The sequence below is a fragment of the Cryptomeria japonica genome, chromosome 11, assembly GCF_030272615.1.
Source record: "Cryptomeria japonica chromosome 11, Sugi_1.0, whole genome shotgun sequence".
In the NCBI taxonomy this organism is placed as follows: domain Eukaryota; kingdom Viridiplantae; phylum Streptophyta; class Pinopsida; order Cupressales; family Cupressaceae; genus Cryptomeria; species Cryptomeria japonica.
Genome location: NC_081415.1, coordinates 676,499,239 through 676,571,327, shown reverse-complemented (window position 1 = coordinate 676,571,327; position 72,089 = coordinate 676,499,239). Strand labels below are relative to the sequence as shown.

Sequence of the window (72,089 nt, the reverse complement as noted above, 5' to 3'; positions counted from 1 at the left end):
TTTTTTCTTTCTTTCTTATTTGTTTTTTCGATGTTGATTGGATTGAAGAATGCATGTATTTTGAAAAACAATGAACACAGGTAGGGGATTTTAAGAATTCAATATGGATTGTTGCCTAGATAGTTCACAATTTTTTATTTAGGGAATTATACCCTTCTAAAGCTCATGAGCCAATTTGATGGAGCAATAGATTGTTGTCCAATATTTAAGGGGATCTATGATTTGGGAATTATGGGAGATAGTAATCTTGGCACTATGGAATTCAGCTTGAAATTCACATCCTTCTAAGAGTTATGAGGCAACCTAATGGAGTTCCACTAGATTTGAGATTTATTTCTTGAAAGAAAAATATTGATCAATAATGTGTATTTATTTTATGGAATTAGATACATGTTTTTGTTGTGTTGGTAAACATATTTGTAACTGTGAATTCTCCTTCAAACTTGACCCTATTTGCCCGAAGAGCAGTGCCAACCATCCCAACAATTGGAGATATTGTGGTGAGGCCACAATCTTCATCTGCGTTTGAGAGGGGCAGCTCCCTCGTATGATGGGGTTTTTTTCGGATTTTTGTGTACTTTTAACCTGAAAGTACATAAAGGAAGGAAAACACAAAACTAATGAAAGTAGATAATAGAAACCCCAATGGCAGACATACGAATACACACTGAGATTCCACAATTGATAGCTATTACAAGGGGGTTTGAGCACAAAATAAGTTTGATATTTAAAGACAAAATAAGGGTAATAAATCTCAACCTACAAGGAAATAGGTTATCTTATCACATTCAAACCAAGATACCAAGTTATGACTGTGTTTCATCATATACATATATCATTTGAACTGTAGATCAATAGATTATACAAGTACATAAACAAATTATCAATTTAACATATGTGAAATTGATAACAATAATTGAGAAGTGCATTCAAGACACATGAATTAAATGCATTCTTGATTAGTCTTTTGAAAGTATACAAGTTCAAAAGCTTTGAGTACAAAACATAAAATTCAAAAGTTTTCCAGCATCTCCCCTTCTGTAAGAGTGTCCCCTATGATTGAATTACAAAGAAGTATATATAAGTGAGGCTAGCAACCACTTAAGGTAACTACCTTAACCACTTTTATAACTACTTAGAATAAATATCTCTTTAAGTGCACCAACTTGAAACAACTAACTTTCTTTTTAGAAAAGTAGTTACTTAGAGTAACTACCCAACTTTGGAACTTAAAATAACTACCCCGCAACTACTTAGTCTAACCACCTAGGATAACTAACTCTTTACAAATAAGTTAGTATTTACCTAACTTTTACAAAAATGAATTTCAACTTCTAACTTGTGGCTACAATAAGTAACATAGGTCACTTTTACACTTTTGATTACAATGAAAAACCATGTCATGAGTTATGCAAGTTACGTCTCCTATCTTCATCTTCATCTTCTCCATTTTCCTTTGTAATCATTTCATGATCTAGCCATTAGAGAACACAAAACACACATCTTTCTATCTGCAAGGAATTCAGATCTAATTGTATATGTTAAGCATTCTTTGCATAGGGAATTCCTCCACCCTATTCTTGATGTGGGATATCATTTCAATTTATCGAATTTATCTAGATCCAATTCAAATGATATTTTGAGGTATAATCTGCAATCCATATTTTACCATGTACCCTATAGGAACCAAATAAGAAAACCCCGCCTGTTAGCTCAATAAATTATCAACTTTGAAAAAAACCTATGTCAATCCAAAATATTTCAGATGCAATAATGACATTCAACAAAACTCTTGGTATAATAATTTTGATCCAATTCAATAAAGTTATTCCTCCTGTTGACACGGTGCAAATACTCAAATGTTTCTTATCTTCAAATCCATCCTTTCTCATCAAACCCATTAGCACTTTTGTTCAATTGCGTTCCTTGAAGCTCGTTATTAAACAACTTAAAATGCTTTGTTCATATTATAACATTTGCATCCAAACACATTCCTTTGAGGTATTGTTTGGAATAGTTCATGTACCATGTATGTGATTTCACATCTCGCATGCATATCAGTATGGTTGGGCGGAACACTGGAAAAAGGTCGAAAACTCCAACTTGATATAGCCATGATTTGCATCGATTTGAATGTTTCTGAAATTGATTCAATGAATCGATTTACTACAAATTGTAATCATCATCGCATTTTGTAAGATGTGTTAGGATTCCCACAGATACTAAGAGGGGGGGGTGAATCAGTATCTAACTAATATATAGAATTTATTATCTTAAAACATGCATAACATATTATAATAGTGTACCGGTATGCAAGAAATAATGAAATAAACAGAATTAAAAAAATCAACATGAAAAGCACACCATGACACAAGGATTTAACGAGGAAACCCAGTGTGGGAAAAACCTCAATGGGATTTATGACCCACAATATCCACTTACTAGCCAATAAGAGAATATTACTTACAAGAGGGGCCTGCACATGTAGGAAGGCCAACTGCCTAGAGCTCACTACTGAATGGGAAGTCTCACTGACTTACAATGTGGATTATACAAATCCAATATCTTGTACTGCTTTACAATAGCATCTATAATGCCTGATCCAATACCGGTTGCTGCTCTGCTTCTTACATAAACCCTCTAACCTATATTTCACATAATAGGTCTGTCTTAATATTTCACTTACATCACTTTTTTTCTTCTTCCTCACAAAATGTCTACAATGATCTCTTTTATATATAAGAGTCATTTTACAACATGCCAAGTCGGCTTACAAAGTTTTTACATTAATAAACAAAATATAATATAACAAGATCTTGTTGGCCTTTGTGCCGTTGCTGGTGTAGAGTGTGATCTGCTGATGTCGGTGCACTAACTTGCTGCTGTAATGTCTTGTCGATGCCATAAGATTGTAAGGTTGCCATCAATGACAAAACCTTCAATCACCTACAATGTCTCATTGGAGTGTGCATATGCCAACAATCTCCCCCTTTGGAATTGATGGCAACACTCATGAGAAATTTCAAAAGGTGTATCCAAAAATGTGAATTCCAAAAAAAATGTTACCAAAAATGTGTGCTCCCCCTAAGCATATGATTCCTGTGATATTTGAATTTTCTCATCCCACTACTCCCCCTTTGGCATCAATGACAAGGTTGTCAAGATGTTAGTAGAGTTTGTAGTTTCAACCTTGTAACTGGGTAGTTACAATTTGAAATAGATCCGCCAAAATCAAGTTTATACTCTCCATAAACTTTTTACTATCTCTTATTTCTATCTCTGTTCCTTTTAACTGTACCAATGAGATGCTGCAAATGCTCTACCAGTGGTTTTTGTCCCTATATCAGTGCCTCAGATATTTCCTTCCGTAATGATGCTAGATAGTCCAATCCTGGACTCAGTTTTAATCTTAGATGCTTTGCCTTATTCACTATTCTCTCCTTTTCTCTTTCCAATTTAAGTAATTCTTCCTCAAAATTTGTTATCTTATGTTCAAAAACTGATAATGTATCAGGTGAGTTAACAAAATTATATGTAAGTTTATTGATTTCATCCTGTACCTTGCTTATCTTCTTATCTATATCTACAGTCAAAAAGTTTGTCTTACAGGTGTCTTTATACAAAGTTTTGTACTCTTTCAATAAATTACACAGTTCTGGTAGAAGTGTGTCAAATCTCTGGTACACTTCTTTATCTGCTCATCAAAGAATATTTTCTTTTCAATTTCCAATTTGTCCTTCAATGTCTCTTCCTTTATTTTCTCAATGTTCTCTGTGATATATTTACACAAGGTATCAAGTTGTCCTAAAGAATCTTTATTGTCTATATTACAGTTAGGAGCAATTACCTTCAAAATTGGTATTGTGTCATCTATTGCCTTATAAGCTTGTGAGCTGCAATCTGTTATCTTTTTAATTGAATCTAAGAGTACCTCAGTCACATTAGTTGATTTGTAGCCTGATGATGAACCTACATTCTGAGTACCACCAGTGGAAGTAACCAAGCTTGTATTAACCTCTGGTAGGTTTGTTTGTGTTTGTATTTCCTTAAGCAATGGTTTTTCTACTTCTCTAGTTGCCGGTGGCACTATTTCCTTATGAACCTGTTCCAGTTTCTGTTGCTGTTCCTGTTCCAAAGCCTTTTTCTCTGTTTGTTTCTCTGTTTGTTGCATTGTCTGAGTCTAAGTCTGATTCTCTACCTATTGTTCTTTGTCATTTGTCGGTTTCTCCTATGTGTTATCAGTTTGCTCAACTACCGGAGGTTTACTAGCCATGTCAGTCTTATCAGCTGTATCTTTATCTACCACAATGTTGATCTTTTGAGTATCAACATCCACTGTATATAAGACTTCAGGATTAGGATTGACATCCTCTACATCCATAATTTCAACTACCAGTTGATCTTTTGTAGATGTTGTTGTTATTACTGGTGGAGTAATCAAAGGAGGTGGGGGTAAGTTGTCTTTAACCTTGATACTAGGTGGTCCACCAACTTTACCTTTACCCTTGTCTCTTTCTTTTTGATATACCTTTATAGGTTTGTGACTCATGTATTCTTCTTGTTTTCCTTTTTCCACTAGGAAAATGTCACATGCATTTTCTGTCTCCTCAGTCACCTCATTAACTCTTCCAACCATTAAAGCAATGTGTCGGTGTGCAGTAGAAAATACTGACCGGTTGGCTTCAACAATTAAGTCATCAATTTCTTTGGGTGAATTCACCGGGTATACATTAAGTATCTTTTCTATCTTTATTTTCTTGTCAATTTCTACTAATACTTGTCTTCTTGCTTCTAGTCTCTTAAATAGTTCATCTAGTACTTCATCTATTACTTCCATAAAAAATTTCTTATACATATCCATATGCAATATAACACTGTTTTCTACTTGTTCTTTTTCATTAGCTGTCAGAGTGTCATATAGTTTCTCTATATTCTTCAATTTCACTTCCTTTGTAATTTCATTCAACAGTATGTCAAGAGGGCCCAAATCCTTATTTGTCCTCTTCTTCTTCTTGGGTGTCAGTTTCTTCTTCTTTGGTGTAGCCTTTCTTACTAGAGATCTCACTACTTATTGTTTTTGTCTTGTCCTCCTAGGTGAGGGTGTGGTTTCCGGTGAGGGATCTCTTTCCTTACAACTCTCTTGAAAGTTGCAGGCATGTCATTCTCTGAAGATGTGCCTACCGGTGATAGGTGAGTTTCAGGTTGTGGAGCTGCTAACTCATCCTCGATTATATCGATTTGTTCCATTATTTTATCCTTGATTTCCTTTTCTTGCCTAGAACCTTTTCTTACAACTGCCTCAACCTTTTTCACTCTTTTCTTAGATTGTATTTGGCTTTCAATAGTTTCTGCACTACCAAATACTTCTTCCTTAGGTTCTTTAGGGGCTTCGAGAAGTGCTTTAGCATAAGTTTCAGTTATATGATCATCTATTTTGTAGCCCATCTCTGTTACCCAAACTGTCCTAGGGATGACTGCTTCCATCCAGATCTCATCCTTCTTGATTACAAAGCATATTTCATCTTTATATTTGTCAACAATCTTTTCTGATAATCTAATTCTTTTCTTCATTTTGGTTTTAAGTGCTTGAAAGAAATCATGGATAATGTTTTCCTTATTTTCTCCCATGTTATTGAATAGTTATGTTAGCTGTTTACCTACCAGTATATCATATCCAAGTTCTTTGTAGCCTATATCGGGAACCTGTTTGGTTATATGTAGCATTAGACATACTAGCAGATTTCCAAATTTAAAGGTTCCTTTCTTGTCCTTCTTAATCTTTCCTAAGTTGTCAATTAATTCATCCTTCAACCACTCACATACATCAATCTTTGCACTATCTGTGACCATATAATAAGCACTCTTAATGCATAAACTTGAAACTGAATTGAGTCTATTTGCATGAGTAGCTTTATATCCTAATATCATGCTGACAAATCTCACATTAATATCTGTTACATCATTTACTCATAAGGACCTTCTGTTGAATGTGGCACAGTTAGGTTTATAACTAGGTCATTGGAGACCTTTTAGTCTTGTCTGGCCTTTTACCAGTGGTCGGTAACCCTGTGATAGCTTTCACAACTTCTTTGGTGATTTTGTGAATTGCATCTAACCAAAAAAATTCACCATGTACCCTGCTTAAGACTATCCTAATCACATCCTTGGGGAATTCAGGAATGCTAAGGATCTTTGTAAATCCTAGGGTTTCAATGATCTTATGTTCATCTTTTACATTTCTAGATTCATCACATATGACAGTTTTAAACATGGTTTTAATCTCTTCATCTCTTAGTTCCTCAATGTTGCAGTGAATGTAAATTCTGGGGTCTTCAGCATAAACAACTCCCTTAGGAATTCGAGAAAAAGCACCTAAGGTATCATCTTTCTTCGCTACTTTGGGAACTAATTGAAATACGGGCCTAGGTCTTTTTATAACTTTGACAATAGTAGGGTTTGCTATATATTCAAGTGCAGAAGTGGATGCCATGATAAAATGCCTTTTACTGCCTTTAGAATGGTTGATTGCTTGAAGTGTTCTTGCTTCTTGCTCGAAATGCCTTAGCTCGGAATCTTTGCGCTCTTCATAGGTTTGAAATCTCGATGAAATGAAATGGAGCCAAAACCTCAAATTTATAGCGTCTTTTTGCCATCTACCACATTAAATGCATGTCGGTTAAGTATTCACTTAACATTGTCTGCCGGTAATAAAGTAATTTCCAGCTTCTCATCTCTAACCGAGGGAATAATAGTACATATGTCATTAGATTTCCAAACCCTCAAGGAAACTTTCTTCAATTAGATGAAGAAATTCCTGTCGATGGAGCACTACTTTGTCCTGCCGGTGAAGCATTGACTAGTTCTATTAGTGGAGGAGTATTCCCAATATTTAGATTAGCTTTTCTAATCCATTGTTTTGAGAATTCTTGCTTAACCTCTTCAACTTTTTCTTTTCCTTTCAAGCTAGAACTTTTGTTGTCTATCAATGATCCTTTACTTCTACAAAATTTTGCAATATATCCAGTCTTGTTACATGCACAACAAGTTACATTATTCTTTTGAATAGCTTTCCCATAACCTATGCCGGTTTGTGTTCTGCATTGATTAGATAAATGTCCAAATCTTCCACAAACATAACATCTCACATTCATTCTGCAATTTTCAGAGTTGTGACCAACTTTGTTGCATTTAGAACATTGACCGGTGCGTGTGTTAATATTTTGATAATTTCTAGATCTAGATTCATTTGTTCTATGACCATACTTATTATATAGTTAAAGCATTTTCCATTGAATTTATAAGCATTAGGTTGTCTTACCAGTTTGCTGTGATCCTGAGTATTTGCAGTACCGGAGCTTTCACCAACTTCAAAGCCAATTCCAGAAGTGTCACCCTTAGGTTTTTGATTCTTCAACAAAGTGCGAAGTTCCTCTGAGCTTTTCTTGAGTTTTTCTTTATGTTGATTTGTAGTTTCTAGTTCTCTTTCTAAGACTTCTTTATGTCTCATTAGTTCATTTGAGTCATTTTGAGTGTGCATCAGATCTGTCTTCAATAAATCATTTTCATAGCTAAGTCTTGTGTTCTCATTTACTGCATCACTTAGACTTCTGGTCAATTCTTCTTCATTCTTCTTCATATCCTCAATTTCTTTACAAAATCTCATAGTCATATCCTACATCTCATTCTTTGTTGTCATGTTCTCCAGTTTCAGCTTGCTTATCTGATCATTAAGTGATTCCTTTTCATCATTTTCATTTTGCATCTTTTCACAAAGTTCTCTTCTCTTATTTCTTGCAACAGTAAGATTTTCTTGCAGTGCCTGAATGATATCCTGAGCTGCCTTTAAATCATCTTCTAGTTTGATATTTTTCAATTTTTCTATATCATAGTCTAAGAGAGATCCTTCAAGTTGCTTCATCAAATTTTCCATCTTTAGCGGTGTCAAGATCTTCCTCAACCTGTTAGGCTTCTGAAAATAGAGGACTAGGCTCTGATACCAATTGTTAGGATTCCCATTGATACTGAGGGGGGGGGGGTGAATCAGTATCTAATCGATATATAGAATTTCTTATCTTAAAACATGCATAACATATTATAACAGTGTAGTGGTATGCAAGAAATAATGAAATAAATAGAATTAAAAACATCCACATGAAAAGCACACCATGACACAGGGATTTAACGAGGAAACCCGATGTGGGAAAAACCTCAGTGGGATTTGTGACCCACAATATCCACTTACCGGCCAATAAGAGAATATTACTTACAAGAGGGGCCTGCACATGCAGGAAGGCCAACTACCTAGAGCTCACTACTCAATGGGAAGTCTCACTGACTTACAATGTGGATTATACAAATCCAATATCTTGTACTGCTTTACAATAGCAACTATAATGCCTAATCCAGTACCGGTTGTTTCTCTACTTCTTACATAAACCCTCTAACCTATATTTCGCATAATAGGTCTACCTTAATATTTTGCTTACATCACTTTTTTTCTTCTTCCTCACAGAATGTCTACAATGATCTCTTTTATATATAAGAGTCATTTTACAACATGCCAAGTCGGCTTACAAAGTTTTTACAATAATAAACAGAATATAATATAATAAGATACTGTCGGCCTCTGTGTCAGTATACTTCCTTACTTTGTGTCGGTGCCGGTGTCTTGAGTGCTAGTGTAGAGTGTGATCTACGGATGTCGGTGCACTAACTTGCCGGTGTAATGCCTTGCTGGTGCCATAAGATTGTAAGGTTGCCATCAATGACAAAACCTTCAATCACCTACAATGTCTCATTGGAGTGTGCATATGCCAACAAGATGACCTTATTTAACTCGTTCTTGTCAAATGATTCTAGTGTTTTGACTATGATTAGTTATTTTACAAGAATATGCAATGAACCAAAACTGATATCCGTGTAGTTGCTACTTTGATGCATGTCCATAACCTGTTTAGGAGCACCCATTCTGCATAAACATGGAGAACTTTGGCATGGTGTGCTTAAAAATTTCTAAAGCCTTTTCAACAAATCTATTATGTGCGAACCTTGAAGTCTTTACAATGCATGAGATTAAATCTCTTTTGAAGCACTTTGACAAACATTCTGTGAGGTGACATCGCTTCGAGGCATTCTACCAAAAGATGTAGAAATCAGTTATACCCTTGTTGATTGTATTTACTTTGAAGTTTCTAAAAATTTGTTTCAACAAATCCATTTGTCTATTCCCTACGGTCATTGCATTTTTTTTGTGCTTAAGGTAGTTACAATAACTACCTTCTTTTAGCCATTTATGGTCCAAGTATCATCCACAACATATATCATCACCTTTGCTAAGTAGCACAAAACACCAACATTCTTTTCATTTGATTTTGTTTCTGGCTCAACTTTGGCATTCATGAGATACCATTCATTCAAGGCATTCGGTCAGTAAATTAATTTTTGTTGCATGCATCTCCCACTTTGACTCAAGCAAGGAAGATGGCAAATAATGGCTCAATAAACTTTATGAATGCCAATTGCATTTGACTTTAAGTTTCTTAAGTCATTCACCAAATTCTTTCTATGCACATCGAGTTGATTGGCAGTTATCAAAAGGTAATTATAATAACTACTTCATTGACTTCTTTGGAAACTGAAACAACTTGTCCATGAGGTTAATGAATCGAGCTTTCGACAACTTTTGAAATTGAGAAAGTCCCCAACATATAAGTTAATAATAACTAACCCTTCATACTTGTAATGCATCGGCGTCTTTCAAAACTAAACAATTCACTTACAAGTGAATAACCAAGTGGAGTATATCAGTGCTTTTTAAATACTTTGGAAGCTTTGTGAAACGGCCGATACAACATATTAATAGGGGCTCCTCTACAACTTATTGGTTTCTTTATAAATGGCCAACTTGTCGATGATGTTAATTGATGTAACATTTTGGTAACTTTCATAACTTACCGATTAGTTAATGAATGGAGTTCTAAAATAGCTTCTTGTTGAGTTATGAGTTGATCATTTTATTCACTTTGGAAACTAACATAAATCACTGATAGATCATTGTATGACAACTTTGAAGACTAAGGCATTGAGTTTTGTAACCATTCATGCTCATTCACCTCCAACTTGAGTCAGTGCGGTAAGTTTCTAACTTGACCATTTTGAATGGTCTACATTCTTGTGGGTCTCTTTGTAAAGTGACCCATCTTATGGATAATGCCAAGAGATTGAATGTATCGGCATCTTTTAAAACTTGGCCAACTTGCTGATATATAAATCGTGATAACTAGCTCTTCCATTTGGTGATTGAACTTGTGAACTTATACAAACTTGTCGACAAATGATGACCATCAACATTTGAATCAATATGTCTTTTTGAATGAAACTATATGACAACCAATCTTAAATATTCTTAAGAAACATAGGTATTTGACTAGCCAAGTGATCAATTTAATTCAAAAGTTCAAATTTTGACTAGTTTAGAAATAGGGCTAATAGTATTGTGTAGACCGTAAGGAGGGTCTCTTGGAAACACAAAATTTGAGTTGTGTCAAGGGTACATTTACAAGAAAATATAATAAGGGGGGGGATGTTAGCATAGAATTTCACATTACATTGTTTAACAAATGAACCACCACTTAGTTTAGGTAGTGGTTATGCAATATTTTTCTAGTTATATTGCTACATCAAATAGATAAATTTCATATTTTAATGCTTTTGCATTTCATCAAATAAAATCATTGAACCATTTCCCTATCAATGAAATATCATAATCAAATGATATTTTTTAATTATTTTAGACGTGAATAATATCTCTTTCTTTATTTAATTTCAGAAACTTAATGATGAAATCATCACTAATATCATCTAAACTCCACCATACCCAAGCTTATAGCTATAAATTTCATGTTACACTAATAGAGAATAAGATCACTACAAAATACATTTATTTGTTGTGCTCCCACTCCACCATTATATGATGTGTACAATAATTAATGTTAATGTGTCACAATTACATTTTCATCTTACAAAAGAATACATAAGACATAAATCATGTATAATGTCTTGTTTAAAGGCAAAGTTTTTTATTAATATAGAGAGATTCCTTCTTAATTTTTATATATTCAATATATAATGGTCAAGTTCAAATTATAACATATATCAACAAGAGATTTTCTTATTTTTAAGACATTTTTTATTAAAATTTTAATTTTTTCCTTATTCATTGCAAATGGAAAAGAAGAGAGTTTTTTTGTTCATAATATTTTCTAAAAATCAATTTTAGAACTCAATTCATCATAAGTTTTTTATAAAATATTTTTATACAATTAAAAATTCAAAAAACTTATATAATCTAAAATTTAAAAGTGTATACCTATGTTTAAGCATAAAATGTTTTAATTTTCTCACATAAATTTAATTGGAGATCCTTTCACATCCTTAGCTCCAAATATAGTATAATATAGTATATTTAACTTTTAGATAATGATTTGAAGTACAAGGGGTTCAAAAATGATAGGCATGCAATTAATATTATTCAATAAAAGAAAGTTAAATATAGACCTTCTTTGTTTTCAAAAATGATAGGCATGCAATTAATATTATTCAATAAAAGAAAGTTAAATATAGACCTTCTTTGTTTTGTTTTTTCTTTGATAATTAAATTTTTATTTTGTTTTATATTTTATATGATTGATATTTCTATGACAAAGTGATGTAAGATAGAAATTTTTAAATATAATTTTATAAAAACAATTAAAATTTTTTAACATGCATATCAATGAGCAATAAACTTACTTCAAAATTTGTCAACTTTGAAAATAAACAAATGAATTTGAAGTGAGAAGACTAAATCACTACATGTAAGATCTAATCAACACAAAATATATAAGAACTTAGTTGTAGATGATCTAAAATAATATATTTTGAATAAGTGAATACTCCATTTAAAATTAAGGTGAGAAAATAAGTTAAAAAAAAAATTAATTAAATGTTAAAATTATATTAATAATATTCACACAAAATAACCTTATTCATGGCATATTGTGATTTTAAATCATGGTATTGTTATTGTAGTCATTGAAGTTCAAACTCCCATTAGACCATTATAATTGTAGCCATTGTGTCCTCGCTAATCTATTGTACTTGTGGGTTTGAATCTTTATGTAGATATTGTGTCTAAATTGTTCATATTGATGCTATGTATTCATGTTGGAAATGAGTTCTCCCATTTATAAACTCACGTAACTCAAACTAAACTAAAAAAATTTATGTTCATCAATCAAATAAAAAAATAAAAAATATCCACACAAAATAACATTTTCTGTATACATATATTTTCTATTTTACACATATTCTTAGCTTAAAATTTTGATATCTTTTGATTTTAGAAAAAAAAAATGAAATTAATTATATGCTTTGGATTTGAAAATTAGCATTGTTCTTGAGTGCTTATTACTAAGGTACCCTCTAGAAATTGAAGATTTTGCCCTTTTTTACTCGTGAATGTGTAATATAAACATTGTTGAAAACTCGAATTAGAAGAGTGAAAGCTAGTTCCTTCAAAAAAAAAAAAAAAAATTTAAGAAAAAAACATATTAAACTGAGCTGAATCTCCTTAAAGGTGCATCGAGATACATTGCGAAGTACCCGAGAACAGGTTGGTCCTCACCATCATTGATAGATCTGCCTATATAGACAGGATATGTCCCTTTCTACGCAGGCTGCTTCTACTAATGTCTGGTAGAACTACGCGCTCTAGGGATAAGCACAATACTCTTTCGTGCTAAACCATTACAGAGGTGGAAACTAGAGGAAACAATAAAGCTCTATTGTTAACTAAAGAATGTGAAACCACCCTTACAATTTGAAGCCCACATCATAGTAGAAACATGACGTTCCAGCAGGAGCAAATCTTCACCAGGGTGACATGATTCCCTCTATTTCTCTCCACCACATCTTGAGCTAAATTGCCTATCCTTCCCATGCCAGACATGAGCAGCAGGAGGACGTCTGTGGGTCATCACTGACCGGGCATTCATAACTTCCTCGATCAAACCATTTTCGTGCTTATGGGTGGACATTACTCTTCCTTCTCTCTGACGATGAAGCTCTGCTCTTGGTCCTTGTATATTGCTCTCAGCTTCTCCGCGTACAAACTATGAGGATTCTTAATGCTTTCGTATGACTAAAGATGTTCACCAAATGATACAACATTTAGGAATTTAGGAATGTGAATAAACTGCTTGCTTGATTGATTTAGGAATTGTGAATTTTTACTTATTGCTATTCTTGCTATTCTGGATGGCTCTTCTTGTGACATTTCTAAATCAATAAATCAATCAAACAGTTTATTCACAATTACGATCTAGAAAATTGCTCCTTCCTCCTCTTAAATTGATCCCAACATGTATTACCAAAATGCTTCCTCCACTCTCCATTCGTCTTATAATGAGGAAGATATTGCTTGATTTCCATGCCGCTCGTTTCACATGTTCTGAGGATGTGGTCATTCTCTTCCAAGAGACTCTCTACGAAAGGACCCCCATGTCGACTAGAGCGTAGAAGACCCACCAGATAGAACACGTCCTCATCGGGTACCACAGTCGACATCTGTGAATCCCATCTGCAAAATCATCATAGCAAAACAAAACCATAAGGTAGTTGAATTTTGTGGAAACAGTAACGTCGTTATCTAAGGGAAAGAGAATACATACTTGTTTTTGAGAAGTGGGTATACAAGGAGAGGCCCTCCAATGCCATATGCAAGGACCTCTTTAAGCACCTTGTCATTAAACTCTACAATTTTGGACTCGTGTACGAACAGATTTAGCCAGGGATGAGGCGCATCCCACGCTCCGGTAGCTCTGGAGGCTATCTCTTCACAGTACACGCGGTTAAGAAACTCCATGTATGTTTGGCAAAGGGAAGTCATCTTTTGGACAAGTTTTGTTCAAATTTTGAAAATCAGTGCAAAAATTGATGCCTCTAGCAGGTTTGCTCACTCGGATCAAGTTACATATCCATTATGCATAATCAATAGGTATGATGAAGTCAACATCTAGTAATTTCTTTAGCTCAACTTTCACAAGTAATGCAATTTGTGAATGCATTTTTCTCAATTTCTATTTGTCTAGTTTTGCATCTTATTGCAATGTTAAATAATGAAGTACCAATTCTGAATCTAGCCCTGGCATATCTGCATAGGACCATGCAAAGTTGATTTTTCTTTGAAGAAAGAATGCTATGAAGTTTGTTTTTTCTTGCTCAAACAATGATGTTGCAAAGTGAATGACCTTAGGGTTATCTAATGTTCCCAGATTGATTTCTTCTATCATCTCCACTAAGAGAGGATATCTCACATGCTCTACCAGGGGTTTGTCCATTCTTCCATCCTCAGATGCCTTAGAAAGGTTTACACCCTTGGATATGTCATTTATTTTTACTTTTTCCACTTCTAGAGGTGCCTTGCAGTTTTCACCAAGAGACTCATTATTTTCATTTTTTCATTTTCATTTTCTTGACTGGAAGGAGTTGATTTCTCGAATTGTGTCAATACATCTTCATGAGATTCAAGGAATAATATTATGGCCTTATCATTTTCAAATTAATCTAAACTCGGTGGTCCATGTTGGTCCCAATCAATAAGTTTAGTGTAGACTAAGGGAATGTTATCATCGACATTATACAGGTCTAGAGCGGCAAAGGTAAAAGTCGTGATATTGATTTCAATATGGTCTTTTTTGGAAGTGGAGCTAGGATCCCAAAATTCTAAAATCTAAGCTCTATGACAAGGTTATTCTAGGAGTGTTAACATGTTTTTCTTCAATGGGTAGGTCATCTGGATCAATGAAAATATCATTTGGGGAACAAGGGCTAGAGGAAGAGGAATTAGGTTCTTCAAGGTATTCCTTAGGTGTCTTTCCATCATCAAGAGTACATTTTGTTTCACATGAGGTTATCTGGGCATTGGAAGGACCAATTCGCAACTATATAAATCCAAGTCCTCTAGTGTGGCGTTATTCTCTTGGTTGGACAGGTTCTAGAATTTCTTGCTTGTTTTTACCAAGACCATTTTGTCCATCATAACCTTCTTTCTGCATGATAGTGAATTCTTTACCATAATTTTCCATAGGCAACTTTACACATGGAACATTTTACTCATCTTTGTAAAGCGACTTGGATGCATCTTCTTCATTTTTTTCTTTGTTATGGTCTCCCCAATTTGTGAAAGTGGTGGGAGGATAATATTGAATGACAACTTTGTGTTGCTTATGCACGAGGTCTGCAATCCATAGGATTTAGGAGAAGTAGGCAACTTTCCAATGTGGAATGCATGTGTCACAGTGTATTCTCCACATCCTTGATCTTCAACTTTCAATTTACCTTTAGATAACTTAGCCAATGTTTGAGGATCTATGTTCTGAGAAGTGTCATTAGATGACAAAGCTTCTCTATTTGCAGGCACTTCTTGTTCAGAAGTTCCTTTTAGGTTAGCATGTAGAATTGAAAAGGATCTGGATCTCCTGGAAAAGTGTTCTTCATTCTGTTGTATGGGAATTTTATGCACTAGTGGTATGTAGATGGGACTTCTTTCATGGCATGTATCCAAGGACAATCTAGAATCATGTTGTAAGGAAGATCATGGTCCAAGACTTGCAATTATATTTTCAGTAGCAGGTCTAACTCTGATAGGTAGCACAATAACACCTTTTGAAAGGCGCTCTTCATCATCATATGCTTTGATAGTTATCTTTCTAGAGGGATCAATATCATTTTCAGAGTAGTCAAGAGTTATGACAACTCTCAATGTACTGAGGTTTAGTCTTGCTCCACCATCTATCAAGACTTGTTTTATCTTGGTATTATGGACAAAGATTTCTAGATGCAAATGGTCATTATGATTAGGCTTGTTATGTGGAACATCATTTTTAGTGAATGTAACTGGGCAAGAGGGAGCAATATGTCCTATCATAGCTTGAAACTGGTCAACATTTATGTCCATGGGAATTGTAGACTATTGCAATGCTTTATCAAGGACTTCTCTATGAGTGGGAGAGATGCACAACAAATCTAAGATAGAGATCTGTGCAAGCATTTTTACTAAATGATCAAGAATGTTATACTAACTAGTAGCTTGTGACATAGGAGGAGCTCCTTGTAAAACAACCTTAGATCGTCGAGTAGTTATCGCACACTAGGAACTTGGATCTTTAATTTGTATAGTAGATACATGATTGTTTGACATTTGGAGACAATTGATGGTGTACTGATGGGAAGCAATGGTGTAGTTGGCATTGCCTTTGGAGTTAGAATTAGATGTAGAGTCCTTTCCTTTATCATGATCTAGTAATGGAGTTTTAAAAATGGTATGATTTGTGTTTTAGGAAGCTGTCAAAGAATGTATTTCAATCAAACCTTGGTTAATTAAGTCTTGTATCAGATATTTTAATTGAAAGCATGGAGTTTTAGTCCTTTTGTGCAGTGATGTTCACAATACTGATTGTCGTTCCACCAGCCAAGTTTTAATGCTAGTTCATTTCTAATCTCGGGTAGCTATACAAGGTTTGATTGGAGTAATTGTTTTAACATAGATTCAATGGGTTATTGTAATGGTGTAAATTGGCAAGGAAGTCCTTGTTGTTGATTATATTGCATGGTATTGGGCACTTGATCTTGTTGCTGAGGGGATAAATTATTTTGCTAAGAAGATTGGTTATTTGTTTGAGTATTTGATGGTGTAGCTCCTTTGAGGATGAGTTTTGTTTGTGTTGTTTACTATTTTTGCTTCCACAACCCCATCATTGTCAATGCTCTTGTTTCTACACCAGATTTTTGCTTTATCATTGCTTGTGTTGTCTTTAGATATTTTGATGACCCCTTTCTATATAAGAGCTTTCTCAATGTTTGTCCCTTTTTTTATAAGTTTTTTGATAAAACTAGGACTCTTGATCTTTAGTTCATGCATTACTTCTGGTACTGCATTATTAATAAATAGGTTGACTTATTATTCTTTAGGGATGTCAAACGAACACGGTTGACTAAATTTTGCCATCTTTGTAAGAATGTGACAAAGGATTCCCCTGTTTTCTACTTGGTAGTGGAAAGGTAATGATAGGACCTAAAATTATGTCTTGCAAAATTTTGTTCATTCTGGTTTTATTTTGCCCTTTGTCAAGGTTTCAAGGTTTAAGGTTATAGGGGTTGTGATTTCCGGTCAAGTCTTGATATAAAAGAATAAACTTTGAGCCTTTTATGTTCCATCATTACTTTTTCCCACTTAAGGTCGAGTGTTGTTTACCGTGGGCGAGGCCATTTTATTTCCTAAATGCTAAGTTGTGTTAGACAGGTCTAAGAAATGACTTTCCTAAGTCGCGTGAAAAATTTCCCTATAGTCGGTTTCATTTTAATGTTTGTGGCCGCGGCCATAATTTTCCTAAGTCCGAAATTCCTAAGTATTGTGGCCAGTCGATAAAGACAGAACAGATCTGATAGTCCATGCTTCCTCATGGTTGAAAATGCAAGGACAATAAAGATTGTGGCATCACGAGATGATGCCACATGTGCTTGACGAAGAAAGGTGAGCTGACGGTTCGATTTTTCAAATTTTTGATATTACCAGTTTCCAGCGAGTAAAGCCCGAGTTACTAGAAATGAATGTTTCAGCACATGCTTATATAAAGCGGTAATGTTTTAATTTCAGTCTAAGAAATGCTCGGGAGTTAGCGGTCATTGTTAAGTGACCAGTGTAGTTAGGAAGTAAATAGAGGGCAGATCCAATGATTTTCGTGATCTTGCGATCGAGATCTATACGAGATTATGGACCATGGCATCACAAGATGATGCCACGTGTCCAAGGCAAGCCAAGGAAAGCCGATGGTGGGGTCACTAAAGGTGGTGAAATAGGTGATGAGTTGGATGTGCCACATCATGCCAAGGATGGACTCGCTTGCCATATTGCAGGGTAACTATCAGATTGAATGGTTTGGTCCATAGGATTCGCCAACTTGAAAGATGATTGACGGTCAGGTTTTAAACTTTTCAAATGTAAGTTAAGAGTCGTTGTTTCTCTCGTGTGAGTAGTAATGGTGGATGAGACATTGGTGTTTCATTCCTGGCAGTAATAAAAGTACTCTTACAACTTGTTCTTGATTCATAAAGAATTTCATAGTGATCCAGAAGACATTTATGCTGCTGAAGAAGATTGAAATGATTCCTTGCAAAATAGAACCGCTATGCCTCTAGTGTAATCGAAACAGTAAGTTTATCTAAGCTCCTTTGTTTGTTCTTGAAACAATTGATGTTATGAATTGTGCATGAAATTATAAGAAAATAATTTCAATTGTTCTAGGGTTAGAATCTAAACAGAGAAGAGTGAAATTTGCTTAAATTACTATTGTAATTTAAATCTTCTCTTAGCCCTAGTCTTTTCTTTCTCAATTTGAAGTTGTAGTAGAAAACCCTAGTTCAAAAGATGACTCCCTCATGAAAACATTCAAGGAAAATTGATTACATGAAAAGGAATCTTTATGATGATTTCTTGGACCAATTTAAGCCCTTGACAAATGATAGACACCAAGGGAAGAGATTTGTGAGTGGAAAAACCCTAGGAGAAGGGTTAACTAATAAAGCATTTCACTTGGCAGATGTTAGTATACCAATGACCGGATTAGAGATGTTTAAACTATGGTATGGATAGAGGAACTTGCATTCCCCACTATCTAGTCCCTAGCAGTATAATTTGGGTAAATTAGTAGTACCAGGTGTCTTCATGGATGTTGACCTTCTCAAATCTATTACAAATAGACATGACCCTGTCTCGAGGGTTATTAGGGGAAATGAAGGAGATATTTGTTGACCATCAGAAGGGAAGAATTCTGGGAATTTTTTAACCTGGATGAACCATCTGTGAGCTTGGTGCAAGTAGACCTAAATGAGCTAAAAGCATAGTAGTATAAAATGAAGGAGTTCATTAGAAGTAGTTTCCTTCCGATGCATTTGGCTAGAGCAAGGAGCACAACATACCATATTGGCCCTAGCTCGGAAGAGCCATTCCCTATTGGTTCTTTTGATCCCTACTTTCAAGCTACCTTTTTCTCTCTGTATCATGTAGTGGGTTTTAATCCAATTATAGTGATGCCACCTGATTTTATGTACATGGCCATGCAAATTCAGCATCTGGATTATACAGTGGTCTTTGACTTTGCCCCATACCTTGAAGAAAAGATTCATGAGGGGTTATAGGATATTAAAAATGAAGTGCCTAGTGCTAAATTCTTCTGGTATTCCTTACTCATGCATATGTTCCTATTTAGGAACGCAGATTACTTTGAGGGTACCATAAACCTCAAAAGGATAATTGACAATAAGGAGATTCTAGTGTAGCTTTGGAGCACAGATATGTCTTGGGATAGACAGGAGGCTAGCTTTGTAAGATTTGATAACAACTTTGCTTCTAAGTTGAGGCAAAGGTTGACAGTAAACCCGCCAAGGATTCCCAAAGAATTACATGATTTTGTAAGGCCCAAAGAGAGGTTTCCACTTGTTAGGATTGAGCACAACTGGGGGGATTTTATCCCTTATCCTGTAAGTACTGTTATCAAAATCTATGGTTTTTCCGAACAACCACATGTACTGCCTTTCAATGTTCCTTTGAGAATGGGTTTTGCTGAGGTAACGTGGCAGATAGGATACATTCATGACAAGGAATTAAAGGGAAGGGGTAAAGGAACAATTTTTCTAGATTACACTATCATCCCTTATTTTGTAATTGTGAAAGGAGGATATGAACATTTTGATAAATTGTTTGTTCCATATCATTTGGGGGTGAGTATAGCTAGACACAGTGATCCTGAGGGGTTCTACAATATCTTCAAAACAAGAATAAAAGGAGGTATATTGCCTCATGAGCATAACTTTCCTGAGGACATAATTAGAAATGAATTTGATCTCATGACTCAGGAGTGGAGGAAAGAAAAATGGATAATCTTCAAAAAGTTATGGGCTGCAATTCAAAAGATGGATCCAAATTATGATCCAGTGAAGGATTTTACCCCATTCTGTGCTAAGGTCAACTTTGTTATGAACAATTTCAATGAATTAAAGCTAATTTTAAAGGAGAAGATGGTCAAACTTGAAGAAGTTCATGACCGACAACATTCAAGCCAACAACCTCCTTTGTCTCAAAGAGCGGGTGGCATGGTAGAGAGGAGACCTATTTATGAATTTTCTCATAAAAGAGAAAGAGATGAAGAGGAGAGAAGCAATGACTTTGGAAGGTTAGTAAGGAGAAAGGGTAAAAATATAATGAGTACAGAGCCTTCCCCAAAAATGCAGGATGAAGAACAAAATGATGAAGATATGTTCATAGCAACAAATGCAGAAATGCAATTTGGTGTTCCTCCTTTTCTCCCTAATCTGGAGTTAGACCTCACTCATTTAGATATTCAAGGTAAAGATTTTAGGGATGCAAGAAAAGAGGCATGTGATAAGTTCCTCGAGGATGATACTTTTGTGAGGAGACCAACATTTCGGCAACTGGTATGGAAGATGAAGATTGAAGAATACAAAAGAAAAATGACTGAGAAAAAGGCCCAAAGGCCAGATAGATCTGATCAAGAAAATCAAGAAGTCAAGAATGAAATGATGGAAGAGTTTAAGGAAATCACTACTGATGAGGGAAGGAATATTATAAGTCACACTAGAGTCTTGATTTTACTAGAATGGGACATAGAAGATGCAGTGGCTTTTGATGCAATCAGGAAATCAAAAGGTCAACATTTCAATTCAGAGGAGGAAGAAAGGTTGGCATTAAAAGGATTAGATTTTGTGGATTATTATGCAACCTTGGCAATATGGGTGCTAGAAGGACCTAGAAAGCCTAACATCAGTGACTTAAACTCCAACTTGAGGGGAGGCCTTATTATAAAAAGAGCATTTGACACATCAAGTGTAGAGGCTACAAAGTTGAATGTTGATGTTACTAAGTTGGCACATGAGACTTCAAAAAGAGAGGCCTTGGAAAAGGCAGAGCTGATGAGAAATTGAGATAAAATTTTCAATGATTACAATGCATCTCAACAAAGGTGTGTGGAGTTGCAAATGAGAGTGCAACTCTTTGAGTAGGGACAAATAAAGGTTTCTTTTCCTGCACTTATAGGGTCATCCAACCCATCAACATCTAGGTCATCACTTGCGGTCTAGGAAGAAGAAGCGGTTCAACCTTATATAAGTGTTGGTGTCCTTGGTATGTCATTAGTCCCATATGATGATGATGATGATGATGAGCCTGAAGCTACAAGATCAACTGAACCAACTCAGTCTCAGCTTTTAGAAAAGATAGTTGAATTAGAAAATAAGCTGAAAGAATCAGAAGATCAATCAGTTGGGCAGAAAAAGGATATAGTTAGCTGAATGCTAACTCATTTGAATGAGATTTGATAGTAGACTCAATAGTGTTCATGCCTTATATTCTTTATAATTTAATGCTATTCAAAAATTTGATGATGATAAAGAAGTGGCAATTCCTTTGTTTACAAAATGGCTGCAAAGAGGAAATGAGCTTAGAATAATGTCCATGGCTTCTAAGTATCATGCTAAGAGACCACATGCACTCCAACCAACATACTTGTTGGTAAAATCAATGGAAGAAGCCCAAATTTTATCAAAAAATATAGAAAGAAAGGTAAGGGAACTGATGAAAAGTCTAAGTGAGTTGAATCAAACTCTTTTGCTAGATATTGAAGATAAAGAAGGGGCAATCAAACCTCTACAATTTTGGAAGGAGGCGGCAAAAAGAGTCATCAGTACCCAAGTAGAGCTGATATGTGAAGGGCTAAACATGGATATGTTGGAGGATAGCGTGGATAAAATAATTTCCATAGGGCCATTTTTGGAAACTTTTGAAAGAGAGGCAAACAAAGTAGTTGATAAATATATTCCATATAGGGAAAAAGTTGATGAAGTCATGAGTTTTGACTGGCCATCCGATGAAGAATACAATGCATGGAGTAATATGTATCTAATTGATGAATAAAGGTTGCAAATAGTTTGATATAACTATTTTTTTCTTTTAGTGGCAGATATTTTTGAACTAGTATAACAGAAATGGCGGTAAAATTCATCATGAGTTTTAGAGAAGCGGCCGCAGACTTTGATCTTGTATGAGTGAAATCAAGGATGGAATATTTGTGTAACAAAATGTAGTTGTATGTAATAATTTTGAGATGACAGGTGTCTCCCCTGGCCTAAATCTTGTTTTTCTCCCCTATTTTTTATAAAAGGGAATTCAGGGCTATGAGACGGGGTTCCGATTTTTGGTTCCTTGAATATTCTGAATTTTTGGTTGTGATAGAAAAGTTTAGGTGAAACAAAAAAGTTGTAAAAGGTCATTTGTAGAGAAAAATAGAAAGAGTTATGTCTATTTTTTATGTAGGTTCTTGAAGGAGTTATGTATGAATTGTATTTTGAGAGAGACAACCGAATTGTTCAATAGAAATATAATTCAAGCCCATTTCTCTCCAGTGTATTGTTCTATCATGTTTTGAATGTATATCATCAAGGATTTTATCATTCATTGCACTATTGTGGTGTATGTATTTTTTGTTCATGCTTTGGTCTAAGGGGCCAATTAAATGCTTGAGTAGAATTGTAGAGTGGTAGGGATATTTGTAGGGATTTTTATAAGTATTTTTGGGTTGGGGTTGCAAATATGATGTATTGCAAGGCAATATTATCTTAGTTTTATATGTTGTTAGATAAATTCTATCAGAATACATTTTATGCAGTATGAATTCATGTACCCAATGGAGTAAGGCACTAATCATACCTAAACAACTGTCTTGGTGTTGATTTTTTGTTCCAAATCACCACTTATTTGCTATAATTTGTTGAATATCCAAATATTTTCATTTTCATGTATGTTGTTGTGTGCTTTTAATCATCTCATTCTCCAAACTGGTTGAGGATCACTAAGGAATTTTCCATTCCTAAGCATTCTCCCTTTTTGTCGAGCCTTTATCTGATATTATTTGCTTTGTTTCATGTATAATTTGTGAGTGTGGAGTAGAAATCACAAATTAGTATGGAGATCACCCTCTTGAATTTTGCAGAGCCCAAAGTGTAGAAGGATCTTGTATCCTTGTAGATGTTGGTCCAAGTCTCACGAATATTAACAGTTGGAAGTAGCTTTCCATAGATATTTAGAGGAAACAACTTGGTATCTGCCTTGTGTCAGTGTAAACCCATTTTTGGGCACCAACAGGTCAGTCATAGTGACTTTGTTGTCAATGTTGAAGGCAAAGTGGCAAATTAATTTTTTTACAGTTAACTCGTTCCATGATTTAATATTACCAAGTAATCAGGCATACCAATCCATTGGTTGTCTAAACAAACATTGTGGGAATAGATGCATGAGATATGTGTCATCATAGTGAATTTCCATACAAGAGGCAGAGAAGTCTTTGATGTGATCTTTTGGGTCTCCTTTTCCTTGGCACTAATCAAATTTAGGGACACTATTTTTTTTGGGGAAAGGAGGCATGTACAAACTTTTGTCGAAAGGGTTAGGACATAAGTCATGCAATGTGTAACTTCTTTTGGTTCCTCTTGTTTGTAATGTTTTCACTTTCTTGGATAGTTTCTCAATTTGTTATGTCATGACATCTAAAGATCCTTGTCTAGGGGGTTCATCCTTCATTTCTGCATGACCTTGTTGTCTATATATTGTTTCTTTGAGTAGGTTTTGTTCTTGATATTCAAGAATAGTGGATTGAGGTGTACTTGTGATTGGTATGTCTTGGTATATGTCACCATATTGTGTAGCAGTGATGTCTTGGTATTGATTTTGTTGTTACGATTGTGAAAACTACATTTCATTTTGGACTCAAGGTTGAAATTGTTGTGTTTGTTGGACAGGTTGTTGTTGAGTTTGAATTGTAAGCAATGGGATATGTTGTTGTTGTTGGCAATTGACACTCATCCAATGGATTATAGCACATGGATAATGGATTAGGGTTGTCATTGATGGCAACTCTCCTTGGAAATTTTATCTAGTAGTTATGGATTTTGGTAACCCGTAGACAAAGTGATCTGGTAATATGTCATTGGTATTTTAGGATAAGCATAGCACTTTTGGTCCAGAATCTTTGTGGTAATAGTGGTGGTAAGATTCATGCATGGGATGATAAGGCTGACATGTAGAAATAATTTTGACTTCATTTGGTTGATCCATATATGTTTTAGAGATCCAATCTAAGATGACACATGGTTACACGTTACATTGCATATTATGGATGGCTGACTTGATGAATGTTTTATTTTGTGATTGTGGACATATATGACCATTGTAGGAGATAATTTTGGTGTATGGCATGAGTGAGTAGTGATCAAGAAACCTATTTGGTGTAGTTTAACATGTGCATTCTTGATCTAGTGGCTAATTAAGAAGCAGAACAGAGCAGAGTTGTAGAGGTGTTATAGTAAGACTTTTTGCACTTATCTAGAACTCATGCATGCATTGTTTGATTCTATTTTGGAGTTCAATCATTGTAGTTCTCATTGTAAAGGATTAGTAAGTCAGTGAGACTTCCATATTATAATCTAAGCAGTGAGCTCTAGGAAATGAGCCTGAATGCATGTGCATTCCCCTTTTGTAATATTTATGTACTCCTGATCACAGTATATGAATATTGTCAATTCCAATCCACCATCGTTTTTCCCTTTCCGGGTTTCCACATAAAAATCTTGGTGGTATGATTTTGTGGTTGATTATCTTGTGTTTCTGTATTTTTCTTTCTTGCATTTTCTTTTGATGGTCTAAGAATAAGGCTGAAAATTTATTTACTAGTAGACCATTGATTCACTCCTCCACCCTCTTAGTGTTCCTTGATTCGAAAAATTGCAATTGTGTCACTAGTACTTTTTTTTGAGTTCCTGATTGTGTCATTTATTGTTGGAATCCTAGAACTTGGGTATCTATTGTTGATATTGAGGCATGGATAGTTATTATTGGTCTAATCAATGTGGTTGAACAATTGATTATTGTGTGTCACTTGATGTCTTAATCTCCTATTTTGATATGGAGCACCAATTTGCATAGTAGTTTGTACTTGCCATTGGTAACATCTAGTAACATTTTGTTCTTGAGCAGTTGGTTGTGTATATCCTAATCATCCAAGCAGGTTGTCAAGCATGTTTGTTTTTCATTTTCGATGTTTACGAGGCCTAGGTTAAGATATCATATTTATGCCTTCTTAGGGTAGAACATTGCTTGGTTAGTTTTGCTGCATATTAGTATTGACTCGTGTTGTGGGAATGTCATTTGTTATACTAGTTGTTGGCTCATGGAACTGTGTTTGCATTGGATTTGTTTAGACTTGAGCAGTTGTTGTTTGTGTAAGGGAATTTGTTTATGCAATATCATTCAAGGAGGGGATATATGGCATCCCTATTATATACATAACCACTTCTTGGATCAGGGATTATTGAGCATTTGATATTGGAGGTTAGATAGTGCTTACTAAGGTTCACATCATTTCTTGTGACACCGACAACTTATATGGATCCATTTGTCATGTTGATGATGCAATACTAAATAAGGGATTATCAAATTTTTTGAAGGATGTCTTTGAGGGATTCTAGTCAATGCGAGGTCTTTTCCCTAGGTCTTCCCTAGTGTGTTCTAAGGTTTGGTTTGTTTGTCGAGGGAGATCAGTTTGAACTGTTCTTTGAGCTTGTTGTGCATGTTCTTGCATTCCAAGTTGGGATTCAAGTTCTCCTATCATATTTTGATATTCAATTCTTGAGGATGGTCTTTCCTTTAGTAAATTGATGAATCATAATGGGTTTGTGAAGATCAGTTTGTCTAAAGTTTCAATTATTCTTGGATCACTTATAGCTTTATCAATTTGTTTCTGCGATACTTTAGTTAAAGAAAGGTAACTTTCTTGTGAATATTTTGAATCAAATGATGCTTCTAATTACACATTTATGTTTAGGAAAGATTTAGGTTTGATTTAACTAAAGTCTTGATACAAAATGGGTTCCATTCCCAAAAAGGATCCTGGTTGCACATAGCCTTGGGCCGATGGGTCCAAATCTAGAATCAATGCTAAGTTGATCAGTGTTTTTAAGGGACTATTTCCTTCGTGTGGTCTCATTGTTGGAAAATCAAGTCCTACCCCTACTTGCATTGTGTCTAACTGATTTTGCAAGTTCAAACCTATTTTTGGATTGAAGACGGGTTGCATGATGTTACCTGATTGCATTGACTATGATTGCCTCCTCCATTATGTTGTGTTGTCTCCTAGAGATTTGGGATCGTGTCTCAACCATATGCATTATGATCTATGCTAAAAAAAATAGAATTTTGGAAATTTGGGATACAAATGGAATGATATAGCCTATGTTTTTGTTGTTTTGAGATTTTGAGGAAAATAATGATATACTGAAATAATGAACCTATGTTTTTGTTATTTTTCTACTTGGATTCCAAGGTTTTTGACTTCAAGATATAAATCCAAAATATTATTTGATACAAAGAAAATGAGGGGATCTATGATGATACTGAGAGGTAAACCTATGACTATACAAAGATAATATAAGAAAATTATATGGGATAGATGCAAAGATGATGCTAAAATTAAGGAGAGATATGTCTATCCTAGAGAATACTATGAAACTTAAGGATTGTTTACTATTATGCAAATGCAGACTATTTGGATTGACTTTTGTGGATATGATAATGAATCTAAAAATTCTATGCATGGGAGATGAAAGTGAAGCTAAATATGTAGGTAGATTTATGCAAGCGAGATAAAGCGAGATGAGTAAAATGAATCTAAACTTTATGCAATCTATTATGAAGAGATAAATGGGATTGGTCCTAAGACTTAAACTGATTTATAACTTATGCAACAAGCTATAGCATATGCAAATCCTATGTTTTTAGGAGAATGGATATGCTATTATGTAGGTCAAAAATGAGATCTATATGTTGTTTGAAATGATCTTTTTTTGATGTTTGAGATAGTTTTGAAAGGTTGTACAATGTTCGATTTGATCATTTGGACCAGTTTCTTTGTTCGGTTGACAATGTTTAAAATCTCTTGGATGAATTTCATACCTTCAAAGATGTTTAACTTTTTTTTGGAGAGATCAACAATCATAGAATACAGAATGGTTGTTTGACTTTTTGAACCAAAAAATAAGAGCACATTCAAATACAAATCCTAGGTTGGTAGAAACAATATTTTATGAGTTCCCGTTGTGGATAAATCTAAATCGCACCTATTCAGAGTGGATAACTTAGAATCTTGGTAGCACTGGCTCCCCCTTGCATGACACTCACTTCTCAAGCATACCAAGCTTTTAATTTTTAAAGACCTAGAGATCTTGAGAAATTTGTTATCTCAACTTTGAACTACAAAAATGTGGGACAACTTCAAAGGTTCGATCTCCCATGTCAACAAATAGAAGGATTTTTGGCTACTAAAACAATGGTTCATAGTGGGATAACTTTAGTGGAACCTGGTGTATACCCATGGAGTAGTGATTCACTTAAGAGCTAGGGGAGAGGAAGTACCACTTGGATCATTTCCTCTCACTGGCCCTAATGGCTTCTCTAGAGGTAGGCCCTCTAATAAAAATGAAAATTTGAGCATCACTAACACTTTTCTCTTGCACCCAAGACCATAAAAGCTAGGGGAGTGAATAGTGTATGTTAGCGGTAGGTCCACTCACATATGTGCAAGTGTGCCAATCACATAAAACAAAGGTTCATTCCCTTTAAAGATATAAATTGTGAGTTGATCTAATCCAAAGGAAATCCATGTCCATTCCATTAAGCAAATTGAAGTGTGAGATTTTTATTAAAGGATCAATGACAAAGGTTTGTTTGAGTTTATAATCTTTGAAAACCATTCCGCGTCAAACATATCAATAGTTTGATTAACTTCAATATTCGTCCCATGGATGCCACAAATCTAACAAAAACTGATTAGTAACCCAAGAAACTGAAATGAAAACCCTATCAAACTGGTTGAGAGAAACAATTCATAAATGCAAGTATACATGCCAACTATGTAGGATAGAGGAAAACTACTTAGAAAGCATGACCATCTGCTCAAAAGTATGACCAACTACGCAAGTATGACCAATTGCTCAACAAGTACGACCTCCTGTGCAACAAGTATGACCAACTATGCAACAAGTTGACCAACTACTCAACAAGTATGACCACCTGCACAGAAGATAAACAAAGCTTCAATTTCATAAATTCGTAGGATAAAACCCTAATTTAAGCATAAAAAGATAGAGAGACTAAAAGAAAGTAGAGAGACACTTAGGACTAAAAGAAATTAGAAAGTAGAGAGTCTAAATGAGATTGTTGCATGAATTCAAAGGTTCATTTACCACATAATTAGGATCTAAGTTCAATTTGTAACATGAAATGAAAGATAATTAATCCAATGTCTAATTAGGATCTAGATGAAATTTGTAACATGTATTGAAAGGATTAATCCAATGTCTAATTAGGATCTAGATGAAATTGGTTTGTTCAATTTCAAACTTAGATAACTGATTAAGCCCTACAATATGCATGTGAGTCCTTCCAAAACCTACAAATCAACTTATTAGATCAATCTTAACCATGTAAATGAAAAAAATAGTTAGCACAACCCTACATAGAAGAAATTAGCTAATAAACAACCCTGATTACCGTTTGCGCAACAAATTAACCAACTTCTCAACAAGTTAACCAATTGCGCAACAAATTAACCAACTAAGAAACACATTAACCAACTATGCAATACATTAACCAACTATTCAACAAGCTTCACCAACTATGCAGGATTGGGTGCCACCTACACAGGATCAGTGTCGGACACAGAAACCAAGAAATTTTAGCCTTTTGGAACCTGTAATTGCTCAAAAATCATATAAAAAGAATTCAATTGGAGGTGTGTTCACATTGGGTTCACCACATGTAGATTGAGGAAAATCAGGGGTTAATTAGTTCGAGAACCAAAATGTAAGAAATTGAATCTAAACTAAACACAAACTTGAATTACATGCTAAATTTTCTAATCCTACCAACGAAATAACTGAAACAAAGCATGAAAATGCAAACCATCCATTTGTGCTTCTTCAATTAAACTTCACTACTCTTCCTTTCATCTCTAATGATGTTATGTCACTCTCATTATGCTAGGTGCATGAAACAGATGAAAACAAAGGATTGATGTTTGAGATTTACTAGAATGCATGATTAAAATGATTGCTAATTGCTAAATGCTAATGATTACTCAAAAACACAACAAAATAAGAAAGCATGAAAGTTAGATATCTAGACAAACTACAAGAATAAGTATTAGATTTATCTTTTATTAGCTAATAATTATTTATTTAATTATTATCTATTATACTCTACACTTAAGCTAAACTTAGGAATCTTATAACTCTTTAGGGTTTCGAGTATCCTTTTATAAGGATTCTCTCTTTGTAATTTCATAACAACTATAATTATTGAATTGCATTCTTGTTGTATAATCAATATGACTCCTCTTTACTGGATCTCTAAATTCTGGCCTCCATAGCTCTTTTTCTTCTCTCCTTCTGTGATAGGTTTGCATGCAAGTGATCTTCGGGAGCTGTAGAGTTGATTTTTCCTCAACTCCAATATGGTATCAAAGCTCCAGATTTGCATGCCCATGTTCTCTTCATGAGATATTTTGAGCCTTGTTCTTTAGATCTATGTTTTCGGGGGTTTGTGCAGTTGCTTTTTTCCATTTCTGGGGGTAGCTAATTTTTTGGTACATTTCGGTGCCAAAAGGACCTCATGGTTGGATTTAGGAGGTCGTTTCCATGAATTTTGATATAAAATCTGACTTATTTTGGAGTCAAGTGTTCTGGAGGCAAAAACAATTTAGGCCCCAGGTCGTACAACCTTGGGCATGCAGTTCAAGAAAACAAAATTAGGGGTGCATTTTAATGGCTTTCTTAGGTCGATGGGGTCAACTCAGACCATTGGCGGTCAGTTAACTGCCAGGGGTCACGTTGGTGGTTACCGCTGATCTTCCAGGCGGTCACCATCCAACAATCTTTACATTGTTGGCCCCCGCTTCTAGTAACCATGGTGATCACCGAGCACCACCAACCTGGGCGCCACCTGCCAAAGCCACAGAGCCTCCTGCCACTACCAGAGCTACCTACCACAGCCGCCTACCACTGTCGTCTGATGGGAGCTATCCAGCCCCATTGTCCCTGCCAGCTGCTCCGTCGTCCCTGCCAGCTACTCTATCGCTCAGACCCTGCTTGTCACTACCACTGGCCGCCTACCCTCCACCTGCTCAGCCCGGCCACTGCCCAGCTGCCACCTGCAGGGGGGTGTGTTTTTTTTTAAAGGGTTTTAACAAGCTAATGGTTTTTATGCCATAACTTGGGCAAACAGAGTCATTTTTTGCAAAACCTTATATCGCCAAAAAGCTCTTTCTGAGCTCTATCCAGATCTAGAGGTTTGAACCTTTGATTTTTCTTTTTTGATGGATTTTTTATGTCAAATCTAGAGGTTATTTTTTGCACTCTGGGAGACATAACTTAAGCATCCGAACTCCATTTTTTGAAAAAATTATATCATTGGAAAGATTGTTCTATGTTCTTTCCATTCATACAATTTTTCTTTTTATATTCTGATCTAGGTATATTTTATTCAATTTTTTTTTTTTCAGTACTCTAGTGAATATATTGGATGTTTCAGGTCCTAGGATCTCTTTCTTTGAGTAGGATGTCTCATCCTTGGTTCTTTCCATTTCTAGTTTTTTGTCTCTTCTGATCATTGTATCATTTTATTTATGCAAAAACACTGAGATAAAGTGTCATCATGCATTGTATACTTGGGACCTTGCACATCTTATGCCTTATTGTACATGCACTACTTATAAAGTGACATGGGGGTTGATGTTTTCCTTTGTTTTCCATCTACCTTTGTCACGTGATTGTTCCTTCCACGGTATTAGCCTCATGATGTGTGTCAAGTGAGTGTTCCTTCAACGACAATATGTACTTTCTTTGCACCTTCGATGTTCCTAGTTTTTTGTCATGTAGTTATTGTTGGTCATTCTTTTCAATGTACCTATCCCTCTCCCTTTTCATCATTATGGGAAGGTTTGTCCTATTGTTCTAATTCTTCCTCGGTTCGATTGATCATCTCTTCAGGCTTTGGTGTTTCATGCCATTTGTATCTTTGAGTTCAGTTGTTTGCCTTTGTTTTCCATTTGATTCAAGTAGTGTCATTTGAGGGTACTCATGCAGATTACAGTCTTCTCTACCTGGTTATGTTCTATTTCAGAGGAGGTTATTCAAATCAGTAGATACTCTTCGACAGTGTTTGCAGCTGTTTCATGCTTCAGTGGTGTTCTTCATGCTTTTTTTGTTGCTATCTTCTGGAACACTCTTGTTTGGAGGCTTCTTAGTCCTTCACTTGAGCTTTCATCTCTTCTTGGAGAGAATTTTTGTTCCCACGAGGTTTTCTATTTTTTCTCTACTTTATAGAGATTTTATTGTACTTGGGTACCTCATCAGGCCTAGTTGTTGGGACCGATTGTTGCTTTCCTGCATTTTTTAGCTACTCCCTAAGTTCTTCTTAATGGGGGGTGTTAGAGTTATGTTTTATTAACTAATAATTATTTATTTAATTATTAGTTTATTACACTCTACACTTAAGTTAAACTTAGGAATCTTATAATTCTTTAGGGTTTTCACCTTTAGGATTTCGAGTATCCTTTTATAAGGATTCTCTCTTTTTAATTTCATATCAACTGTAATTATTGAATTGCATTCTTATTGCACAATCAACATGACTCCTCTTTACTGGATCTCTAAATTCTGACCTCCATAGCTTTTTTGCTTCTCTCCTTCTATGACAGGTTTGCATGCAGGTGATCTTTGGGAGCTGTAGATGTGATTTTTCCTCAGCTCCAATAATAATATTACTTAAAAATTAGATGAATTGATTGAAAGAGAGGACTCAATTATAGAAAATTAGAGAGTCGATGGATGGGTAGGATCGAAAATATTTTTTATTAGGTGGATGGACCAAATTGAACGCACTATAGAGTTTCCATTTGAGGAAGGATGAAGGAGATGGAGGAAAAAGAAGAGAAAGAGAAAAAATAAGAGTTTTCAATGATGCATACCTCATTTTTTAATTTAAAATTGAAAAATCATGAGAAGATAATTAGGAAAATTAAATAAATAAAGATATTTATTTAATTTCGACAACATAATTAGATAATTGAATAATTTAAATAAATTTTTCAACTATAGGTCATGAAATGAGCCTTCAATTAATTTATTAAAAATATTTTAATTAAAGGGGGTGAATCGAAATCAACTAAATAATGCAATATTATTTAATTAATATTAAGAGGGGAAGGATCAATGAAATATTAAAAAGATTAGAAGAAAAACAATTAGTAAAAAGGGGATTAATTAATTAAAAAATTAATTAAACCTAAAAGGGCTAGTTAGTCAAACCGATGTCTGAAGATCTTAATTTGGTCAAATTAACTCAATTTGGGTCAAAATAGATGATATTGTAAATAATTTGGAAGGATCAGATAGAAAACAAGAAGATCCAAATGAAAATCATAAAATTAGGGCAAACCAGGTAAAACCAAGCAACTATGAGTAAACCAAGTCAAAGGAATCAATAGGCAGAGAAGGGACAAATGCAATCCCATGGGGCTGAAGAAGAGGTCAGAATGTAACCTCGGCATAGGAATGGGAAGGAGAGGAGAGTCAATAGAATTGAAAATGAAAAGTGAGAAGCGATACCTAGGATCCTAAAAGAAGGTAGAAAATCCTAAAATCAAGACAGGGATCTTGGTTAAAAAATGACATCACTAGAATGAGAGGGGAACAATCTAAGACAAGGGGGCTGAAGGAGAGGTCAAAATTAAACCTTAGCACCCAAAGTGGGAAGACAAGGGAAATATCTAGATAGAAAATGGAAAAGGCAAAATGGGAGGACCGAATTAGGAGCAAAAAACCCTAATCGGTATGCAATTAGGCAAAGTGTCACTGTAAAAGTGACAAGGGAAAGATATAACATGAGAGGGATGAATTTAAGGGTAAAATGTAATCTTAGACCTGAAAAGGGAAGAAAATGGAAAGATCTTGACTGAAAATGAAAAAGGGGAAATGAGGCAGGATCGCTCAAATAATGAAGATCAAAAACGCGATTAGGTTAAAAATGGAGAATGCAAGTGATATAGATTTTTAGTGTCTACAAGTATATTTAGTTATAATATAGCTTTTATAGAGCTTTGGAGATGATCTTAGTGGTGTGCAGTTGGTGTTAGTTAAATGTGACTATTCCAATGATCTATATGTCATAGTTCGTTAGATCTTGGTCCACACTATGGTCCATATATTTCATTAGTTCTTGCAATTGGAATATGATGTTGATGGATGTAAATTCATGATGTGGTCTAGTTTTTAGATTCTCATTTGGTTTGCAAATGGAGTAATGTTGATTTGAGTTCAAGTATGTGCAGTGATGGAGTGACAATGTACATGAATGTGTTGCATTCCTCTTCCTTTACATATTTTGGTGATGTGGTTCGATAAATTGGATTTTTTAATATCAATTGATTCTATATTGAGAATCTACAAGTGTTATTGTTGGTCTTGTTGGCAAATGACACTCAATTTGGTTGGTTTCAATATGTTGTCATTGATGGCAACATGGTAGCATGTTCCGACTTCATATTCTGGTTTAGCAGTGTACCGGCAGACACTTCATCGACATCGACACTGACATGTTGGATGGATTTCTTTTGTTACTAGCAATGTAGACTAACATGGATTATAATCAGGTTATTGGTATTGGAGGCCGACATCGGCAATTGATTTTGATATTCATGTATTTATGTTATTGAGCCGACATGTTTATTCATATTGTAATTATCTTTGTAAGTCGGCATAAGGCATGATAATTTGTAAAGGGTATATAGGTCAGTTGATTAGATCATTTTGTAGTGTGTAGGATATAAGGTTATAGAATGTAATGGAGATGCGAAATATATGAGAGAGATCATGTATGTGAGGATATTTATGTAAGAGGGTATTCTGGTAAGGGTTTAGGGTTTCAAACCGGAATAGGTAGAGCTTAACCGGAACTGTATTCAAGCATAGTGTAATGTCCCCTACTAGGTTTAAGACTGTTTTAACCATAATTAATCTATTTCAACAGACTTATGACTTAAACTAAATTTATTAGGAGACAATTCTATCTTAACCTGACTAAAATCACGGATAACGTAATCTTCTTTCTTATGTTGAACTGATGATAATCCAATCTGATTTATTTTCTTAGTCTTACTTGTCATTCAGATTATTAAGTTCGGTACTTAGATTATTAAATTTAGTACTCAAATTATTAAATTATAGTATTTAAATCATTGTATACCCAGATCGGTATGCTTAGCGGTACTATCTTTTATTACTATATAATAATATCAATGATCATATTCATTGTATGATGCAGAAGACATCATTTCTTAATGCAAAACAACGTTGTCGATTTCTCCTTCTATTCTGATTAAGCTATGAGTATAAACACTAACAAAGAAACATAGTTTCTACTTACCTGTGTGTACCAACTACGTCTCATGATGCCTTCATTTTTCTCTTGATAACACCCGATCCTTGTTTATTATCTCCTCTTAGTCTTTCTTTAAGTATCACACCAAGAGCAAGGATGTTAGTGCCTCTAACTGAATAAGAGTTTTGATCTGATCTGATTGATGGCTGCCAGGTAATATATATATACCCTTTTTCCTTCCCTTCATGCATCGACTTCCCCTTATTGCTGGTAATAATACTTTTTGTATCCGGTATGCCGATATACTTATGCAATGTTGAAGATGCTAATAACACTGACGGTGATATGTTGTTGTTCCTGATCTGGAGATTTATGCTTGCAACAATGAATAATGGTGTTGTCTTGGATATGAATATGTATGCATGCAACCTGATGTGCCAAATGCAATGCTCGATAAAGAGCAGATCCATAAGGATATAAAGAATAAATAAAATACCAATCCCCCCAATTCTTCACACTACATCATTCCTTTTATATTCCCATCCCAAAATGAAGCAATGCATCTCTTTGAATAGACATGACCCTTGTTATGAAATGATTACTAACTTCATTAATGTTAGTCAATGCCTTTATTAACAATAACATTTCCATTTTTTTCATAACTTAATTACTACGTTGTTTATTTATAAACCAGAGCGCTACATATTATACTCCAATCTCTTTATATAAAGTGGGTGCTTGATAATATTATTCCCTAATACACGCGATAAGCTTTATAGGGAGTCCATCGCCTCTTCTTAATGAATCACATATAGTCCTACTTTGTTGTTTGACAATCATTTTCTTAATCGCTATTGTTTATTGGTCATTGTTAACACGACTCTTAATTCTTACCGTATACCTTGTCCGTAATCGATATTCTGAAGTCGGCATCTGTGATTGATCTTCACAGATCTTCCTCGGTGATAATATTATTTGGTTTGGTCCCGTAACTGGTTCGTCCTCACTTTGTCTTGTATCGCTTCCAATTCCAAAGCTTCCATGACACATACTTAATTCAAATCTTTTGATATTAATATTTTATATCAACCATCGCTAATGTATTGTGGTATATATATATCTTCAATATCCTTGTTATCCTAGCTACTAGCAATACTCTGTAGTCTCAATTGAACAATCAATGATACTAATTGATAGAAACTCGGTGGTTCTTATGGGTGCAGTGGCAATCTCCAAATGTGTTTCCTTCAATAATAATTCGCACCATGAGTTGTGCCTGATAATTATATAACAATGTATCCAAATTTCACAGCGATAAAGTTATATTATTATCACCAAATATCATTGCCTCTCTTTTATATATATATATGCGCAAGCAAGTTGTATTAACAGTATTATATTAATAGTATCAAGATTAAATTGCATTAGTAATATTAATTGTATTAACAATATTAAATTCTACTAATAATAAAATGTGATTCACATATTACTAAATAATTTTTGTATAATAATTTTCAATATTAATTTGTGAATAATAATAATAATATTTAATAATTAAATATTAATAATTTCAAATAATCATTTGTTGATTATATTAGTTTATAATAATAATTGTTTCATTTAGATTATAAATAATGATCAAGGAGGGGACATGACACATAGAAGATGATATCATTGTAGTTCAATCATTTCTCCAAATTGTAGTCTGGATTGTATGTAGTCAGTGAGGATCCTTTTGTGATTGAGCAGTGTGCTCTAGATTGTAAGCCTTCCTGCAAGTGCAGGCCCCTATATTTTGTAATATCTCTTCATATGGCCAATGGATTCATATTGTGGGTCACAAATCCCACCATGGTTTTTCCTCTTTGAGGTTTTCCACATATAATTATTTGTGTTATGGTATTCATTTGTGTGATTGGATTATTGGTTGTTTTACTTCTTTCAATTCTATATGTATTGGTATACCGGTTGGTGAATGCATGTTTTAATAAGGTTCAATTTGATCATTCTGGTAGAACACTGATTCACCCCCTCCCCCCTCTCAGTGTTCTTGGATTCCAACAATTGGTATCAGATCCTTGTGCTTCAGGGGAAGTTTAATAGCTTGAGGAAGATCCTGAATCTGGAATCCATGGATATGAGTTTGGAGAAGCAACTTGAGGTGGTACTTGAAGATTATGATGTTGAAAGGATGAAGAACTTGAAGTTACAAGATGAATTGAATTGTGCTCAGGAATTCATTCTTGTCCTATAGGAGAGGTTGTCATCTATTCAGGCTAGAAGGAAGGAACTTTTGCAGAAAAAGGATAATGATAAGAAAGATGCACTTAATGAGAGATGTCTGAAGCTGAGTGAGGAGAACATGGTTATGAGGAATGAAATGCAAGATATAACTATGAGGATGTCTAAAGAGATATAGGATCATAAGAAAATCTTGTTGTATCTCTAAAAAAACAAATTTGAAGAATGTGGTAGGTTGGTTCATGAAAATGATATGTTGAGAACTGATTTAGTACAATCCCAGAGTAATGAACAAGAACTTGAGAGACAAATGATAATTATAAGGGATGATCTAACTATTGCAAGTGAGTATAAAGAAAAAATTAAGGTTAGTTCAACACAGCTAGATGAGTTATTGAAAAGACAAAGGCAAAATAGAGATTCCAGTGGAATTGGATTTGAACAAGGACATAGTTCGGGTACTGCAAATGAAGATCAAAACCATAAGGCACCGATAAGGTAGTTTAGTGCTTATAAATTTAATGGTAGATGTTTCTTTTGTAATAAATTTGGTCACATGTCTAGGAAATGTAGAAATAGAGCAAGTCAGAACCCTAATTCTGCTCTCAGTCAATGTTCTAAATGTAATAAGTATGGTCATAAAATAGAAGATTGCATAATGAATGTTAAATGTTATGCATGCAAAAAATTTGAACGTGGCTTATCAGTGTAGGTCAAGAAATTATACTGGTTTTAGCAAAGCAATTCAAAAGAACAATGTTACATGTTATGCATGTAATGAGGTTGGAGATATTACTAAATTCTATAGAAGCAGAAATCCATCGGTTGGTAATGATGGATCAAATGAGAAAGGGAAAGAGAAGGTTAATGAAATCTGGCAAGATCATACCAAGAGATGGGTCAGGAAGTCAGAAGATCAATCAACAGATGGAAATGCATTGGTTACTCAACCGGCAGAGGAGGTTGCTCCTGCACCGACAGGAAGCTCATCTAGTAACTAAGGCATATGCCTTAGGGGTAGGCAAAATTCATGAAGACACTACTTATGTCCCAAGAAGAGGTTCTGGAAGATGTTCCAATCATTGGATATGCTTGATCGAGATCCGGTATCTTTCACCGAAAGTCATTCATATCAATGACAAATTAGGGTTTCTTGGAGGTTAAAAGGATGATTTCACTTCATTTCTGATCACTTTGCATTCAGAGCAATTCAAAGAAATTCAGAGGAAGTCTAAGGTGATTCAGTGCGATCAATATATGTTGGCATTTGCATGCATATTTCATTAATAAAATGTACTATTGTCATTGATGTCAATTAACCGGTAATGATATTGTTATAATGTTGTTTTGTAACCAGTAGGAAGAGCTAGTGAAGAGAACTGCAATCGGTAGGTGAGTTTGTGGAGTGAACCGATATTTCTATATATTGGTGAGATCAACTGATAAACCCTACCTGTTGATATGATAAACCCTAACCGATGAATTTTGTTATATTGGTTTATGATTTGATGATGAGCGGTAATGATTATGACACATATGTATGTTGTATGAGAATAGTTTCAAATGATTTTTGGCATATTGAGATAATGGTTTTTATCTTGGGAATGAGTAAGTATATTGCATGTAATTCAAACCACATGATAGTTACTGAGTTAGATGAAGTGGTGATCAAGGAGAGGTTAAGGCTATCTTTGAATGATGTGGAGAGATTTTTATGTAATCTAATGATCATACTTGAACAGACTTGTTTGTAATCTCTATGAGAGAATTAGGTTTTTGTTGTGTTACCTACTTATTGATTTGTTTATAAGGTCAATGAGTTGTTTTGTTTCAAAGCTGGCAAATTTCTAGTTGAGTGTGGTTTCTTAACCGAATGATGTATCTATAGTATGTGTAAAGTAAGATAGGAGCATGAAAAGGATCTGAACAAGCAAGTGTAGTGCTATTCAAACAGATCAACAAACCCTTGTTGCTTTCTAACAATTACAGCAGTAAAATCCCCTAACTGAGTAAGATCTAACAAGCTTAGTGTTGTTCAAATCCTCTAACTAGGTGGTCCATTAGCTTAGATTTCAAATCCTCTACTGAGGTTACTCCTCACAGGTTATTCCTTCTAATAGGGCATTATAGTCAATCCCTTTATTGGGTGGTCCCTAATAGGATTTGTTCTTAACAGGACTTTTTTAAAGCTTTAACATGCTTGGCTCCTAACAGGGTGAACTTTAGAAGAGTTTAGAGTACTTGTGGGTATTCATCCCCACCGTGGTTTTTCCCATTTGGATTTCCACATCAAAATATTGTGTCAAGTGGTGAATGTTTTTGTGGTTATGTTTATTATGGTTGAATTTCTTAACTGCTTAATCCATTTTGATATATTATGTTAACCAACAACAATCTGAAATAAGGTTTTACTTATGTCAGTAAAGTATTTGGATGTTTGTGAGTTTCAAGTTGTGTTACTATTAATCTATTGTAGCAGTCCAACCAGTTTAACTTGACAATGATATTGCATTTGTAGTTCAGTGGTTTAACTTGTCAGTTTTGATTTTGCTTTGAGAGGTTGATTATGAGATTGGTGAAAGTTTATATCAGTTTTCTATCTACTGATTCACCCACCCCCCCTCTCAGTAGTTGACCGGATCCTTATTCTTTCATCATACCATCAATTGGTATCAAAGCTTCTCAGGTTCTCTAAGGTCTAAGCATAACAACTTGAGGTAAAGATCTTGCAGAACATGATGAAGAAGGAAGGTCCAAAGTTTAATAGAGATAACTATAGGATATGGAGTGATAGAATGAAAATTTATATTAAGAGTCTCAGAAGTCAATACTGGGAAAATGTTGGTACTCAATATGTTGCACCTAGTGGGATTATGACTGATGATTAGAAGAAAGAGCAACAAGAAAATAATCAAGCACTGGAGGCTATTATCAGTTCTTTGTCTAATGCAAAATATTTTGATATCCATGGTCTGGAGACTACATCTGAACTATAGAAGAAACTTGAAGAAATTTATAGTGGTGATGACCATATGAAGATTACCAAAGAAGAGACTCTAAGAGGAAAGTTTGATGACATCCGGATGGCTGAAGGTGAGAATATCCAATAGTATGGTCAGAAGATAAAAGAGATAGTTGGTGAGATTAAGAGTGGAGGTGGTAAAATAGATGATGCCACAGTGGTTAGCAAGGTGTTGAGAACCCTTCTACCGGTCTACACTATCTGAGTTGTAGCCATTCAGGAGCTAAAGTCAATTGACAAAACTGAGGTAACCCTTGACTCCATCATTGGTAAGCTTACTTCTTTTAAATTAAATAGTTATTATGGTAGTGTTCAAAAATTTAAATCTACATTTAGAGATTCAGTTTCTAACCCATCTATGAGGAAAAGTAGAGATGTCAGTCACAGTTATGAATCTAGATCCAGCAGAGAAGTTGATGATGAAGACAGTTTGGTTGATCTTGAAGTAGTGTTGGCCAAGCAGTTGCCCATAGGTACCGATAAGTACAAAGGTAAATTACCTTTGAAATGTTTTGCATGCAACAAGATTAGACACATTTTGGAAGGTTTCAAGATGAAGTTTTTAGAACCTGTAAAGATCTTATGTGACAATACCAATGCCATAAATATTTCCAAGAACCTTGTTTTGCATGCACGAACCAAGCATATTGAATTGAAGTATCATTTCTTGAGGGAAAAAGTGCAGAGTAAAGATGTGATATTGGAGCATATTTCTACCAAGGAGCATCTTGTAGATATCTTTACTAAACCTCAGCCTAAGATAAATTTTGAGTATCTTAGAAGTCAGCTAGGGGTTGTACCCCTTCATGAGGTCAATTGAGCATGATGTAGAGTACATCATTCCTCGAGCTACTTGCAAAATTTTACAATAGGATTGGTGTAGAGGTGGAGTTATTCCATAGGCGGAGAATCAAGTTGTAGGTTGATGATGCTTAGCAATTAAGTTTGACATTGCATGTTTTACTTTCACTTTGGCATTGTTGTCAAAGGGGGAGAAGAACTATCTAATTATGGGGAGAAGAATTGTATGATTGATAAAGAGAAGATCTACATCCAGCTACTAGCTAAAGACAAGGAGAGTACATTGTAAAATGTAAACCAGGATTCCTATTCACAATCATAGAAATCAATGCCAAAGGGGGATATTGTTGGCATTTTCATGAAAATTGCATTAATGAAATGTTATGTTGTCATTGATGTCAACTAATCGGTAATGATGTTGTTATAATGTTGTTTTGAGCTAGTGAAGGGAACTACAACCAATAGTTGAGTTTGTGGAGTGAATCATTATTGCTATATATTGGTGAGATCAACCAGTAAACCCTACCTGGTGATATGATTAACCCTAACCAATGAAGTTTGTTATATTGGTTTATGATCTAATGATGAGCGGTAATGATTATGACATGTATGCATGTTGTATGAGAAGAGTTTCAAATGATTTTTGGTGCATTGAGATAATGGTTTTATCTTGGGAATGAGCAAGTATATTGCATGTAATGCAAACCGTGTGATGAGTTACTGAGTTTAATGAAGTGGTGATCGAGCGGTTGAGGCTATCTTGAATGATGTGCAGAGATTGTTATGTAATCCAATGGTCATACTTGAACTGACTTGTTTGTAATCTCTATGAGAGAATTAGGTTTTTGTTTTGTTACCGACCTATTGATTTGTTTATAAGGTCAATAAGTTGTTTTGTTTCAGAGTTGGCAAAGTTCTAGTTGAGTGCGGTTGCTAAACCGGATGATGTATTTGTAGTTTGTGTAAAGGCAGATAGGAGCATGAAAAGGATCCGAACAAGAAAGTGTAGTGTTGTTCAAATATATTAGCAAACCCCTATTATTTTCTAACAAGTACAACAGTAAAATCCCCTAACCGGATAAGCTCTAACAAGCTTAATGTTATTCAAATCCTCTAACCAGGTGATCCATTACCTTGGATTTCAAATCCTCTCCTGAGGTTACTCCTCATGGGGTATTGCTTATAATAGGACATTATAGTCAATCCCTTAACCGGGTTCTCCCTAACAGGAGTTGTTCTTAACAGGACTTTTGCAAAGCTTTAACAGGCTTGGCTCCTAACAGGGAAAACTTCATAAGATTTCAGAATACTTGTCGGTATTCATCCCCACCGTGGTTTTTCCCATTTGGGTTTTCACATAAAAATATTCTGTCAAGTGGTGACTATTTTTTGGGGTTATATTTACTACAGTTGAATTGCTTAACTGCTTAATCCACTTTGATATGTTATGTTAACCGACAACAATCTGAAATGAGGTTTTACTTATGTCAGTAAAGTATTTGGATGTTTGTGAGTTTTAAGTTGTGTTACTGTTAATTTGTTATAATAGTCAACTGGTTTAACTTGATAGTGATATTGCATTTGTAGTTCATGATGAATACTAAGAGGGGGGGGTGAATTAGTATGCCAAAAATCTTTTCACTAAAACACTTACACAGTCTAAAGATAAATTGGTAAAGCAGTCTGACAATCAAACCGGTTATCATACATACAAACCAAAATGTGAATAAAACATTCACCCACAAAAGCAATACAACCATAACACAAGATATTTGATGTGGAAACCCAACTGGGTAAAACCACGGTGAGATGGAACTCACAAGTCACTATCTGCAGAATAGAAACTAGACCAGTTAAGGTCAGACCGGTTAAGGTCTTACAATGTTCTTCACCAGAACAGATCCTATTAGGAATCTCAATCTCTGTTAGGAGATAAGTCCGATTAAAGACTACCTTGTTAGAGGATTTTAGATTCACATGTGTGAACCACCTTGTCAGAGGATTTTACAAAGGCTTTGAGGCCTACCCGGTTAAGGGCTACAGACTTGTCAAAGATGTGAGTAATCAACAAGTGTTTGATCTATCTACTAGCACAAATTGCTTGGTTAGATCCAGTATTGCTCACAGCTAATGCATTCTAGCATTACTTCAGTCTTCTCTATCTCTCTCAGTTACAACTCGATCTTCTCAGATAAGATCGCTCTCCACTTTCACCTTAAACCCTAGCTCAACATAAACCCTATTCACAACTTCTTCAACAACATAAAAACCCTAGGTGCCCTTTTAAAGGAATCTGATTTCATGTCGGTCCAATAGGATTACATTACAATTTCCTAGGTTCAGTGAATCTAGACATACTTAGTAACATGACACAAGAATCACTGTCAATGTGTCGGCACCGTCAAACAATCGGTGGATTGGTAACTCATCACAAAATGTCGGTTGGTAACTCATCACAGAGTGTTACTGGTTCATACAAAATGTCGGTTGTCGGTTTGACAAAAATGAAGACTAGTAAGAATGTGTTGTGCTGCTTTGCTTCCTCGTACTACTTGTGATCTGCAAACCGCTTGGGGTCGACATGCCGCTTCAAACCGGGAAACACATTCTGCAAAATCACTAGTCTAAAGACTAGAATACAACATACCGATTGGAACAAATACCAGTTGAGAATGAGCTCATACATATAAAGGGGATCTCAATACAAGTGTGTGTCCGTCAATGACAATCACAACATAAACATCAAAAATGCCAACAATCTCCCCCTTTGGCATTGATGGCAAAACTTAGGAAAATAAAATGTTGACATCTAAGTGTTTTACAACAAAAACTTGCCATTAACAAAATTGCTCCCCCTAAGCATATACACTATCCCTTAATCAATAGAGTGTATAGCAATTTTGGATTTAGAGCATATAGCATATATCATAGCATATATCAAAATTTCAAAAACAGATACTTCTCCCTCTGATATACTTCTCCCCCTGATATATCAAAATTTCAAAATTTAAGACCATCAAAATTTTAAAGCCATATACTTCTCCCCCTTTGCCAACAATGACAAAGTACCACTACAAAAACCTATTTCCATATATAAATAAAAGATTTTATGACAATAATGAATAATACTTGTCAAAAACCGCTTTGTAATCCTGCCAAAATTGTTTCATGGAGAGAGACCAGGACTCAAGTAGGGAGGTCGCCACTTCCTTCTCGGTCTGCATTTGTGATACCTGTTCCTCCATGGCATCTATTGTGCTTAGCTCTTGAGTGAATGTCAGTGCTTCCAGGTTCAAATAGCATTTCTAGAGAATTTACAGTCATGGAAGTAATACCAGTTGAAGTTCCTGCAAATCCCTAGACCTTATGCTGATCTCTTGCTCTATCTTGGCTGACTGGATCTAGAACCGGTGAACGGTTTGCCCATATGCTGCAAAGGAGTTGTAAGGAGTCTTGAATGTGCTTAAGTAGGACTGTAAGTCTATTTGAAGTTGTTGCTTCTTGGCTAGCACATCATCATAAAACAGATGAGGTTGACAAATTTTGCTAAGTAGCAAGTGTCCCTCATCCAAAGCACTCCTTATGTCCTTTTGATCCTTTGACAGTTCAGTCCTAAGCTCATTTAGTTTCTTCACCAGAGCAACATTAAGAGCCTTTTGGTGCTCTTTCTTTACATTGGCCTCAGCTACTTCTTCTAGGCTCTGCACCTGATCATCCACTATAGTACACAAAAGTTTGAGTTGTGCTAGTGATGAATCAGTGTCAGGAAGATTGGTACCGGCGATTAAACCGGTAAGTGTATCTATAGCTGCCTAAATGATGTCTTGTTCCTTTTTCCTTCAAATAATCTCAAGCCACTCTTGAGCAACCTTGATGCTCTACAGAAGCTCCGACTCGCTTGCAGATTGGAGATCGATAGGACTAGAAAGATCAACCGGTGAGGGTTGACTTCCAGTTGCCTTCGGAGTCTCCAATCGAGAGCTTGTTGTTGCTTCACGTTCCTTGGCTTCTTCAGCTTTCTTCTTTTCTACTTCTTTTCTCTTCTCTTCTTCCTTGTCTTCTTCTACCTTTTTCTTCTCCTCTACTCTCCTCTTTTGCTCTTCCTTTTCTTCTTCTTCCCTCTTCTTCTTCTCTTCCTCTTCCTTTTTCTTCTTTTCTTCCTCTTCCTTCTTCTTTTCTTCCTCTTCCTTCTTCCTCTTCTCCTCATCTTTCTTCTTCTTTTCTTCCTCTTCCTTCTTCCTCTTCTCCTCATCTTTCTTCTTCTTTTCTTCCTCTTCCTTCTTCCTCTTTTCTTCTTCTTCCTTCTTCTTCTTTTCTTCCTTGTCCTCTTCTTCTTTCTTTTTCCTTTCTTCTTCTTGCTTCTTTCTCTCTTCACCTTTTCTTTTCTCCTCTTCCTCTTTCTTTTTCTCTTCATCCTTTTTCTATTTCTCATCTTCATCCTTCTTCTTTTTCTCTTCCTGTTCTTTTTCCCTTTGCTATGTGTCCACAGCTTGTTCACCACCCTGATTAGCCTGTTGCCCCTATTCAGTTCCCTCTGAGGGTATGTCCTGAGTGACATCTTCTATATCTAGGGCATCAACATCTATGGTGTCGATTGGTTCCTCCACCAGGTTTCCTTCCTCATCAAAAACTTCATCTGGTTTGGAAATAACCGGTTCCTTTTCCACTTGAAGGTTGGCCATTCGAGCTTTATGTGAGCTGATAGCATGGGCCATGTGTTGATGTGTATCCTTTTCTACATCATCAACTCTCCCTTCCAACAACCAGAGTCTTCTTCTCCTTGTGAAGAAGAGACCTTTATTTTGATCTAATACATCAAATAATTATGAATTTGAGAGTTCGGGGAAGTAATGTGCAAAAAATTTCTCCCTAATCTCTTGTTCCTTTTCAATGGCAATGCGCCATTTGTTATCCAATGCTTTAAACAATGAATCCGGTGTCTGAGATTTAATATCTGATGGTGACCGGTCATTTTTGCATAAATAAAGAATGATTTCCTATAGTACTTCATCTTTTTCTTCACTATTGAAATCATCATAATAATCAATTAAATCATGAAGTAACTTTCTCCTAATATTTTTTATAGTTCTTTGACAATGTGTCAAAGGTTTGTAAGAGGAGATATCTATATTTACCGGTGCGGATGTTGTCGGTTCATTCTTCTTCACCTTCTTGGTCTGTCTAGCCTTCTTTGGCTGTTCATCAGACTCAGTTTCTTTGGAGTCCGGTTCATTTGCTTTAGTCTTCCTCTTTCTTTCGAAGACTTTTGTCGGTGTTACCTTCGGTTTCTTCTTTGCCGGTGACCGCTTGGTCACTCTTGGAGTCTCAGTGGTAGCTAGTGCTGATGCCATAGGCACTACCTTAGCTTTCTTGGTTGTCGGTTCTTTTCCCTTTTTCACAGATGGTTCTTCAACCGATGCAATCCTCTCCAAGTAGGTTCTAGTTCGCTTCGCCTTTGGATCAAGAGGTGAGGCAATAAGGGTTGAAGCATACCCTTCCAGCATGTCATACATGACCTCATAGCCCATAGGCTCCACTTCCTCCATTCTAGGCTCAACAGCCTCCATTAGACATTTGTCCACCTGAATAGTGAAACAGATGTCATCTTCATACTTCTTCACTATGTCACTTGAGATTCCCATCCTCTGACTCATCTTTCTTCTGAACTCATCAAAGTATTTGTTCAGAATCTCAGGGTAGCCAGTTCCAATGGCTTGCACACTTTCCTTTATCTGCTTGGCTACCAGTTGGTCAGGGGACCATTGGACATTTCCTACACCCAGAAAGTAGCCTTGGAAATAGAAAAACAACCCTACCAGTAGTTGTCCAAACTTAAATCTCAGTGAATTGTCCTTCTTGATTGCCTTGAGATTTAATAGGAGTTGCCTTTGCATACCAGTGCATAAGTCAAATGATTTATCCTCTACAATCATCCGGTAAGCGGCATTTACCACTGCAACAGATACAGAATTAATCCTACTAGCTGAGAATGTCCTGTAGCCTATCACCATGCAAGCGTATTTTACCAACTCATCCTTGATAGGATTAACTGTCATACGTTGTGAATCACTTGTCGAACCGGTGAGCTTGGTCATTTCTATTTTGCTTACCATTCTCAGGGCTGGCACTTCCCCTGTGTTGCAGAAACTGGTGACTGCATGAATTGCCTCAGGCGTGATATCATGCATTCTCTCTAGGTACATCTTGTCACCATGGACTCTACTCAAGATGATTCTGATGTGATCCTCTATGAAATCTTCTAGAAAATACACTGCATTATGGAGTTTCTTCTTCTCTAAGATACTGAACTTCGGTTTGATCCTTTTGTCCTTTCCGCAAAATAGACCTAATTGAGTATGAATGGCTAAGGACCCTAGGTCTTCTATCTTGCAATAAATATAGTCTGAAATTCCTTCTTCGACTATGACTTCGGCTGGAACTTGTGACAAAGCATTATATTTGCCCTTTCTTTGAATGAAATTTTCTGACTCAATAGATGTGCTTGAACTGGTATGAGATGCGGAAGCCATTGAAGAGTATTTCAGGAACATGAAAAATACTTTTCTAATGCAAAATTAGGGCTTCTTGATTCTGCTTTACTTTTCTCTCCGTCGGATGCCAAATTACCGTTTTGAGTTCTCCTTTACCGCTTGCAAACTATATTTGAATCTCTTTCAAAGCTCTCCAATTTCTTGAAATCTAAGCTCAAATCACCTTTTGTTCACTCTGCACTTGAAAACTTTTCTTCACTCAAAAATAGATAGTGAGAAATGATTTGAAAATTGCATTTATACATGTTTCTCACCTACCATCATTAATGCTCCCATATTAGGGTGTAAACCCAAATTTGCCTCTTTACCGTATCTGGTCTTCTGCCAAGCGATAGGTGTAGCATACTAGTTAAGGTCTTTTATCGATGTTAACTGGGGGTTCGAAAGCATTTTGCCATTTGCTCCCCCTAAGCCTTTGAGGCTTAGTTTGCCGGTTCTGATATTTCCACATTAGGTGCAGATACCGGTTCCTCCTCCAATAATACTGGTTTCTTCTTCCATATTTTCTTCATGTCTTCTTGGGTATTTTTTTATAGTGAGTTAGAATGCCAAGGTATTCTAGCCGTACTCACTTTGGTTTGTTCCCTTCTCACGATTATCATTTGCTTGCAAAAGCAAATGGTCAGGAAGGCAGGCCCTCTAAAGGTGACAAACAATCAAAGACACGAGCATGGTATCGAAGATCTGGATTTCTGATCACCCTAAGAAGGATGAGAGCATACTCTCCTACTCCAATGTCACACTCAATAATCAAAGCAAAAACATGTTCATTCCAACCTATTTAAAAATCACTAGGTGCCTAAAACATTAATGACAAACACCAAGTTTAGTTGTTTCTCCAAGGCAACCTGCAAAAACCCAAGTTAGAAGTTTGAGGTGTTTATTCTTTGACTATCGATTTTGCATAAAACATGTTAGTAGTTTCATTTGTTGTCTTTGCCATGCATATTGCAAGATGCTGCACAAATAATTAGTACCAAAACCCAAAAATAGAAAACAAAATGCAAAAACAAGACAATTTTTTAAGCAAAACACTATCTTTTTACCTCTGTTTTGGATTTTTACACAGGCGCAGAACTCAGGACACAGGCACAGAAGTCATAACACAGGTGCAGGATTACATAGGCATAGGTTACCTTACACAAGCATAGTTTTTTTTTTTTACACAAGCACATAATGCATTTACACAGGCGCAGAATGCATAAAGATGCCTTACACAAGCACAGATTGTCTCACACAGGCGCAGATTGTCTCACACAGATGCAGAAGTCTCCAGAAAACCCTGCACGAGCCTATTTTTGGGTTTTTGGCCTACAAATCAACTTGAAAGCACTCAAAAACACCATAAAAGGGTTAGATGGTTAGTGTTCACGTCAGGTTCACCAATTAATGTATGTTAGGAAATAGGAAATCATCACAAACAAGTAAACATACTAATCATTAGCTCAATCACAAGAACTCACAAATGCAATGATCTATCCTAAACAACACTCAATAGAGACATGAACTAAAAACATTCAAAACTAGAAATTAAGCAAACCAAAGGTATGATTTGAATGCTCCTTCACGCGGCTCCATTGTCCTTCTTTCCTCTTCAAATGGTTTGGTTGTGGATCTCACCTACAAGTGCACACACATAATTGAAAGCAAGTAGACAAGATTTTTGATCAAGAGTACTAGAAATGTGATTGACTAGAAATTCGATAGTCTGATTACCAATTAGCTTTGATTGATGAAGATCATTCAATTTATAGATAAATTGGAGATAGGATCAAATTAGCATAAAATGGATATTAGAAGCAATTAATTTCAAAAATAGGAAAATTGAGTGGAAAGAAGAAGGTTATGACACCTTCTATGTCATGAATTATGACATATTGCCAATACAAAGGTTAGAAAACTAGAACCTTATGACATCTTGCTATGTCAAGAGTATGACGCATGAAGCACAAAAATAGGGAGAACTAGAGACAAGTTAATTAGGTGGAAATTATAATTAGGAAATTATAAAATAGGTGGACATTAGGAATTAGGAAATAATGAAAATTAGGTAAATTAATTAATAATTTCTCATTCATTAATTAATTTACAAAAATAGGAGGAATTAATTAGCCAATTAAATAATAATTTAATTGTGACAAGAAGACCTAGGATAAATAAATAAATTATTTAACCTAGAGGGAAAAATGCCAAACAAGATTAAATGAATAAACCATAAAACCTTGGAAGATGAATTAGAAATGCAAAGATGACAATTAGGTCTTGACAAAGGATAATTGATATCGATTTGATCATGATTTTGGATTGATAAATGATTTGATTGAGATTGGTTGACAAAAATCAATGACAAATTGACCAAATTGACATGATTGAAAAGGACAAGGAACAATGACGAATCGATCGCAATATGACAAGATTGACAAGGACAAAGATCGACCAAAATCATGACTGAAGATTGTTGCCGACAAGACCAAATTCAAAAGCGAGACAGATGAAGAATGTAGAAGAATGACTCGATGCTCGCAAATGATAAAAACCAAGTGCGTGACATAGGAGAAATGTTAATGCGATGCAAAAACCTAAAATGAGGCAATGCGCAAATGTTAAAGTATGATCCCGCAAGCGTTGACCATTTTTAGGTGTCTACATTTTGCCCCTCTTTGAGACAATGCGATTTTAAGCATTGTTTCAAAGAATAGTAATGAAAATGCCCTAGAAAATAATAATGACATATGCATGCCCCCTCGAGGAATTGGCCGGAAACATGCAAAAAAGAGGCCAATTGATCGATAAGAATGATAGAACATGATAGGATCAAATGGACTGCCAAGACTGACGGAAGAAATGTTAGTAAAAAGAAATTAGACAGAGGACAGTTAGAGACGAAGAAAAACTTGCTTTCACTAATGCACTTTGTAGGTGAGAACTTTTATTTAATGTAGCAAAATGGATGTGTAGCATCATGGCATTGAAGGCCAGAGCTGAAATGCAACCCTTTTTGCAAAAGACAGACACATCACAGACAAACAACAATCACAACAAAAAAGAAAAGGACCATGAACCATCCCGGTCACTCTAAATCACTCAATGACATCATTGAGTAACATAGGAACATGACCATAGATAAATCAATAAAAAGATAAGATGCACAAATTCCAACAAATCAAACAAACATCTTGACCTTCATTGTCAACAGTTGAAAGTGCTGATAGGACGATCATGCTGTCTGGTTTCAAGACATGTGGTACCCCGTCTAAGACAAGACATAGTCTGGTTTCGAGTATACCACACCCTGTATAAGACCCATGATAGTAGAGACAAGGACAAATGATATTGATGGTAACGTTCGATTGATAAGACAATTTTGATCAGTTTGAATGTTCGGTTTGAGTGAAAAGTTCATCTGTTTAAGCATGATTTCATTAAAGCACAGTGTTTAATTGCGAGTTGTTGGAGGGATGCTCAGTGATCTGTCTTATGCACAAAAGGGATCATTTATTGCAAAATGCTTGTTTTTGGATTTTAATGTTTTGAAAAAAAAATTGTTCATTTTTTAAGACTTTATTTGACTATTTAGGGATTTTTTCAAGACGTTATTTGATGTTTTTGGATTTTTTCAGGACATTTTTTTATTTTTTTGATTTTTTCAGGACATTTTTCAATTTTTTTTTTTGAATTATTGCAGGACATTTTTCAATTTTTATGATCTTTTCAGAACATTTTTCAATTTTTATGATTTTTTCAAAACATTTTTCAATTTTTAAGAGATTTTTGCCCCCAGTGTCTAGCAAGGAAAGGAATATGACAAGTGAATAAATAGGCTTGCTAAAATGATGGTGGATAGAGGGAAGACAAAGGCCTTTTATCATGGAGACAATACGGATGCAATTTTCAAGGGCTATTGCGTGATGGGACAAGAGACTGGATATGACAATGTAAAGCAGGAACATGGCATGAGAGACATGTCAAGAGGTTTTTGAAACCATGTTTAAATTTTGCGTCCTTATGTCAAATCAAGATCAAGGAATGAAAAAGAGTGTATGGATAGTGATAAGATATGGATAGGATAAGCAAGACCAAGAATGGATAAGGGACATGGACTGAAGGTCGGGATAGGATATGGGATAGTGGCAAAAAGTTGCAATAATCTAGGGAATATGGATGAAAGGATGTAATAAGCAAATGGATAAAGACCAAAAGCTATGATGGACTAAAAGCTGCAAACAAGATGCATGATGCTCATGACGATCCTCAGCCTTGTCAAGATCAAAGGTGGAAAGAGGAAATGGACATGAGGGACAATAGGATATGAAGGGTAATGACATGGTAGGATAGGATAATGAAGGGCAATAGGATATGAAGGAGGAGACTTGCCCCCACGTGCGGTGTGCAAGAAGTTCATAGATTACGCATGATGCCTGTTTTCTAGGTTTTCATCATGGTACTTGCCCAAGGTGCCTATTTGCCAGGTTTTCACTAGTGGACGAATTATTTTTGCTTTACTTTTTTTTTTCTTTTTTTCTTTTTTTTTCACTTTTTTGATTTTTTTGTATTTTGACTTTTTCAATAGAAGATGGACACATGATAGGGGATGGAAGAAGGACTCAAGCATCTTTTTGTTTGGATAGTAGCCTTGAAAAAAATGGACCATGACCTTTAAAAGCATGCTCAAAGACATTGGTAGGATAAGGACATGGAAAATAAGATGAAACTAAGGTGAGGATTTATGCAAAGGATTGGATCAAAGGGATCGAAGGATGGAAAATATGCATTGGATAATGGATAGGGTATTGGAAGAATTCAGCTTCACTAGATGGAAATGAAGGCAAGATCAACATTGGCACACACCTTGAGGGGTGATGGACTGATGGAGGAAAAATGTATTTTGGATATTGAGATTTTGACGAAGGAAAGGCTATGGATTTTGGGACATAAGGGCCCAAAATGGATGAAGAAGGTGATAGAGGAAAAAATTTGAGAGGTTTGGATGGAGGAATATCAATTTTGGAGGCCAAGTTGGATGTTTCTTTAGGCTTTTGTGCTTCAAGGAGCCGCTTAGGGATCCACATGGTTTTTGATTTTTCATGCTTTTGTGGTTCCTTGGAGTGCATTGCTTGCACAAGGGATTTAGGAACCCATATAGATTTTGACTTTTCTTTATTTTTCTCAGTGGGCCTTTGTGGCCTTTTGGATATTTCTTTTTCTTTATAGATCATATTGTTCTTTGTTTTGACATGTCGATTATATTGGACATGTTGATCCTTGAATACATGTGGATTGCTAGACTTATGACTTTTATACTTGGCATCCAAATTGCTTGGAAGAGGGAATGAATGTCGATGTGGATAGGAATGATATGGAGGCATGTGGGATGGATGGAAAGTTCTCCAAGATGTGTGCCTTTGCTGATGTTGCATAGAGGATGAAGGAATATAAGGACCTAAGATGGATGGAGAGTATGATGGGGAAGGGATATGTTTGGATTTTGATGGAGGGATACCAACGTCTTGAGAGTGAGTTGTGTAGACATGACCCTTAAGATCTTCTTTAACATGAAGGGATTCTTGCTTATGGAGATCTACTCCTTTGACTTTATGAATATCTTGACTTGTAGGATACTCTTTTCTTTGGGAAAAAGACGCGAGTCCATTATGAGGTGGATATGATATGAGAGAAATAATGAGACCTTGAAGTGGATCGGATTGGACTAAAGTGGAAGAACCCATTATGCATGTCGAGGGTTCATGAACATCTTGCACTGACACATTAGAATCATGAAGGGGATTAGGATCATGAGAGGGACTAGGATTGTGTAGTGGACATGGCTCAATGATAGGCCCTTCAAGAGATGGAATGGGAGGAATAATGGGATCATCAAAAGAAATGTGATCTTGGAGTGTATATGCTGGATTAGGACGTGGAGATGGAGGAACAAGTGAATCTTGTGGAGGATCTGAAGGAATAATTTGATCTTGACAAGGAGGAAGATCATTGGAATCCTCGTTAAAGGTGCTTTGCTCTTGACTTTCAATGGGATCATCATAAATGATGGAAAGGATATCTTGATCTTTCTCAAGAAGTGGAATGTTAATGGGATTTGAAAGGACATTGTGTTCATGAAATGGAAGGGGATCGTTTGGAATTGGATGGACTGGGATATCTTGATCTTGCTCGGGGAATGGAGTGTCAATAGGACTTTGGATAGGATGGACAAGAATAGGGGAATCATCATGAGTGTCTGGGAAAATGGGCTCCTATTAAACAATTGGATGGGATGATAAGGTTTCAGGATCTTGATCTTGATCTATTTTAAGACACATTTCTTCATGCTCTAATTTATCCTCTTGATATGGGGTTAGACTTTGGATATGCATGGACGATTTTGACAAGGGATCAATGTTTTGGCACGAAGGGGATGCACTTTGAACATTTATGATGGATTTTGGCAAGGAATCAATGCTTGACCATGAGGAGGAGGGACTTCGAATGGGGTCCTCTAAAATAGGTAATGGCAATAAAGTGCATGGTGGCATTGGGTCTTGTATTTATGAAACATGACAAGGATGTGCATCATGAATTAGATTATCTTGGCAATCAATTATGGATAGCTCTTGGATAATTGCATCCTTGGGTGTATTATTTGATGAGGACAATATAGAAGGTTCTTGTGAAACTTCTAAAGGTGTAGGGATAGATGCCACTAGAGAATCCATTTGTTTGTGGGGGGATGAGGCATTGCTAGACATAAGTGTATTAGTTTGATCTTCCTCAAAGAACTCACTTGGTAATTTCCTTAAGATCATTGCAATAAAGCCACCTTTCTTTTGAGGTTTTGACATGATTGGATCTGGAATTTGAACTTGTTTGGAAAGAATTTGGTTCTGGTCTGATGTCGTGTTTTGATATTGGACTTGGTTCAATTGTTCCAACATGTTTGAAACTTGGCTTGGTGTGTGCTACAACCTTTGTTTTTGAATGTTTGGTTGTTGTTGTTGATACTGAGTTGTCCATTGAGTTTGTTGTTGATACTTGATAGTCGGTTGGACATATCGTTGAGATTGGACCATTGGTTGTGTCTGTTGGAAATGTTCGAGCTGTTGAACAATTGGTTGTGATGGTTGAAAATCTGATTGATAGTAAACACCTTCTTGTTCTTGATGTGAAGGCACATAATGTTGTTGTCTCTTTTCTTGAAATTGTTTCATCATCTCTATTTGTGAGAGGAGAGCTGGTATGTCTGATCATTCAATAAGAGACCTTACATCAATTGGCTCAATATTTGGATTTCGACCTGGAAGTTTTTGAAACATTTTGGACATTTGTGATCTATTCTTCGCAATGTTTTTCACTCTTTGTTCCAAAATCTCATTTTCTTGAGCTAGTTTCTCCTCTAGTTTTTGTATTTGGAGACTTGTTTCATCATAAAAAGTTTGATCAATATTGCCTTGTTGTTGGGTTCGATAGAATTGTGATTGCATTGTCGGTTGATATGTCAAACTTTGTTGCATCATTGGTGCTTGGAACCTTGTTTCAATAGACATGTCATTATGCAAATGCAATATTTTTGGAATTTTTCAAGGATAATGTATGATATGCAACTAAATGCAAACTAAATAGACGAGCATGCAATCTATGCTTTTGGTTGTTTTTCAAGATTTTGACAAACTTTTGAATGCAAATCTAAAAGAGAGGCCCTTAGGAAATTGGAAATGATGTCTAGACCTCAAAGGACAAAAGGACTTAAGTGACAAAAGGACAAAATGACAAAGTCTCCCCTATATGCTTGGATACTAAGCTAGGTTTGACCAAATGACATTGATGACAAAAGGACAAGATTTATTAAGGTCTAGATCTCCTAACAATGACTTAGGGTTTATCAAAGATTTGGATTACTCAAGTATGACAAAACCTAGTTTTGACACTATATGCAAAGGGACAATTACTATGCAAATGACCTAATATGATATGATAATGACCTAAGCTTAATGAAGAGACCTAGAGTATGCAATGTATGACAATGGTATGACTTTAATGCAAGAGGACATATGCAAATGGATGACCCTTATTGATATGCAAAGGAGTATGACCTAGATGAAACCTAACCTTGGTACTTGACAATGAACTTTGCAAAATGCAACCTAGGATGAACCTAAATGTAAGTGACATGCTTGTTGAGATAAGATTTTGAACAATATTTGACAACCATGTTTGAAGATGAGTTTTGAATCTTGATAAAATTTTGTTGGATGAATGTCTCTTATGTTTAATCTTATGTTTTGAATCAATTTGTTTTGCTTTATGAAATGGGATGCAATTCAACTTTTGACAAGAAAAGAATACAAGATATTGCAACTTAGACTCAAGACAATCATGCTCATTTCCACATTTCTTATGGTAGGCAAAGACATTAGGTACTTGAGAGGTAGACTCATTATGAGATTCAAGGAGAATACATAGATGCTTGACCCCACGGGCTCCCCTCCACGACACTCACTTCTCACGGCAGCCAAGCATCAGTCCCCATGGAAATCTCCCCATGGCAAACTTAGTATCTCTTCCAAGTATCCAAACTTGTCCTTCTCAAGCAAATAGAAGGGTTTTTGGCCTCTAAAAACAAGGTGTTTAGTCAGGATTTCTGTTAAGCGTTACTCCTTGATATCATGCAAGCATGATTGAGACATTAAGCCCATCAAGATACCAAACAAATGTAGTCGCGCAAGCATGATTTAGACCAAGAGGCCCTACTTATATGTTGATATGAGAAAGAGTTCAAGGGTCATCACTTCCCAAGTAACTGCAATTCCCACGTAACACTTCCTTCAAAACTTTCACTCATTGGGTATTTTTTTATAGTGAGTTAGAATGCCAAGGTATTCTAGCCATACTCACTTTGGGTTGTTCCCTTCTCACGATTATCATTTGCTTGCAAAAGCAAATGGTCGGGAAGGCAGGCCCTCTAAAGGTGACAAACAATCAAAGACACGAGCATGGTATCGAAGATCTAGATTTCTAATCACCCTAAGAAGGATGAGAGCATACTCTCCTACTCCAATGTCACACTCAACAATCAAAGCAAAATCATGTTCATTCCAACCTATTTAAAAATCACTAGGTGCCTAAAACATTAATGACAAACACCAAGTTTAGTTGTTTCTCCAAGGCAACCTGCAAAAACCCAAGTTAGAAGTTTGAGGTGTTTATTCTTTGACTATCGATTCTGCATAAAACATGTTAGTAGTTTCATTTGTTGTCTTTGCCATGCATATGCCAAGATGTTTCACAAATAATTAGTACCAAAAACCAAAAAACAGAAAACAGAATGCAAAAACAAGACAATTTTTTAAGCAAAACACTGTCTTTTTACCTCTGTTTTGGATTTTTACACAGGCACAGAACTCAGGACACAGGCGCAGAAGTCATAACACAGGTGCAGGATTACACAGGCGCAGGTTACCTTACACAAGCGTAGTTTTTTTTTTTACACAAGCACATAATGCATTTACATAGGCGCAGATTGTCTCACACAGGCGCAGATTGTCTCACACAGACGCAGAAGTCTCCAGGAAACCCTGCACGACCCTGTTTTTGGTTTTTTGGCCTGCAAATCAACTTGAAAGCATTCAAAAACACCATAAAGGGGTTAGATGGTTAGTGTTCACGTCGGGTTCACCAATTAATGTACGTTAGGAAATAGGAAATCATCACAAACAAGTAAACATACTAATCATTAGCTCAATCACAAGAACTCACAAATGCAATGATCTATCCTAAACAACACTCAATAGAGACATGAAATAAAAACATTCAAAACTAGAAATTAAGCAAACCAAAGGTATGATTTGAATGCTCCTTCATGCGGCTCCATTGTCCTTCTTTCCTCTTCAAATGGTTTGGTTGTGGATCTCACCTACAAGTGCACACACATAATTGAAAGCAAGTAGACAAGATTTTTGATCAAGAGTACTAGAAATGTGATTGACTAGAAATTTGATAGTCTGATTACCAATTAGCTTTGATTGATGAAGATCATCCAATTTATAAATAAATTGGAGATAGGATCAAATTAGCATGAAATGGATATTAGAAGCAATTAATTTCAAAATTAGGAAAATTGAGTGGAAAGAAGAAGGTTATGACACCTTCTATGTCATGAATTATGACATATTGCCAATACAAAGGTTAGAAAACTAGAACCTTATGACATCTTGCTATGTCAAGAGTATGACGCATGAAGCACAAAAATAGGGAGAACTAGAGACAAGTTAATTAGGTGGAAATTAGGAATTAGGAAATAATGAAAATTAGGTAAATTAATTAATAATTTCTCATTCATTAATTAATTTACAAAAATAGGAGGAATTAATTAGCCAATTAAATAATAATTTAATTGTGACAAGAAGACCTAGGATAAATAAATAAATTATTTAACCTAGAGGGAAAAATGCCAAACAAGATTAAATGAATAAACCATAAAACCTTGGAAGATGAATTAGAAATGCAAAGACGACAATTAGGTCTTGACAAAGGATAATTGATATCGATTCGATCATGATTTTGGATTGATAAATGATTTGATTGAGATTGGTTGACAAAAATCAATGACAAATTGACCAAATTGACATGATTGAAAAGGACAAGGATCGATGACGAATCGATCGCAATATGACAAGATTGACAAGGACAAAGATCGACCAAAATCATGACTGAAGATTGTTGCCGACAAGACCAAATTCAAAAGCGAGACAAATGAAGAATGTACAAGAATGACTCGATGCTCGCAAATGATAAAAACCAAGTGTGTGACATAGGAGAAATGTTAATGCGACGCAAAAACCTAAAATGAGGCAATGCGCAAATGTTAAACTATGATCCCGCAAGCGTTGACCATTTTTAGGTGTCTACAGTTTCCATTCTTCCTTCTGCATGTTGCAGCAGTGTCACCATGACCATGACAGATCATACAACTTTCTCTCCATCCTGTTGCCGCTTCATGACCACTGCTTCTTAACTGATGATGGAAGACATTAAACTGGTTGTGGTTCCGGTTCATGAAAGATTCAGGACCAGTTCTTTTGATCCTCTGAGGATATCTTCCAGTGTTATCCATTACAGACCTGCATTCAAATGCTCTATGCCCAAACTTGTTGCATGCATAACAATGACCATTGAACTTATTGGATCTAGGTACATTGTTGATAAAATAAGGAAAATTATTATAGGCTTTGCTCCTACATTCATTGGTAGTGTGTCCTTCTTTTAGACAGTTAAAGCAAACAGGTTTGAACTTTTCCTTACCTTTTCCTTTGAGCGTCGGTTGCTTCTTTGATGCTTCAGCATTTGTTCCTAAGGATTCTCCTTCCTCATGTCCAGAAAAACCAAGACCATTGGTATTCTTTGCCGTTCTAGATGACTCAAGTTTTTGCTCTAGCCTGACTGTACTTTTGTCAAACTTAGCAAGTATTTCCTTTGACTCAAAGAGTTCTCTGGAAATAGCAGTGCTTGTCTCCATAAGACTTGCATTTTCAGAGATGGCAATGTTCAGTTCTCCTTGCATGTCTTCTTTTTCCATTCTACTCTCATGAAGGTGAGCAATTAGTGCACTAATCTCATGTTTCAATTTGGAGGTCTCATGATCTCTATCTTTTACCAGATCTTCAGCTTTTCTCCAGTTCTCAAGCTCTTGGCTAAACCGAATAGTCAGTCCTTCCAACTCCTTTCTCAAATTGGAGTTTGAATCATTCAGCTTATTCACTTCAGAAATCATAGCTTCCATGTTAGCTTCATCTTCAGAACTACTTTCAGATAGTTCCATCAGCCTCTCTCATTGTTCACTTCTTTTTTCTTGAGATGCCTTGTATTTGACCATAAGATCATCATAGGCTTGCTCAGACTTAGTGAGCCATTGAGTAAGTTCCCTCAATGTGTATTCCCCCATATTTCTTTCCAAGTGGTTAAACTTATAGAAAGGTTGGCTCTGATACCAATTGATGAATACTAAGAGGGGGGGTGAATTAGTATGCCAAAAATCTTTGCACTAAAACACTTACACAGTCTAAAGATAAACCAGTAAAGTAGTCTGACAATCAAACCGGTTATCATACATACAAACCAAAATGCGAATAAAACATTCACCCACAAAAGCAATATAACCATAACACAAGATATTTGACGTGGAAACTGAACTGGGAAAAACCACGGTGAGATGGAACTCACAAGTCACTATCTACAGAATAAAAACCAGACCAGTTAAGGTCAGACCGGTTAAGGTCTTACAATGTTCTTCACCAGAACAGATCCTGTTAGGAATCTCAATCTCTGTTAGGAGATAAGCCCGATTAAAGACTACCTTGTTAGAGGATTTTACAAAGGCTTTGAGGCCTACTCGGTTAAGGGCTACAAACTTGTCAAAGATGTGAGTAATCAACAAGTGTTTGATCTATCTACTAGCACAAATTGCTTGGTTAGATCTAGTATTGCTCATAGCTAATGCATTCCAGCATTACTTCAGTCTTCTCTATCTCTCTCAGTTACAACTCAATCTTCTCAGATAAGATCGCTCTCCACTTTCACCTTAAACCTTAGCTCAACATAAACCCTATTCACAACTTCTTCAACAACATAAAAACCCTAGACATGGTGTCCTTTTAAAGGATTCTGATTTCATGTCGGTCCAATAGGATTACATTACAATTTCCTAGGTTCAGTGAATCTAGACATACTCAGTAACATGACACAAGAATCACCGTTAATGTGTCGGCACCGTCAAACAATCGGTGGATTGGTAACTCATCACAAAATGTTGGTTGGTAACTCATCACAGAGTGTTACCAGTTCATACAAAATGTCGATTGCCAGTTTGACAAAAATGAAGACTGGTAAGAATGTGTTGTGCCACTTTGCTTCCTCATACCGCTTGTGATCTACGAACCGCTTGGGGTTGACATGCCGCTTCAGACCGAGAAACACATTCTACAAAATCACCACTAGTCTAAAGACTAGAATACAACATACCAATTGGAACAAATACCGGTTGAGCATGAGCTCATACATATAAAGGGGATCTCAATACAAGTGTGTGTCCATCAATGACAATCACAACATAAACATCAAAAATGCCAACAGTTCAGTGGTTTAACTAGTCAATTTTGATTTTTCTTTGAGAGGTTGATTCTGAGATTGGTGAAATATTATATCAGTTTTCTATTTACTAATTCACCCCCCCCTCTCAATAGCTGACCGGATCCTTATTCTTTCATCATACCATCAATATCATCTTGAGAAATTTCACGAGTGACCAAAAGAGTTCTTTAGGGTTTTTCACTGGCAACTATCTTTCAAGTATTTATCTTTCATCATAGAAGCGGGATCATCATCTATACCTATGTTTATTACAAATCCTACTGTTGTTGAGGTCAAGGACCATCCTAGGCCGATTTTCAAGCGATATCCACTTATTGTTACTTTGGATGATTCGGTTGGCGCTTTTTACTGTGTCCCGAAAGGAGTCGTATATGTTGAAGATGTAAGAGCTTACATTCACTATCATATTGAGGATTTGGGAACTAGTGATATTAGTAACATGTACATGATCAAGTTAATGGGAGATTTTGGAAATATTAAGCCTGAGTACAAACATATTAAGGATCTAGGGTTTACCGGCATTCTGGATATTCCAAAATTTTAAGATGAGATTGTTAGATATTTTTTGAGCAGAGTGCATGGAAAATTTATCTGGTTGGATAGACCATATAAAATCTTGAAGGAGTCCATCAGGGCCATCACCGGTTTACCGTAGGTTAGACAACATCCCAAAAAGAAGGTTTCTAATGATCAGGTCAACAAGAGCATCGACACAACATCGAACAAGAGATCAATGAGGGTTACTACTATCACTGACAGAGATATAAGATTTGGAAGCATGGTCATTGGTTACAAGGTAACTCAATCTAACCATCTAAATTCTATTTCTAGCTCCTACATTTATGCAGCTCATAAAATGATGAGGGAGAATGAGAGGTTAGATCTATGTGGATGGATGTTGGATGAATTATTGATTAACCTAGGAAATATCAAAGGAGAAAATAAGGAAACATTCTGGTATGGTAACTAAATTGTCTATTTAATGTTATTTTTTATTAATGAGACTCCAGATTTTGGGAAGAGACAATGGGCATTTGATATCTCGGTAGGTAGGCAACTAAAACAAACTATTGCTACATTGGGTAGTCAATGAGATGACAAAGTGTGGGGTTAATTTAAAGCATTTCAGAAGGCTGTGAATTCTAGGGAGAGGGTTCCAAAGCACATTGTTGAGAAGTACTCAACTGAGATATGCTTCATGGTCAAGAAAGATAAAGCTTTGATGGAAGTTGTAAAGCCCCAAAAGATTTGGATTGAGGAAATGGGTTATGAAGTTTATGCACATATTCTAGATGCTTATGCAAATTTACTAATTGATGCACCTATTGATGAAACTGTAAAAACCTTTGGTACTAATAAGCAGAAGAAATAAGAAGTTGAAACTAAGTCTAACCAGAAGAATAGGGAGAAGAAGCAGGGAAAGGCAAGAAAGTTTGTGGAACAGGTTTCACAAGACATCAAAGCATTAATTGATGTTGTTTCAGAGAAAGGAAGGAAGAGAAAAGAACCAAAAAAAATTCTTGAGCCTATTGTAGTAGAATCTGAATCTGATGATTACACACCCTTACCATTCAAAAGGGTATTGAGGAAGGAAGAAAAAAAGAGACTAAGGTAGAATCTAAGAAGAAACTGATTAGGAAAGTTTCTATCAGGGTATCAGCACAGAAAAGAGCTCCTAAAGAAACACCTTCTGCCCCATCCGGTGCTGGAAGAAGAAAGAAGAAGGATGACACTGATCTTGCACTTGTATCTGGTAATGTAACTATTATTCCACCCAAGACTTGTGCAGAGTTAGGTGATGAAATTACTAAAGATGGTATGTTAAAGAATGTGCAATTTTATTATGAACATCTCGATAATGATGAATAGGGAGAAGTAGAGGAATCAGTTTTGTTGTATTTGGATATATATAAGAAAGCATTGTTAGAAATTAAAAATCAAATACCGGCATAATTATATGAAATTTTAGATGCTAGAAGATTATCAGCAATGTAAGAGGATAGGCATATAAAGATTCAAGAGTTGTTATATGTTTGTGTTTCCATTACTAGAGAGGAGATGGACAGGACATTTGAGATTGTAGACAGGAAAATCTTTCACAGTAAGCACAAAATAATCAGTCTTATGTTAGGTAGGGTCAATGAGATAGTCAAGGGGACCCACAAGGTATGGGTTAAATTCTTTGCAGCAAACCATGGTTTTTATACTTTGTCGGATTTCAAGGTAGATACCATAGACATCCTGGTTGAAGGGAAAGGTAAAGGTATTGTGGGTACTTCACCCTCAATTTTGAAAAATATTAAGATAGTGGATATTGAGCCCTCGATAGAAACTAATGTATAGGAAAATGTTGAGATGCCAAAAAAATTAGAGAGTGTAAAGGTTGCAAGTGTACAAGTTATTAATGTTGAGGACAATAGTCCTTTGAAATAGAATGTACAGGATGAGGTCACAGTTCCTATGGAGGAACCGACAGTTATGGAGACTGCACCAAGTGGCAAAGCCACCGATGCAAGTGAGGAAGCTATAAAAGTTAAACCATCAGAGGAAGAGAAAGGGGAATCAGGTAGGGAACCAGTCGTGAGCCCATCATTGTTGTCAATTGACACCCCACAAGTTGAAAAGAAAAACATAACAGAGATGAGTTCTACTAAACTCATGATGATGGCTCCATAGAAAATGATGAAGGAAGGACCTATGGATAAAGGAGTTATTGACCAATCTATCCCTTTTTTGCATAGACTTGTCCTAGAGTGCAAGTTTGACATAGAAGCAAGCCCATTCGACAAGCTTAAGGTAATCACAGAGCACATTTCAAAGGACTTTCGGTCTTTATAGCAGATATCAAACTGACAAGCATTGGAGAGGTTTACACAAGAAAAGAGAGCTACATTTGATCAAATGATTGAGTCGGAGAGGAAGGAGATTGATGATAAGATTAAACTGATTGATAATACATTGAGGTAGTGTACTAATATTTATAGAGCATGTTGTAACACAAGTTTACTTACTGCTGAGACAGATAAAAAGATTAAGGATATTCAGGAGGAGATTGTAGGTATAGTCAATTCTTTTGATGGTTCACATTCATTGACTACATCTATTGGTGGTCAGATTTTGGTTTTGGAAGCCCAATTTTTTTCTCTTGAGAGGGAAAAAGATAAAATCATAAGGAGAGCTAGAGGTCTTATAGGATTGGTGAGTCCCTAGTTGGATTCATTAAGTGTACATAAGAAGGAGTGTATAAATATGGTTGGTAAGCCCACACCAACAGAGCTAAATGAGAAAGAGTCATATGCCCATATGCTAAATGGACTTATATCTATTTCTGGCACTTTCAAATCAGGTTGGGATACTTATCTAGAGTTGTTGGAGAAGGCCTAAAATTTTCAAATATATTCGCTCCTGTAAGGTATTTTGGGACACTCATTGTACAGTCTTTCATTCTTCGTCTTGGTTTTTGTTATTTTTTGGTACTTTTGGCATTGATGTCAAAGGGGGAGGTATAGCTAAAAAATATTCAGGAGGTATGGATTATTTTGTTCAAATGGATATTCAGCTCAAGGGGAGCAGGCTCAGGATGAAACCGGGAGATAGAAACTGTAGTCACATAAATTTGTCCATTTTAATTAAATAAATATTTTCTATTTATTTGATTAAAAACCCACTAGCCATCAGTTAATTAAATATATATATATAATTAATTCATCCTCAAACATTCTCCTATTAATTAAATAAATTATTCAATTTATTTTAATTAATTCATTAAACTAAATTCACAATCAATTAAATGAATAAATCCTCTTTATTCAATTTAATCCCCTTTCCTCTTTTAAATAAATTAAATAAAATATTTATTTAAATCATTAAAATCCACCCCACTTGCATTCTCCTAAAAATGTAAGTTGCACCTATTTATTGAAATAAATAAATTTTATTTTAATAAAATCCTATTTTCTCTCACCCACCAAACCCACTTGCAATCCTAACCCCCTTCTAGATTCTTCTAACCCCTTCCTAATTAGCCTAATCCATCCCCTAAATATTGTCACATTTCTAAGCAACTTGGAGTCACTTCTCAAAGACTCCAAAGTCTTTGAAAAGCATTTAATGCTTTATGTGTCCAACAAGCTAACCTCTAAAGTCTTCCAAACCACTAATGGCTCTTACATGACCATTTATTGTTAAATCCACTTGCACACTTGGTTATCCTCACTAACTCTTGCACAAGATTTTATCCATTGGATAAAAGCATTATTTTTTGGATAATGAATTTATTCACTCAACCCAACCTTAACCTTACCTCGCAAGTTAACCCTCAAGTCATGTCAAGCATTTAATGCTTATTCCCTCTCCTCTCAACCCATCTCATGTTGACACTTGTCAACATGGGATTGGGTTGAAAGCCCTCTCATGGATTGAATATCATTCAATCTTGACCCTTGTTGAGCTTACTCAATCTCAACCATCCATTGCTCTATTTTTCCTATAAATAGAGCCCATTTCTTCATATTCCAGATCTTGAAAACTTCTATGCATTTACATTATAGTCAATTTTAGAGAAGAGCATTTAGCATAAAATCATAAATATATTTTTGTTTTGGTCTAAAATAAATCATTCCCATTTCATAGCATCTAAATATTAGTTTGTTCACACTTGCATAGCAATTAGAATAATCATTTGTCAATCTTGAACCTCCATAGGGCATCCATAGTGCAAAAAGCTGCTGAGAGCTACACTAATTTGGAACTTGGAGAGGAGAGGAACAAGGAAGGAGGAGCTATGAGCATGGTAGAAGACATTTGGAGATTTCTTCTTGCATTTATATTCATAGTTAAATGCTTTACTTTGTTTTTAGTGTCTCTCTTGGTATGCCTGCTTAGACTAGTTTTTGGTTGATTAACACTAACTCTTCTTTGTTTTTTGTTTTTTTATGTGTTATACGACCACAAGTTTTAGTCTAAACATTAACCCCTTTCTGCAGAGCATCATTTGGTGAGCCTGACGTGAATCGAAGAACAACTTTTTGAAACTACTAACTTTTTGACTGTTTTACTTGACACACAGGTCGTGCTTCAAAGCTTTTGTTCGTGCTTTAGCACTATCGTTGTTTGGTCTTCTAGCGCTTTTGCTTCTACAATAGCGCTATTGTACAAAACTTAGTGTTGTTGTTTATCTTATAGCGCTATTGTTCATTAGGTAGTGTTGTTGTTTCTTTAGTAGCGTGTTTGTATTGCTGTAGAAATATTCTATTTTAGCACTTTTGTCCTTACATTCGCGCTTTTGTGTTAAGTAGCACTTTTGTTCTCACACAAAATAGCTCTATTGTAATAGAGCGTTGTAAGAAAATACCTTGTAACCGAAAACCCAAAAATTTTAGGCTTGTGTAAGCCCCCCAGACATGTGCATTTTTCTTACTTATTCTCTTTTGTGTAGGTTTTGACTAACCCCTACAATAGAAATTTTAGTAATTTTTAGCTTAGGAAGTAAATTTGTTTTTATTGCTAACTTTGTCTTTCAAGTTGGGATACAATAAACTCACTTTCTTTTTGGTTAAAAACAAACTACACTTTGATTTGGGTTTTAAAATTCACCACATCTTTCATTTGGAGCTCTAAAAAGAACATCATTGTTACAAGCTAAAAAGAACCACAAAAAAACTCAAACAAAAACAATTTTATTTCTTGCAAGTTAGGAAACAAACTTCGTTTTGGTGCTTAAAATAAACAAAACAACTTTATTTCTTGCAAGTTAGGATTCATTTTCTTTTGGTGCTTAAAATCAATGACACAAATTTTGATTTCCTTGCATCAATTCAAGTTAAACATCACAACCCACACTTGGTTTTTGGGCAAATAAAAAGAACAATCAACTTGTCTCATTTTTCAAAGTGATTTAATTCAGGCAAAACGTGTTTTTTATTAAGGTGACCAGGATTTCATTTTTCCTAGTTTACTCAACATATTGCCTTTGAAGGATAAAAAGAACACCATGGTTGTTGGAGCAACATCTCCAAATAGATAGATCATCATTGCAATAATAAGTTAAAAAGAACAAGTGTATTTTGTGTTTGACACACTTGTGCAAAAGAGTTTGTCGAGTGGTCCTACTTCTAACACACACTATCCTCTCCCTTGGCTTTCGTGGTCCTAGGTGCACGAGAAAAGTGTTAGTAACACTCAAAATTTTATCTTTTTAAGAGAGGCCTGCCAAGAGACACATCACTCTTGGGAATGACCTCGTGCGGTAAATCCTTCGAGCTGCTATAGAAATCAGGTGTGAGCGAAAGCTATAGCCCTGGGTATAGTTGTTCCTATAGTGTAACTTGCCGAAAGGACAAATGGGCCCCACCACAAGTTACAAGGCTCTTAAGTGAGTCACTGCAGAATGAACTTATGTCCAAAGACATCAAAAATTACTAAACACCTTTAAGTAGTAGCCCACCCATTCTATTGATTGAGAATATTTGTGAGAAGTTCAGTGCAAGAACATAGAAGGTTTTGCTCCCAAGATACTCACCATACATATTTCCTTGAGTAGAAACATAGCTTTTTAAAAGGTTACTTGTAGCTTGATAAAAGTGGTGAATGCCCCATCATAGGGATCATCTATTTGTTATGCTCATGCAAGACTTAGTATATCACATCCTTACCTACCATGGCGGGATTCATAAGGTATGTAGTACCAAAGTTGAAGAAATATCAAGATGTGGGCTGAAATTATCGCAACTAGCCATTTGACCTTAGGGATAAAGTGTGTTTGAAGTGTCTTCATTTTGTGTCAGACCAGTACAAATTGAGCCAACTTCAGGCTTTGGAAAACACCTAAAATACATTTAAAGGAAAGGGTCATAAAAGTCCAAGGATTGGGTTGATTTAGACCCACACCTATTTATGCCTTTTGAGGCAACATTCCTGTGTTTGTGTGCTTTCTTTGTTTTCTTGTCAAAGAAAAAATCAAAAATTAAGTTCCAAAAACAAGTATTCATCCAACACAGAATTTTCAACACATTTTCAAAATACCAACAAAGTGCAAAAGAAAAAATATCAAACTATATGACCATTCTTCACATCTTGAGAAAGAAGAATCTTCATCAACATGTCAACTTGAAGAGAAGACCATTAAGCTCAAAAGCTTTTATCAAAAGGAGGAAATTCTTATATCTTAATAGACAAATCTTTATCTCTCATAGAACCTTCTTGCATCACATGCGTCTATACCTTCAAGAAAAATCAAACGAGTTTGATCAAGAGTCATTAAACCGCTGAGCTTTTACTCAATATAGAGCTTTGAGTTATCACCAGAACAAGAAGGCAAGATCAATCCTACCTTCTTTCCAGACATTTGTATCACATACAACTCAGCTAGGGAAGAACCACCTACTCCTGAACAAGAAGAGGAAGAGTTTGTTCCCTTTGTAATACAAAGTTTCTATTGAAGTTCATTTCATCCATTATCCTATTCACACATCATCAATCCATTCCAATTCTGAAAATATCAAGAGGTTTTTGTCCTAAGTTCTCTTTCGATATTGCTTGAATCAAACACAATACATCACTTTTTAGAGTGTCTCTACATCTAGGATAAACTCATCCTAAGAGGTATTTCTACGTAGGTTAAAACTAGTCTATGAGTGAATCCTCTCATTACTAGGTAGTTGAGTCTGTAACACATCTCAGATCTCGCTATACCTTATCATATCAAACATTGTCATCAAACACAACAAGCAATTCAAGAAAGGAATTTGGTCACATCTACCTTTAGTGCTAAGAGATCTATATACAAAACACCCCACCAAACATAAACCTCTCATTTCATCAACAACTCATCATCATTTTCACCCAACTTCAACAAAAACTTGTAAGTAAAATGGCTCAAACCAGATCTAGAACTAGACAAATGGAAATTGAGGAAGAAGAGGAGGAAAATATCAATGAATTCCAAGAAGCTCTTGGAGGAAATCCAAATGATGAAAATCCAAGTACTTCTACTCTTGCGGCAATAGAAAGGGCACAACACAATCCTCTCTTTAATAGAATTTTTTATGAAATACTCAGAAGCAATGTTGATGCTCACTTTTTAAGACTTTCTCAAGAGGGAGCCAAACTACCCTCTAATTTTGATGTTGCACAACTAAGGTAAGCATCAGAATGCAATAGTCGTAATGAGAATGAAAGAGGTCAAGATCACATCAGATACAACCTTCATTGAGGAAACCCCCCACCTCCTCCTCCTCCAAATGAAATAAACATGTTGCGGCAACAAGTTGAGAATGTCACCCAACAACTTCATAGTGGTGTGAAAACTAATTAGTTTTCACTTAATGACATTTGCTCCTATCCCTTTGATAAGAATATTCACATGCCACCTTTTCCACGAGGGTTTGAAACACCCAAGTTCAAAAAGTATCGAGGAAAAGGAGATCCTCGTGATCATGTTAGAGAATTCCATTTAGCTTACCTCGGAGTGGCATACGAGGACACATACCTAATGTGACTTTTTTCCCAAAGTTTGGGAGGAACAACCACATCATGGTTTTCCTGGCTACCAGGTGGCATTAGGACCTTCGAAGAACTAGTCCAGAAATTCCTAGCACATTACTCACACAATATTGAACGTGATATTACCATGGCTGATCTATGTAACACTAAGAAAAAACCAGGAGAGCTATTTTTAGTTTTTCTGTAATGATGGCGTTAAATGTCTAGCAGACGTTCCCTTCAATTACCTAAACAAGAACTAGTGGAAATATTTATTTTCAACTTAAACGATGAAATGGAATTTCACCTAGACGTAAAAGACATAGACTCTTTCAATGACATGATCACTAAAGGTTTAAAATGTGAGAGAGCTCTCATTAAAAAGGGGCTTATCAAGATACACAATGAGCCAAAGGATGGGCCTTGCCTGCACTTCAATAGCAGTAAGCCTAACTTTTGGAACAAAAACAAAAATATCATCAATGATGGGGTTGTGGATGCTAGAAATATCAAAAGTGCACAACCTATGGTCCGATTTGCAGGGCAAAACCCCCCTCCAAAGACCAACACAGTTCCTCCCCCACCAAATCAAGGATGCAATATACCATAAGAAGAACCAAGACAACGCCAACAAAACTATAAATAAAAACGAACGTACACTCCCTTAAGTGAACCTATTGAAATAGTGTTACGTTAGTTGGTCTCTTCAAATCTGGAGACCTTACCAAAAACATCCAACTATGAACCTCAGGTCAAACCTTCATGGTGGAGGGATACTAAACATTGTGATTTCCATCAAGGGAAAGGGCATAAGACAAGCAATTGTCATAGATTGAAAGATCTTATTCAGGATCTTATTGACCGCGGTGAGATCGAAATCGAAGGACATGACCCAAAAACAACAAACAATGATCATCTCATGCTCAAAAATGAAACACAGATACCACTAATTATACGCACATCGCCTATAATTACACTATGAATCACCTATATGATGCCAGTGAACAAATTGCAACCATTACCATCAAAAATCCTAGCTCCACCTACAATGTTGTTACACATTGCAACAAGATCACCATAAAAGCATCTCCACAAGGCACCTCATCTATCCCAAAGCAGTATAACCTTGTGGAATAGTTAGACAAAATGACTGCACTGATATCTATCTTAGATTTATTGTGCCTATCCCCATCTCATAAAACAATCTTGGATCAAGCTCTCCAAGAGGCGTCAGCCCCTACAAACATCCCACAAGCTAAGCTTCCCACAGATCAATATGGCAAAGGCCTTCTCATTATGCAAAGAATGGGTTATGATGGTCAGAGTGCTTTGGGACCTTGCAAGAAAGGATGACATGAGCCACTGCAGCCAGCCAAAATTGAAGCCGAAAGATAACACTAGCCTAGGCTTTCAAAAGGTGATCCTTCCTAAACTCAGATTCAAAGGAAAACCCAGCAAACCTCTATATCAGCCTAAAAATCTAAAGAGGTCACCTTTGATTATATCAGCAGCACCACACACCATAGCAACTGCCCCATTAAGGCTAAACATCCTAGCAATAACATCCACAACACCAATCATCCCACCAATCAAACCAACAATCCCATCAACCGCAACAATTGCATCAACAACACCACTAGCACTATCAGAACCCCCAGTAGTATCAACAACATTGGCATTTCCAGTAGAAGTAGCAGATTCAGCAACACCGATGCTCCCCGTATCGGATTCATTGATCCCCATAATCCTTCTTGCAGCACTGATCATTTCGTCTATAATGGTACATCAGCTGATCACACCTGTAGTGTTTAACTCAAAGGATATCCCAGTATGGTATAGTAATCAAATACTGGAAAGCGACTCACAAACTGACTCACATGAGTGGGAATTTGATTCCATCCAGTTTAATACTTTAGATGAAGAAGACACATCACTACCTCCACCTTGCAAAGACATCCCTATTTATGGAGAAGCACAAATAAAGACCTCTTGGATTCCTAAACTAGAAACTTCTTCTATAGACCCTACATCACATCCTATGCCTAATTCTAATAGGGAGAGTACCATCAATAACCTTCAACACAACTTCTTGACCCTCACTGACACCTCTTATGAAATTAACCTGATTGATGAGGTAATGCCTATTAAACATCCTGAACTCATCGAATGGAACCAATCTAATCCCACATACCTTGATCACTTCCAAAATGATGAGGCGATCATTGACTTTTTGGAACTACGAGATAACATACCAAGCAGGGATCACAAATCTAGATTTGCCATTGAACTTAATAGCACAAGATACTTTGGGGCAGATGCCAAACATTTCAGCTGCAAAAATATAACAATTAAACATGGATCTTCTAGTGAAAACCACACTATGGCACTATTTGATACCACAAAAGTAAAAAGAAAGAGCATATCCAATGGTGAAAACTTCTCAGAGGTGCCTGAGGATGAAAGGTTTGACATCCTCCCCTCTACTACATAGAAAGAATGATCAACAATCCTTATTGAAGAGACAAAAGAATACAATGTGGGGACTTCTGAAACTCCTCACCACATACATCTGGCATCTCTTTTAACTCCAGAGGAACAGCCTAAGTTTATCGAATTCTTCCAAAAACACCAGATCAGCTTTGCATGGCCATCTGTAGACATGCTTGGTCTTGATCCGGATTTAGCCATGCATCACCTCACTATAGCGGAAGGAGCTAAGCCTATCAAGCAAAAGCTTCGCAAGATGCATCCCCAAATTGTAGTACTTGTCAAAGTAGAACTTAAGAAACTCCTGGATGTTGGTTTCATTAGACCAATTGATTATGCAGATTGGATCTCCAATATTATGCCTGTCAGCAAACCAAATGGGGGCATCCATATTTGTACTGACTTCAGAGATCTAAACAAGGCATGTCCTAAAGATGATTTCCCCTACCAAACATCAACATAATTGTAGACCTAACAATAGGACATGTCATGCTTTCTCTCATGGATGGTTTTTCAGGATACAACCAGATAAAGATTGCACCACAGGATCAACATAAGATGACCTTCACATGTCCATGGGGGACATACTACTGGAATGTAATGCCTTTTGGACTAAAGAATGTAGGAGCAACCTACTAATGAGCAATGACCACCATCTTTCATGATATTATGTATACTATAATGGAAGATTATGTTGATGACTTACTGGCAAAATCACTCACAAGAGAAGGTCATCTAAAAATATTAGAGAAAATCTTTGATAGACTAG

The 72,089-nt window shown here is 35.8% G+C and overlaps 1 protein-coding gene across 1 annotated transcript; it reads right to left on the bottom strand.

Annotated features, from left to right (window-relative positions):
- Nucleotides 1–13,353: 13,353 nt before the first annotated feature.
- On the bottom strand, nucleotides 13,354–70,600 carry LOC131038170 (cytokinin dehydrogenase 5-like). The gene is made up of 3 exons (XM_057970516.2): nucleotides 70,433–70,600; nucleotides 13,710–13,927; nucleotides 13,354–13,618 (listed from the first exon to the last, which is right to left on the bottom strand). Exons 1-3 carry the CDS (start codon nucleotides 70,598–70,600, stop codon nucleotides 13,354–13,356), a joined length of 651 nt encoding a protein of 216 aa, XP_057826499.2.
- Nucleotides 70,601–72,089: the final 1,489 nt, after the last annotated feature.

Coding starts and splice junctions, on each gene's coding strand:
- LOC131038170 (XM_057970516.2), bottom strand. CDS start 70,600: ATGATCAGTGCTGCAAGAAGGATTATGGGGATCAATGAATCCGATACG. Junction 13,928..70,432: donor TTGTTGCGGTTGATGGGATT/GTTGGTTTGATT, acceptor CTTGTCCAAAAG/ATGACTTCCCTTTGCCAAAC. Junction 13,619..13,709: donor TACCCACTTCTCAAAAACAA/GTATGTATTCTC, acceptor ATGATTTTGCAG/ATGGGATTCACAGATGTCGA.